This window comes from Alosa alosa, chromosome 2 (assembly GCF_017589495.1).
Source record: "Alosa alosa isolate M-15738 ecotype Scorff River chromosome 2, AALO_Geno_1.1, whole genome shotgun sequence".
Lineage (NCBI taxonomy): Eukaryota > Metazoa > Chordata > Actinopteri > Clupeiformes > Clupeidae > Alosa > Alosa alosa.
The window spans coordinates 32,835,754-32,890,753 of record NC_063190.1 but is presented as its reverse complement, the minus strand read 5'-3'; the positions used below and the strand labels follow the sequence as shown (position 1 = coordinate 32,890,753).

The 55,000-nt window shown below is 43.4% G+C and overlaps 2 protein-coding genes, 1 long non-coding RNA gene and 1 pseudogene across 3 annotated transcripts; 3 read left to right on the top strand and 1 right to left on the bottom strand.

The window, feature by feature from the left end:
• Window positions 1–4,756: 4,756 nt before the first annotated feature.
• Window positions 4,757–6,049, top strand: LOC125285329 (annotated as a pseudogene).
• Window positions 6,050–20,838: 14,789 nt separating this feature from the next.
• On the top strand, window positions 20,839–21,796 carry LOC125291267. Its single transcript, XR_007192956.1, has 2 exons — window positions 20,839–20,922; window positions 21,685–21,796. It is a non-coding gene; the product is annotated as an uncharacterized LOC125291267 (long non-coding RNA).
• An 8,490-nt stretch (window positions 21,797–30,286) lies between these two features.
• On the top strand, window positions 30,287–48,164 carry LOC125290802 (prothrombin-like). The gene is made up of 14 exons (XM_048237283.1): window positions 30,287–30,376; window positions 32,801–32,955; window positions 33,059–33,083; window positions 33,378–33,443; window positions 33,533–33,644; window positions 34,152–34,285; window positions 39,569–39,886; window positions 43,443–43,553; window positions 44,672–44,798; window positions 46,025–46,192; window positions 46,500–46,673; window positions 46,801–46,979; window positions 47,186–47,256; window positions 47,420–48,164. Exons 1-14 carry the CDS (start codon window positions 30,304–30,306, stop codon window positions 47,555–47,557), a joined length of 1,851 nt encoding a protein of 616 aa, XP_048093240.1. The 5' UTR covers window positions 30,287–30,303; the 3' UTR covers window positions 47,558–48,164.
• Window positions 48,165–48,925: 761 nt separating this feature from the next.
• ddias (DNA damage-induced apoptosis suppressor) lies at window positions 48,926–52,388 on the bottom strand. The gene is made up of 5 exons (XM_048229728.1): window positions 52,170–52,388; window positions 51,319–51,474; window positions 50,377–50,485; window positions 49,581–50,125; window positions 48,926–49,439 (listed from the first exon to the last, which is right to left on the bottom strand). Exons 1-5 carry the CDS (start codon window positions 52,295–52,297, stop codon window positions 48,926–48,928), a joined length of 1,452 nt encoding a protein of 483 aa, XP_048085685.1. The 5' UTR covers window positions 52,298–52,388.
• Window positions 52,389–55,000: the final 2,612 nt, after the last annotated feature.

The window sequence follows — 55,000 nt, the reverse complement described above, 5'->3', positions numbered from 1 at the left end:
GCTTTGTAAGTACAACTATTTATTCATGCTTTATAAGTACAACTATTTATTCATGCATTATAAGTACAACTATTTATTCATGCTTTGTATTTAATCATGCTTTATAAGTACAACTATTTATTCATGCTTTATAAGTACAACTATCATGCGTTATAAGTACAACTATTTATTCAGGCTTTGTAAGTACAACTATTTAATCATGCTTTATCAGTACAACTATTTAATCATGCTTTATAAGTACAACTATTTATTCATGCTTTGTATTTAATCATGCTTTATAAGTACAACTATTTAATCATGCTTTATAAGTACAACTATCATGCGTTATAAGTACAACTATTTATTCAGGCTTTGTAAGTACAACTATTTAATCATGCTTTATCAGTACAACTATTTAATCATGCTTTATAAGTACAACTATTTAATCATGCTTTATAAGTATAAGTACAACTATTTAATCATGCTTTATCAGTACAACAAGACAGTGGTCCAGCACAGACGCACACCGTACCCGCCGTGGGGCAGCAGCGTGGACGCTCACGTGGTGGATGGGCGCTCGATGACCGTGGTCCTGATGAAATCGCGGGAGGAGCAAATGGCAGAGGGCACCGTGGACATCATGGTCCTCGTCAAGCGCTGTGTCGGCCAGAGCGGCAGCACTGAATTCTGGGTAGACCTGCTGCCCTCGGTGACAGTCCTGCTCTGCCTCGAGATCTTCACAGAGCAGCGGAACACGTCCGCGTGACTGGACCACAGACATACAGACATACAGTAGATCAAAAATAAATGTAAAGATAAAAAGCCCAGAGGAATTACTACAATTACTTTCATAGACGCTTATGTCCAGTATAACTTGCTACAGTGCAGAAATATATATTTATTAGTTATGTGGTCCCTGGCCCTGGGTATCCTGGGAACCAACCCTGATCTAGGTGTTGAATGTACCTATTTGACCTAAGGTAACCCAAGCTAAACTCAAGTGAACGATAACGAAGAAGAGTGCTACATAGGCTGAGATGAGATCCAATGGATGTGAGATGCAGATCTCAAGGTAAGATATCCTCAAGCGGGTCCCAGGTGTTAGAGGTGTCCCAAAGGGAAGAGAGGCACAATCTCCAAGAGGGCCGAAGTTGGATGAAGATCCACAGATATCCGTGAGTGTGGAAATATGGATAGCCTTCCACTCCTGACTACAGTAGATCACCAGTGACCTCTAGTGGTAGCTATATGCTATAGACAAGCACAGAACTATACCCAGAACACACAACCCCTGGTATTCAACCTCATACCCTTAAAATGTGGAGTGCCTGTGTTTTTGTTCTTCTTTAAAATGTATAATTTTTTACCATATTGGTGCAACTCTGAAATAGCAGTGAAAAAGACATGTGTCATAAGATCAAAGAAGTGTCTATGTTTCCCCAATATACTCCAGTGGGTCACAGATATACTGTAAGATGCACGATAGGTGAGTGAAGCATAGATCTAGAGGACAGAAGTGAGTCTAAAAAAGATCACATAGACATCCATGACAGAAAGGATGAACGCCTTTTAACTTCTGATTATAGTGGCCAATTAGTGACCTCTAGTGGTGGCCGTAGAGAAGCACAGGACAGCAGAAGATCTGTTAACACTCTTGTGAGGTTTTTGATCAACACATTTTTAACCCTGCTAGATAGATAAATAGATAGATAGATATAATGTATTGATCCCTAGGGGAAATTCAAGGTTGTTGGAAATTGCTGTTGTGTTTGTTTCATGTAGACCTATACTAGTTTTGTATTCCCGGTCAGAAATGGCCGCTACATTCTAACTTCTTATAAATCCATAGTAACATATTTTATCATCTAATGTTGTGATATACCTTTGTATCAACTTATGTTCATTGTATATAACCAGTTTTGAACTTCCATTTGCTATTTATGACCTTCAGGCCTCATTGACCTGAGCTCATGCAAGTCAGAAAGAATTCTATTTGGGAAATGTTCCAGTGGGGGCTGGTATAGAAGCAAAGAGGGGGAGTAAGGATGTGTTTGTGTGTGTGTTTTAATGTACAGAAGTAAACATTCAGTCCATCTTATCAATAGGTACAGTACAGTATGTAAGTATACAAGTGAGCATCACAGTTGAAATACTAATTGATTAAATGTAAATGAGTGGGCATTTTCTTGTGTTTGTCAACTGACTGATTGTCAACTGACTTGTGTTGAAAAGATGTCATCTCTTTTTCAACAAACCTTAAGAGCTTTGGTTCAATTGGCTTATTTACATAACATAATTCAGAAAAGAAAAGAAAAACATATGTTGTGGTGTGCTGTTGCTTGGCCTTTCTGAGAAGTGTTTGGTTGTTGAACTGCATTCCTGAAATAGTCTCAATTTCCCTCCATGCTGCTGCTATCCCTTCAACATGTACATGAATGATTGTGTTTTGCTGTGTGTGTGTGTGTGTGTGTGTGTGACAGCTCTGTTTGTGTTTTGTCACATCTAGACCACTTGGACTTGGTATGCATGTCTATGTACGTATAGAATGTGTATGCTAATATATTTACTCCTTGACAGAGACAAGTGGATGGTCTGCTTACGTCTAACTCCCTTGGCCTCTTCTTCATTCCTTCCTCCGATCTCTCTAGTGGGCAGCCTCCAGCAGACGAGTCCCCGGGGTCCTAGAGTCTGTTGCTGGCATGTCTCTTGAGGTTCACTCACTCCACAGCACAACCCTCTGGCAACTTTTACACGTGGGAATATTCAAATGCAAACACCGAACAAGTACACACTTCTGGAGGACTGGCAACCTCTGGCACATGGCCTGTTCAAAGGGAGGGGACTAGAGGCAGACACAGTGACAGAACTGAGATGGAAATGAAACTATTCGCCACCAACATCAGCTGTTACAAGACACACCACAGACAACATGGCCACCGCATAGCCTACACTCTGCCTGGTAAGTGAATTTACAACTGTCATTTCTCTCCATCTATTCTTGAAGTTGTGTTTATTTTGTCTTTCTTTCCTGTTGTATTTTACTTGATACAGCCAGTATATATAGAGAGGTGCTACAAATGCATTTTATTTTTGTATTAATGATTCTGAAATATGTTCAGTCAACATATACTGGAACTGGTCTATGTTTATTTATTTATTTATTATTTAATCAATTGTAAAATGTCAACATCCTATAGATTCTCAAAACCCCAAAAAGTTACAATATAAATACAAAATACATAATACATAATATACAACATACATAATTTGTTGGTCTTCTTTTGTGAAACATGTCCGATATGGAATAGTGCCACACTAGTAAATTTTTCCGTGTGTTGTGCTCGTTGGTGGCTCCTCCTTTTTTCGGTCAGTCAGCTGAACTGACAGCTCAGGCTTACAGCAAGAGCTCTTCCTAGGTCATTTCCTGTGCGCTGTGGAACAGGAAAGCCCAGTAGTATCAACACATTTTCTCTGCACCCAGACATTTTTTTTTATGCCCCTCAGATTTCTTCTTTTTTTTTGGATCCAGGAATCGTTAAAATGATGAAATTCTGGTCGACTTTCACACATCAATAAAGTATTTTCAACTTTTTCAACTATTTGTGAATTAAATTCTGGAAGTAGCAATAAATGAGAAAATGAAAACCCTAAAAATCCTTGTTTTGAACTAAATAGATCCACTGCAGAAGGCAGAGTCACAGTAGAACATCCTGCCATTATTTTCACCGTGAAAAAAGAGGGAGGAAGGACAACAAGAAGAGTAACTATGACAACCATTTGTACACGCTCCCTGCTCAGGGTTAGGACGGATGAGTTAGAGCCAGAGCCATGTTCATATCTTAAACGTGCTATGAGAAGAAGTAGATGGAATAAAGAGTTTGCCTGTGTCATCAACAGGCTACTGAATCAAAGGAATGGTTGTAAAAATAATCATCCTTGGCCATTAGAGGTTACAATGTGTCAACACTGTACTTTACAGCAGCGGTTCCCAAACTTTTTTCCCAGCGTACCACCACCTACATCCTGACTCGGCTCGCGTACCCCCACCATCCGACACATAAAAACCTAACACATTGACGCATTCCAGGCATCGTGTTTAATTAACCGCCCTACATGATAACAAATAACAAAATCAAAATGTACAACTGGTCTATGAGCTCTCACACTAAAAAAAAATGTGGAGAACAACATTATGAATCACATTAAAAAAACACATTAAAATTTAAAAAAATTAAAAAAATTAAGCACCTTTCCGACATTGCCCTTTTCATCTTGCGTACCCCCTAGTGGAAGCTTGTGTATACCAACAGTGGTACACATCACAGTTTGGGAATCCCTGCTTTAGGGTATCCGATTCTGCCGGCCAAATCCATCTTATCTGGCTGACGCTTTTATCCAAACTTACAGATGTCAATTAGTTGCAGGGGCAGACTCCATGGAGCAACTTGGGGTTCAGTGCCTTGCTTAAGGGCACAACGGTGGCGGTTAGGAATTGAACCCACAACTTTTCAGGCTACTGCATGCAAACCTAGATCCTAATCCACTACACTACCAACGAATAGTTTGATTTCCATAAAACTTGGTGGAAATTTGTAGCATGGGCCAAGAACAAAGCCTTGGGCAGATACAGTTTGCAGGCCGTCTAAATTATTGCACTTTCTCTTTCTCTAACTGTACTTTCAGAGTCTAAACAGTTAGTGACTTTCATTTTGACTCAATTGAGAATGATGAATATGCTTTCTGCCCTTTTTTGTTTTAGTCAGATCAACCTGCAGAAATGGAAAACAGCACTGACATCACCACAGTGTCGGACACTGTGGGAACAACCAATCAAGCACCAGGACTCATGGATAACAGCCGTGAGTGGAAAAGTTCCCTTTCATGATCCTAATTGGAAAGTGCTATTGGATTATCTCAATAATTATTGATGAATAGTAATTATTATCTCAATGACACTATTTCACAGCAGGTTAGATATTTTATATCAGCAAGGTTTCAGAGTAACTGTGATGTACTGTGACATGTCTGTAATTCCACAGAGTAACTATGATGTGCCTGTAATGTGTCTGTAATTCCACAGAGTAACTGTGATGTGTCTGTAATTCCACAGACTCAGAGACATGTAAAACGGTGAGGGTTGTGCTGGTGGGGAAGACCGGTGTAGGAAAGAGTGCTTCATATCAGCAAGGTTTCAGAGTAACTGTGATGTACTGTGACATGTCTGTAAATTTCACAGAGTAACTGTGACGTGTCTGTAATTCCACAGTGTAACTGTGATGTGTCTGTAATTCCACAGAGTAACTGTGACGTGTCTGTAATTCCACAGAGTAACTGATGTGTCTGTAATTCTACAGTGTAACTGTGACGTGTCTGTAATTCTACAGTGTAACTGTGACGTGTCTAATTCCACAGACTCAGAGACGCATGAAGCGGTGAGGATTGTGCTGGTGGGGAAGACCGGTTTAGGAAAGAGGCTTCAGGAAACACCATCCTGGGGAGGGAAGAGTTTGACTCAGAGGTCAACCCTTCGTCCATAACGGCACAATGTGCAAAGCAACGAGGCAGAGAACTGTATGTGATCGACACTCCAGGCCTGTTTGACACAAACTACAGTGAAGACGATATCCGACGGGAGATTGGAACGTGTGTCTCTCTGGCCTCTCCGGGCCCCCACGCGTTTCTGGTGACCATCCAGCTGGGCAGATTCACACAGGAGGAACAAGCAACCGTTAAGTTGATTCAGAAGATCTTTGGGGAAAAATCAGCCAATTACACAATGGTACTCTTCTCTCATGGAGACAGATTGAAGAGAAAAACGATTGAAGAGTTTATAAGTCAGAGTCAAGAACTTGCTGATTTCACTGCTCAGTGCCGTGGAGGATACCACGTCTTTAACAACGAGGACCCAGAGAATCACACTCAAGTCACAGAGCTGCTGCAGAAGATTGATAAGATGGTGACAATGAATGGAGGAGGCTACTACACCACCGAGATGTTCCAGCTCGCTGAAGCCGAGATCGAGAAAGAGAAGGAGAGGATCCTGAGGGAGGCTGAAGAGGAGGAAGATTAAGGAGCTGAAGAAAGAGTTTAAGGAGAAAGAAATGTTGCATAACATTTTGGAAAACGAGAGAAAAGAGCGTGAGAAAGATGGGAAAACGGAAGACAGAAGTGTTAGAAAGAAAGAGAAGAGTGCTAGAAACAAAAAGAGAAGAGTGCTAGAAACAAAAAGAGAAGAGTGCTAGACAGAAAGCAGAGCTGAACAATTCCTTTGTGCAGCAATGCTCCCGCTACGGTGCACACCTCGGTGGAGTATGTGGTGGCTTGATAGGAGTCGTGTTGGGGCCACCAGGTATCATAATAGGGGCGGTCATTGGAGCAGGGAGAGGAGCCGGGATCGGAGCCGGAATAGGGGCCGGAATTGAAGGAGGTCCTGGAGCAGATGGGGTTAAATGCGTCATCCAGTGAAGGATTGGAACTGTAAACAGCTCTCATCGCTTGGAAATTCCTTTCCATTGTTCCTTATCTGTCAATCCTGACGTGTCCAATTTCAACATGAGTGTTATTTGATTGACCCTAAAATGTGTCATCAACAATGGGTGTTGCATGCAAAACAAGATGCATGAACGGTATAATGATATGATAGTTGTCCTGTAAAAATGGCAGAAATTAGCTGTGTAAAATGCTAGTTAACGTCTGCAGACTAGTGCTAGTTGACTAGTTTTGTTTACTCATGGCAACAGATAAGGAGGGAAAACGCATGTTTTAAGTCTTCTCTCCTCTGAATGGTAAAGTGACACGCCCACTGCGGTTTGCAGGGAAAAAAAACAACTATTTTCCGGTTCAAGCTCCGAACCAAAGTGCCGTTCCGAACCGTGTTTTGTTTGGTCGAAATGCTCCGACCGGTTCAAATGTTGGAACAGAGCTGGTTTTCTGTCGGTGGAAAAGACCTATTAGAGTCCTCGTTTGCTCACGGACACTGCATCTGGACGTACTGAATCAAGCCTTATCTTAAAAAGCACACCTTGAGGTTCTAAACATAAATAATGAATAAAGTTAGCAAATGTTAAAAAAGAATAAGTGTCTAAATATAAATGTCTGAGGATAAACTGATGAAATATATGCTTATCAAAATGGTTTAACCATTTTACATGATTAATTAATAGATGGCTGGTTTTGGGGGATATGACCATTTAACAATGAAGGTGCATAAACAATTCTATTGAACATGCCATGGATAATAGAGGCAACTGTGGACAATTAGACACTACCTCATGAATGTGTCAAAGCATTGGGGACTTGCTTTTATCATGTGCTCAACTGAGTAGATGGTTTGGAGTTTCAATTTGATCTCTGAAATGAACCAGAACAACTGAGAAAACCTGTAAATAAACAGTTAAAGTGCAAAGTTATTCTATATTCTTGTGCTGTCACAGTTAAAGGTAGGGTAAGCGACTCCAAAGCAGCTTACATTATACAGTGGGCAGTGCTTTGACTTGGCCAGCTTCCCTCGCGGTCCACGCGCAGGATCACGCAGCATCACGCAACTTTAATTTGTATTTTTCCAGTGACGCTGCAACAACGCTGCAACAACCGGCAGAGGTCTCAAGTGAGCAGGGTGTCTCGTAAAAAGAAATGGAGCTGGAAAACCCTACACAGACTTCACTACAGACTTTAGCAGACTGGTTTAGAAATAATTTAATAGCCAGAAATATGCCTGCCCTGCCCTAATAAAGAAATATTTGGTTAACGGGCGAGTGAATCCCGTTTGCAGCCGTAGAAGAAACGCAGGACAAATTAAACATTCTGGTTTTCTCCGAGTGCAACGATGATAGACAGACATCATTTGGACAAAATATAGAGCATATTAACCTCCGTTGCTCAGCCAAATGCTCTCCTGTTACGTCCTGTTATCACGGAGTTACAGGCGATAAACTATTTTTGATGGTCACAAGTTTACTTCATTAGCGTTTATTTCTTTGATTATTAAAGGCTTGACTTAAGAACATTTAGTACTCTCCCCAATCCCAGACGTTCACATTGCATGTTTGTTTGTAATGGATGCAACCGCGGGATATACGCTTGTCATAGGTGCCGATACCGTGGGTGCTCCGTCTCTCGGGCACCCACTGAAAACATCGAGCACCCACGTGTGCCAGCTTACAGTCCCGGCTAAATTTACATTCATTTAAAATCAAACACCGCGGTTTATGTTAAATTCAGCATCTCTCATAATGTGATTGGATATGTTGCTGTCAATTCCCTACTTCATATACTAACCACCAATGAGAGCGTGTCTCGTATGAAAATTCCTGACACTTCCCATCTGAAGAATTAACGCAAGGCTTTGTCGGGTCTTCAGCCCCGAATGTTTAAAATGTATATAGCCCTGAATATCATTTTAAAAGTAAAGTAGTCTGACAAAACTTATTGTTTTGTGACACAGCTAAACACTGGTACCTCATAGAACGTCTATAACATAGCCTAGGTGGTCGCAACTCACAAAAGTAAAGCAGATAGAAAGAACTCACGCAAATCTAGCCTACAACACGCAGACAGCTTTATGCACAGGGGAGAGAGCTGCCAAGACTGTGCTTTATGATTGTTGCCTTCTGATGGTATCTTGCTAATTCACTGAACTGCATTAGGTGACACAAATGGTATTGCCTTTATCTTATAACTCCTTGTCTGAGCGACTACCAGGCCTATGGTTTTTAAAAGTCAGATGTTCCCTGACAAAGACATTCGAAAATTAAGAATGTTTATTGACTTGAAAAATACACTAATTTTTGCAAACTCCCTTTATTCAACCCTTGAAGACATGGCGGTCTGGTGCGCTATGTAGATCGTTTCTCGTACCATTTAATTTCTCAGAATTTAGGTCTACTAGGCCTACAATAACGTCATCACCAAATACATCTTTTATTTTTAGTTGATCAACCACAAAGAGTAGCATAGGCCTACTGTGCACAGTGCACTGACTACTGTAGCAGCCCAAGGTAACCAGTTGTTGTAGATGAGAGGCAACTCGTTGTCCAGGCTATCTGAAACAAGATGTTACCTGGGTGTTGCCTACGTTATTAATTAATGGTAGCCTACAATAGTTAATTGATTCGCGTAACATATTAGTTGGCTCAAAGAGTAGGGAATCAGGATGGAGAGTCTCACGCGTGTGTTGCTTTTGCGGGATCGAATCCAGTTTAATGCTAGTTTTTAAAACATATATTCTTTACATGTCTTTTGTGAAAGTGGCTGTAATGTAGCCGGCGAGCCATGGCGTATGAAAAGCGACTTCAAACCGCCTAAAACAACTTGTTTGTGAATGTCTGACAACTGCTGCAGCGCATGCACGCGCAAGGAAACCAGTAGGTAGAGAAACCAGAAGGCACACAACAACGGAACGATTCTAAGGCTATTTCGCATAGGCTACTCAATGGTGCTATTTCACACGCATTATAGCGACCCCCACTCAAAGTCAAAGTCAAAGTCAAAGTCAGCTTTATTGTCAATTTCTTCACATGTTCCAGACATACAAAGAGATCGAAATTACGTTTCTCACTATCCCACGGTGAAGACAAGACATATTTTACTAATTTAAGTCCACAGACAAACATAACATTCAAGTAAACAAAAAAGTAAGTAAATAAGTAAATAAGAGGGCACATATAATAATGAAAAAATAAGAGCAGCAAAATTTGGTTGAAATTGTGCATAGACAGTCAATAAAATACTAGTGCAAAGTCAGGCCAATAAAAGGCTTGGGTAGTTCTGTTTGACCTAAGTAATAAAGAAAGTGGCATAGTGGTGCAAGTTATGTAAGAGCAGCAGAAGTGTTGTGTTTTCAGGACAACAACACCAAGTTGTAAAGTGTACAAGTGTGCAAGTGTTCAAGTGTGCAAGTGGGTAGTGCAGGCGGCCATTGTGGGTTCAATGTCCAGGATGTTATGTAGCTGAGGGTGGAGGGGGAGAGGAGGGAGAGAGTTCAGCATCCTTACAGCTTGGTGTATGAAGCTGTTGGTGAGTCTGGTAGTGCGGGAGCGCAGGCTTCTGTACCTCTTCCCAGAGGGCAGTAGATCAAACAGATTGTGAGCGGGGTGACTTGCATCACTCACAATTTTGGTCGCCTGCGGGTGAGGTGGGTGGTGTAAATGTCCTTCAGGGAGGGGAGTGAAGCACCAATAATCCTTCCAGCTGTGTTCACTATGCGCTGCAGGGCTTTCCTGTTGTATTCAGTGCAGCTTCCGCCCCACACAGCGATACAGCTGGAGAGGATGCTCTCAATGGTGCCTCGGTAGAATGTGGTCATGATGACTGGTGGAGCACTTGCTCGCCTGAGTTTCCGCGAGGAAGTACAGGCGGCGCTGAGCTCTCTTCGCCAGTGATGCAGTGTTGGTGGTCCAGGAGAGGTCTTCACTGATGTGCACCCCCAGGAATTTGGTGCTGCTCGCTCTCTCCACCACAGCACCGTCGATGGTCAGTGGCAGGTGTTGGGTGTGACCTCTCCGGAAGTCAACAACAATCTCTTTGGTCTTGCTGGACGCTCAGCAGGAGGTTGTTGTCCCTGCACCACGTGGTCAGATGGTCGACCTCCAACCTGTATTGAGTCTCGTCAGCCCTTGGTGATGAGACCCACCAGAGTTGTGTCGTCAGCAAATTTCACTATGTGATTGTTGCTGTAGGTTGCAGTGCAGTCATGCGTCAGCAGGGTGAAGAGCACGCAGCCTTGGGGGGCCCCTGTGCTCAGTGTGATGCTGCTTGAGGTATTGTTGCCAACACGTACTACTTGGGGCCTCTGACAGAGGAAGTCCAGTAGCCAGTTGCAGAGGTAGGTACTGAGTCCCAGTTTGTCAAGTTTGCAGATGAGTTGTTGTGGTATTATGGTGTTGAATGCAGAACTGAAGTCTATAAACAGCAATCTCACATATGAGTCTCTTTTTTTCAGGTGGGTGAGGGCTGGGTGGAGGGCAGAGCACCGGGGTTAGGTGGAAGGTGTTAATAGACGATTGGCGTAGCCTACAGTGGACTAGGGCTGTCAAAATTGCTCAAAAATGACGTTCGAATATCCCCTCTAAAATAAACACATGTACCGGTATTCGAATATATTGGAATATCTAGGCTATATTAGTTGCGCATTATGTCAGTGACGTGCATCATGTCTTCTGTTTTTAACTTTTTGTATGGTTATTGCTTGACAGGGGGGATCTTAAGCAGCTTTCAGCCATAAGGCATTTCCTAATTCACCTGACACTGATATTCAAAATGTTGAAACTATTTCGGCATAGCCTATAAGCAGTTTAATTAAATGTAATGTTAGTTGTAAACAAACGGGCTACTTGGTGAGGCTTGGCCTCACAGATGCGCTCGTGCCTTAAATGGCAATACAAATCTTATTAACTGACCGCCCGATTCACGTTGGCTGGGGGGCATCAGACATTTGTTCCCAAGGGTCTATGAATTGTTAATCCGGCTCTGCCCCCAACGAACCCAACTTTCCACCTCTGAGACAGCTGAAAAGAAGTCTAGAGGACTCCTAACTCACTAAGACCTACTTACTGTAGGCTGCGCAAACCACAGGCCTTTTTTTTGGCAAGCCTGCATTCGAGGCAGGCCTTCTGTTGAAGAATTTTATATAAATCCTGCGCTAACAGTAATCCTCCTACCCCCCGCTACCACAGCTGTGGATAGTGTGGCATGCTCACGCTTTATGTCTCCTTGCAAACTAGGCCTATAGCCCAACCATTTACGTCTTCAAAAAATAACAACTTGCCAGATATGCCTTCATATCTTTGGGCTTCATTCAGCATTTTGTTCTTCCACTGGAAATGACTACATTTGCTGCCTGCTGCATCCTTTTTGTTTGTATTGTTTAGAAAATGTTTGACGTCTTGAGTTAATGCATTAAACATTGTTTGCTGGTAACCAGCCACAAATAGCCTACAGATTCTTGCGTGCACATTCTCTATTCTCCAAAATGTGCCCGTTCTATAGGCTGGCCAAGTCGTAATTCTGCAGCATAAAGCAGATGTATTTGTTTATTGTACAGAAAAATAAAAAATAACCTGTCAAGCAGTCAATTGACTACATTGCAGTCAATAAGTAGGGCAAATTACGAAACCAAAACGTGGGTCATAGTTGTCTAAGCCTCTGCTGTGAGGCCAAACCCTTGAACAAAGACGCATTAATATCTGCAATAGTTTTTTTGGCTTAAAACAAGCTCACAGCCAAACGAGTCATAGCACTGAAGGGAGAGGCAACTGGCATGTGATCTCAATGGATGTACAAGTTTTCTCCTGTGCCTACGATATTTAATCCAGTGTTTTGTCAAGTTGCAAAATGCTATTCGTTTTAACGAATTTGTATCATAGTATGAAGTACTTTTTGTATAGGGTACTATCTTAATTGCTTTATACTCAATACTTGACCAATGGCTATTGCATCTGTCTATTGAAAGTGAGAATGTGGCATGTGATCTACTGTGTAGGCTTCATAAAATAAAATAAACAGATTGCTAATGGCCTACAAGCTGATCTGGGGTGCGTTTCCCGTCCAACTACGGAGGTTAGCATTTTACAAACAGGATGCATCGTTCAACTAACCAACATGTAAGTTACGACTGTTTCCCAAAACTGTCGTACTTACCGGTACATAGTACTGTACGTTTGGACCATGATAGTTTCCAAACTTCAGTAGTCTGGACTAAGGTGTTTAATGACGTTTAGTAGCACGTGAACGGGCACCTGCACATACTTCTGTGGCACATTGCGTTAAGGCCGGCAGATGACAGCCGCCGTTGCACAGCAGTTACCAGTCCCCTGTCCAAGAGTTCTAATCTGGTTAAGATTTTGACAACAATATTGACATCGTTGTTTACCTAAGTTTATCTTTTGTGCAGATCATATTATCAAAATCAGAATCAGCCTTCTTGGCTTGGTTTGCGTAAACTAACAAGGACCCCCTCCATGAAAATCAAAGGCTACATATTCTCAGCTGACTCGTCAAAAAGTGCACACCACCTTGTTATTATCTTCAGGTGTGTGACTTTTACTTACACGCACATGGCTGCAAATTGACTTTTAATTTATGTTCTGCCTTGGGCATTTTAAAATATGGATGTATGGTGGTTAGAAGTGTAAATATCAATTAGAAACCTAAATATATTTCTAATTATTAATTTGCAAACAAATAACTGGCGTCAGTGACGTCTTTGACATGAAGATCCCTGGAACTATGCTTCTACTAGCATTCTACCACAGTTCGAGAGTAGCTACACAACTTTACGATAGTGGTTGCGAACGTTCGTTGCTACTATGGTTTTGGGAAACACTAAAGTAGTGTAACGATGCATTGGACTATGTAAGTTCCAAATATGAATGTAATTCTGCGGCATAAAGCAGATGTATTTGTTTATTGTACAGAAAAATAAAAATGACATGTCAAGCAGTCAATTGACTACATTGCAGTCAAGAAGTAGGGCAAATTAATTTACGAAACCAAAACGTGGTTGTCTAAGCCTCGTAGTTGTCTAAGCCTCTATAGCGTAGCCTGTTAAAAACGTCGCAGAAGCCTACCCAAGGCTACAGATTAATTCTGAACAGTTATTTCTCTACTGGCTCAATTATCACACCACTGTTTTGATTTGCGTAGTTGCGTTAACCCAACACTGACAATGATGTAGACAGCAAATTTAGATTTTCGTTACCACCGTGTAGTCAAGCCTTAAGCCATGGCCCATACCCAAGTAGCCTAAATCGAGGTAAATCAAGCTTTTTCAGAAGGGGCGGCAAGCAGAGCGATGTACAGTGGCAGAGCGACGCACAGTGGCTGAAAGTGGTACTAAAGCTTCACGCAGCTTCACGCCTCGTAATGCGCGACTGAAGTGGCCATTTGAAAGCGATGCCCACTGTATTTGAAGTTGAACCAAAGACCAAACAAAACACACCAGAGAGGTAGCTCATCACTCCCTACAGTGCTCCCCAAGAAACTCCACTCTGTTTGGCTGCCCACACTTTGTTTCGTGTGTGTGTGTGTGTGTGAGTGTGAGTGAGAGTGAGAGAGAGAGGCTGCCCCCACTTTGTTTCGCGTGTGTGTGTGTGAGGCTGTCCCCACTTTGTTTGTTTCCACAGAGCCAAAGTTGTGTAAGAAGATAGTTTTTTTTTTTTAAGTGTACTCAGGGAATGGAGAACTAGGTGAATCATGAGGAGATATTTGCTGAATGTTAGAAAAATGACAGAAATCGCTTACAATTGCTTACCCTACCTTTAAGTATAGCAGTGTTGGTCTTGGTAATCTGTTAACAGATTGACAGATGGGTCTCTGCAAAGGAATGCAGTTAAACTTGACCCACGTGTGTGTGCTTATTACCGGTACAGAGTCTGGGCACACTTTTTTGTTTTCCTATTTCAGTTGGTTTTCAAATATATATATTCCTCCAACTAAAGATGACAAATAGCCCCGGTCAAGCATTATTAAGAACATGAGGTACAATTTCGGAATCTGGATGTGGGAGGCCTGAGATGTGGTGACCTACAACCTTGCTTAACACGTTGTCAGGTCAGGATAGCTTGATGGAATTAGTGGCTCTTTGCTGGTCTGCCTTTCACTGTAGCATGCACGACAGTTGAGGACCAGCTCATTCAGCTGCTGGCTCAGGCCAGGCCACCACACTGACTGCATCGCACGCTCCCTGCACTTTACCACGCTCTGGTGGCCTACATGCAGGCTGACCAGAACATCCTTTCTCATAGCTGAGGGGATTACAAGCCTGGTTCCCTTCCATAAGAGTCCCTTATGAATGGTAAGAAATGCACGTTCCGCCCAGTATGCTTTGAGTAGAGATTCCTTAATGCTTGTGCTCTGGCCAGCCTTCTTCACACAGCCGCAACACCTTCGCACATGCACCGTCTTTCCTCAGCTGCTCTCTCAGGTCGTCCAGATACTCCGACCTTGCAGGTAAGTTCTCGGGGATGCAATCATCATATATTTTAGAGTCCTCCAGGAAATCTTTTTCCTCTGGTGTCGCACCCCTCCTGACTGGAGCCCTTGACAGTGCGTCGGCTGTCCTCAGACTCTTCCCTGGCACATGAGCAATGGAATAGGAGTAGGAATCAGCCGCATGCGAAATCGCTGTGACCCCAAATCGCTGGATTCGCAGGGGGAAGGCATCTAATGCTTGTGACCCCAAAAGGCTCAGCAATGGTTTGTGGTCAGCTTCTAGCATGAAGTGTTTGCCAATGAGGACATTACGGAACCTGTCACAGGCCCAGGTCAGTCCCAATGCATCCTTTTCCACCTGCGCGTATCTCTGCTCAGTCTATGTGCGTGATCGTGACACATAGGCTACTGGCTTCCACATATCCTCCCACACTCGGATTTGGGGCAGCCGTGGCCTACTGGTTAGCGCTTTGGACTTGTAACCGGAGGGTTGCCGGTTCGAACCCCGACCAGTAAGCCATGGCCCTTGAGCAAGGCACCTAACTCCTCACTGCTCCCCGAGCGCCGCTGTTGTTGCAGGCAGCTCACTGCGCCAGGATTAGTGTGTGCTTCACCTCACTGTGTGTTCACTGTGTGCAGTGTGTTTCACTAATTCACGGATTGGGATAAATGCAGAGACCAAATTTCCCTCACGGGATCAAAAGAGTATATATACTATACTTACTTATACAGTTGAAGGAGAACTCCTCCCAGGCCATAGGAAGAAGTGTCTGCCGAAACTTTAACCTCCCTGTCATAAATCAGCAACACTGGTGGGCTAGTGAGTGCCTCTTTCAAATTCTGAAAAGCATGGGCTTGATCAACCCCTCCTTCTTCTTTGAGAGGAGATCTCACAGAGGTTTGTCTCTCTCTGACAGCTGCGGGATGAATCAGGGCCGTTTCAAGGAATTTGGGGGCCCCAAGCAAAATGGACATGGAGCCCCCCCCTGCACGCAAAGCCTACAGGAACCACCGCATAGCCATACAGTTTCAAGTTTACAAGTTCACCCACAGTTTATATAAATACAAAATTTTGACAGTGCAATACTGCAGTTGCATATATATACTTTGCATTAGTTTTGAACATTTGAACATTTGCAAAAACACCACCGTACCATAAAATCCAATATAAGTGTAAAAAAGTGCACAATAACTAAATCCAACATACTTAAACACACACACACACACACTCACATTAACATTTTTCAGTTCTCACTAAGTGAGAAAATAAAACACTGCCATCTTATTCAGAAAAAGGATGCATTGTTCAAACTATAAAGAGTGCAGGTTGTATAGCAATTTAAAAATCCAACATAAATACAAGTACACACACACACACACATAAGATTAACCTTTCAGGCCATCTTCATCAGTGGAGGTATCCTTAGGAAGAGCCTGAGGGCTGAGAAATTTAAGCAAAGCACCTTGAGGGAGAAAGAAAAGAAATGTTAGCATTTCCATATTTTGATATTTAGAGGGGATGCAGCTGCTTTCACAACTACCAATGCTTACTGTAAAAACATCCCAAGCTAATGTTATACATTGACATTGATCTAGGCCTACTTGTAGCTTAACATAGCATTTAAGCATTCTGCTGTTTGAGAATTAGACAGACGCACCTGATGCTTTAAAGACAGTAAACAGCTGGCGTGCATGAATACTACTAGACATGAATGTTCCAGTGGTAAATAGATTATCACAGTCGAATAGTTAGTATAGCAGAGAAGCTATGCCACTTTCATCAAAACCTATTACAAAGCTATAGCAATGTTATGTCATTAAATACGATAAACAGTGATTCTGGAACAGATCTGCATATTCCTTATCCCGTTAATAAACATATTACAGTATGTAACCATATTCCGTCCGTTCGAAAAAAAAGTTGCACTAACTGTTCTAGTTTGTTACAAGCAGCATGGGCCGTCAGGCAGGTAGTTAACATAAACATTTTTTGCTAGGCTAGCCTTCCTGCTGCGACATTACACCATTTGTACAAGACAAGTAGAGCTATTTTATCCAGTGTAATTTATCACTTACCACTATCTTGTTTTTTCTTGTCATCCTCTTCCTTTCTCTTCTGGCCTCCAGACGCATAACTCCGCTTCATTATGACTGCCGAGGTTTTATATTTTCGCGGCAGCAGCAGAGACCACAGACCTGGCTGGCTGGCTGCTGTCAGCGACTACTGAGAGGGGGCCCCTTGAGGGGGATCCCGGTATTGCCGGTAACAGTGTCGTTGCACTTTACTGCATTGACTATCAAAGGGGCGCTCACAGTTTGTCGTTGCATTTTTTATTTTTAACCAGTCGTTGTCTTGGGGCCCCTGGCCAGCTCAGGGCCCCAAGCAATTGCTTGGTTTGCTTGCCTTCTAGCGACGGGCCTGGGATGAACTTCCCCAGTTGGTTGACCATGCCAAGAAAACTCCTCTGTCTTACTCGGATCTGGGCTGATGCCGCTGCTGGAGATTGTATGGCCTAAAAAAGTCACCACTTGCTTCAACAGGTCACATTTATCGATGTTCAACATCTTCTTGAGACCGCCCCCACACAAGGACATTGTCCATGTGGCAGACAACACCCTGAAGATCATCTGTGACCTCAGTCACCATTCTTGATCACCGACTCATCAAATTCTGGTCCAACTACATTCTCCCCGACAGCCGCATGTCGTGCAGCCCCACAACAATCCTATCTCGGATAAGTTCATCATGTAGAAGTCCATAGTCACAGTGTCCAGCTAGTGCATAGAGGGCCGTGACAAACGAGTCCACAGTTTTATTTTCACCTATTACACGCATTTTGAATTTTGCTGGCTCATATATCACATTCTTCTTAACAATGAAAAAGTTCTGGAAGGCATCGGGAACACCACTGTATGTTTCCCTTGCTCCGTGTGTGAATGTCAATCCATGTAAAACATCATCCGCCTAATCTACCATACAATATACAGTATCAAAGTGTTAATCTGGTCCTCCTTGGAGCTAGCATTCTGATTACTTGCCAAGCAAAATCTTTCAAACCATCAGATCCATTTGGCCCACTCTTGCGGTCTTGAAAAGTCAAAACTCTCCGGTGGTTGTATGCTAAATGTTGCACTCGGCCAAGCTGTTCTCTGTGCACCCGCCGCTGCTCTATTGCCAACATCATGCTCATCCTCCATTCCAATGAATTCTTCGACACTTTAACGCGATAAAGAAAACTTTTAGACCCAAACCTGGAACCCAAACATCCAAAACAGTGTCTATTCATTCCACATACTCACAGGACTTCTGACACCATGTCGTGTTACCTGTGAGTCCGACTGTAAGTTAACGTGTGTCTTTTCTTGTGAACCTTCCACAACTCTGGCATCTGGCAGTAACCCTGCTCTTACAACCTCTGACCCTACCGATGATGTCATCATGCATCTCTCATTACATTAACATAACACCACAGATTCATCATTGATCCACTTTATACTGTATAGGGATGCACGATATATCGGCGGCCAATATATTATTGGCCGATAAGTGAAAAAATTAAAATATAGAATTGAGAATCAGAATTCCGGCCGATAATTTGGGCCGGTATTTTTTTTAAAGCCCTAATTTCCCAAGTAGGCATATGTAAGGCCCGCCTGGCTACACTGACCTACTCGAGCTTGGTTGTATTTCACCATTCTAACAAGATCTGTGTATCTGCGTTGAACCTGTGCAGCCCAAAATCCTCTCGTGAATGATCCTGCGTTTAACCTAAGCAGAGCAGAGCGGACCTCAGCGTACCTTTGAGCCGTCTTGTGCTGGTGTGTTTGCACTTTACCGTTCTAGGCGGGGTAACAAATAAACAAACTCTTCGGTGGGACGAGTAGATAAGTAGTTCTAAGTTGTATTTGGGGGCCTAGCAGCGAAGGCACCCATTGAGTTACTAGCTTTTCCTATTATTACACTTCTGCCACTGGAGTCTATGGCAGAGTTAACATAACAAAACTTGATACCATTAGTCAGGACACTGTCCCAATCACTCACAGCAATTTGTATGCATATACATTGAACACTCTAGCGCCACCACCAGTTCAATGCTGGACATGCGTTCATGCGCGTGATCCTTGACTCTTTTGTCTGATTTTCACGATTGAGGTAGTGTCTGAATCCTTGGACCATACAGAGTTCATCGACCCCTATCCTATCACTTTCCGCCATATTGGACCTCCGCCATATTGGATTTAGTCCAAACTCTACGAAAAGTTTCAGCGGTTACAAATTTCATCCGATTTTCACAGAACTTGGCGGAGATGATCTTCAGACCGAGCCGCACAAACAATACTTGTCAGATTTTTTAATTTCATTTTTGTTTGCCCATGACAGCAAATAAAATGTGGCAATGAAGCCACCAAACAGGAAGTGGGCTAACATCTCGGCTATGCTTTAATGTATGAAGTCCAAACTTGGTACAGGGACTTGGTATCTGATTGTGAGGATGCACTACAAAATTGGCATTATGTGGCCTCTATAGGGGGCGCTGTAATACAGGAAGTGAGCTTGTATCTCAGCAACGCTTTGGTGTACAAAGTCCAAACTTGGTATAAGGACCTGTTACCTGATTGTGAGGACACACAAGGACATTGGTGTATTTTGGCCTCTAGGGGCGCTGTAACAAAGTAAATGAGCTTATTCTCAGCCGTTCTTTATCCAATTGCCATCAAACTTGCTGTGAGTGCTTGCTCATGCCATGGCAACGCCATTCCTGCTATAGCGCACTGCTAGGCCCCCGCATTGCTGCTTGCAGCTATATTTTAGTAGTATATTTGCATTTCGTTAGCTTGTATTGTTACTGAAAATTATGCTAACCATTCCTGCTTCAGTTCCAGACAGGTCATCATTATAAGTTATTAAAACCTTCAGGGCTAACCCCTTTCATTATTGCTGCCGCAGGTTGTGCGCAACAGAGTAGACAGACACATGATACAGTCCGAGGAGTTGCAGCTTTATTAAGTTACGCGCAGTTGAGACTAAACATAAGTTTCCCTCACAAACTCTGATTTGGTCACTATAGCTTCTTATAGCTAATTCTGCTTCATAAAGTTGAACAAATACATTTGGTCATATAAATAGCCAGTTTATGGTCTACAGTGTAGTTGGTAAGTTATGGTAGGCCAACTTGGAGTGAATATTGAGGGGGAATTCTTTGTCTAGCTGAGTAGCCTGGCAGGTGCGCACGTAGGCATAGCCTACGGCCGAACACTGCAAGCGCTAATGAATCGTGCCCTCACGACAACCACGTCGTTAACTTAAATAGGCCTAGGTTAACATCACTCTGAGTTCGCATTCAAGCAAGCAAAACGATGATTTGAATACATCTGTTTCACTGGAAGGGCAAGGTGTAACAACAGGACAAAACAGAGACAGGCCAGAATGCAGGACTATTGTTATGAGAGTATTACAGTAATATGGGATATTCTACGGGAAAATATTAAAACGGCAAGCAGCGGGGAAACGTCAAAATGATAAACCCGGAAAAAGTTGTCATGTTAGGTATTTTTAGGTCCCTGTGATTATTTGTTAAATTGTGCAAACGGCCTTTTCAAGTCATTTGAGAAGGAAAGAGTGTAGCAAGCTCCCAAATTGACGCTCATCTGAGAAATTGAGTTTTGGATAATGTTGAGTGTTGGATAAAGGCGGCTTTAGCTACAATGACTGAGGAAGCCTAGAGACGAGTCCATACACTCTAAAAAATACTGGGTTATTTTCTCAACCCAACCGTTGGGTTGAGGCTGTCAGGGCATTTTGTGGGGTTATTTTCTGTAACCCAGCTTGTTGGGTTGATAGTTTAGAACAGCGCCCCTCCTCTCTCCCACCCGACGTGGAGTACACTACCCAGCACCTGGGTGACTTTAACACAGCTGCATTGTTATTTGAGAATTCGAAAAAACATCATTATTCTTCCAACCGTCCAGTCCACCAACTGTCAGCATGCAATGGAAATCAGGCGATTTCGTAAGGTATGTATCTTTAACTTTTTTAAAATGTTTTATCCAGACGGATTTTAAAAGTCCACCCAGAGATGTAGAAGCTACCCTTCATGATATGAATGGATATTCTGCCTGCCAATTTCGTTCAGCCCAAAGAGTATAGAAGTACTAACTTACAATTACTGTTTGTGTTAAATATACACAAAGACAGACTCATAAAAACATAGTTCTTTGTTCACTGGGGTATGAACTGCTGACAGAAACAAAACGAACTTTACAACAAACTAAAATGAGCATACCAAACTGGTTAACATTAGCAGACCATATAGCTAGCCTCAATGCTAATTAAATATGCTTCGTGGTGGTTGTAGCCTAGACTATGGTTGCAGCTAACATCAGCTAATATTAGCCAACACAGTTGAAGTAATGTTAGTCTCTTCACAAGCCACACGTACAGTATTAATAATGGCAAACAACATCTTATTAATTCATTCAGGGTAGCTTCATATTATAGCCATGTAACTTAACTTTACTGGGTGTTTTTGGTTGTAGCATCAGACAGTCATTTAGCTAACGTTACCCGGTAACGTTAGCATCTAGAACTAGAAGCTACAATTATAACAACTCCATAGGTGGTCATGGTTTCCGAGTGTGTTGCGCTAATATTTTGTCTCCTGGTGGATTTTTAATGTTTGTCAACATCATTCAATGATAATGGTTCATGGAAATCTTGATATAAAGTTCTGTAAATAACAGTGATTAATGCACTCTTTTTTTTTCTTTGATTCACAGGTGTGATCCCCAAAACAGACGGTGGAATCTGCCTGCCTTCATGGAAGTATCACAAGCTTTTTCTAGCTATCTGTTCAAAAAATAAACTGCAAAATAAATAAATGTCGAACTGTTTTATTTCATTGCATGGCTATTGTTGCCCATTGGATGGATTTTAAAACATTATATTGTAACATTAATGATTTGCAAACATTTATTTGAATTATTATCAATTAATATGATTGGATTAAGGAGAAAAATAAGATACTTAGAATAACCCATAAATTAGGTCAGCATAACCCAGAAATGACAGTGAAAATAATATAAATCCTGGGTTATATATGTCATGAGCTCTCTCTCTGCCTGGTAACACGCGCTGATTAAAGTCTGATGACCTCCACCTGTTCCTGCTCTGCTCTGCCTCACCCTCGTTTACCTACCAGCTGCACTGCATTCACCACTCATCATGCCCGGTATATAAAGCCTTGCTTTTCAGTCCACACTTGTCAGATCGTCTGCAAACCCGCACCAGTTACCTGCCTGTCTTGGAAAACGACTCTTACTCTTTGCCTGTGAACCCAGACCCGCCGACTACTTCTTTGATCTCCAGCCCGGTAATCTTGACCTGCCTTCCGTCTCTTCTTCTGAATACAGCCTAGCCCTTGACTGTTCTGCTGCCCGTTTCAATTGCTGTTGTGTGTGTGTTTCCCCAGGACTTCCCGGATCATCCAGCTCCTGCCATTGCTGCTCGGCTATTGGGGAACACACACGCGCAGACTCTTGGAACTCCCGGAACCCTGTAACCCCCAAACCCTTAAATAAACATTCTAACGTGACGCTTTTGTGGTCCTCGTCCTGTTTGGTGTCTGACAGTACGATCTGACCAAACATGGACCCAGCGCACGGTCGAACCAGCATGGAAACCGACGAACCAGAACCACCCACCGCCATGCATGCAACGCCTGGAAGAGACAGAGAGGCAAACCGCAACACTGCTGACACTGCCTCCCTACTTCAAGCCTTACCAACAGCTTCAGCAGTTCCAGCAGCAACAGCAACAACTTGCAATGATCATTCAACTTCTCACCGGCCCAGCACCCGAGTCTCCTGCCCAGTCCACTGCTGCCGTGGCTGCCGGAGCCCCAGAACCCAGGATCGGGCAACCCAGAAGCGGTTCAGCGGGCGACCCAACCCAGGTGCGGGCGTTCCTGGACGAGCTGCCGCGGTCCAGTTTACCCTGCAACCCAGGACTTTGCCACTGAAGGCGGGGTCGGGGTTACGTGATCACTCACCTGGCGGGCGAGAGCTCGACTCTGGGAACGGCGGAGTTCGGCGCCAGACCCCAGCATGTGCAACCTTCAACCTATTCGCAGAGGAGATGCTCAAGGTATTCGATTTGGAATCCACCACAGCCGAGGCATCTCGGACCCTGATGAGTATTCGCCAAGGCAGAAGGACTGTTGCGGATTACTCCATTGACTTCCGAACTGTGGCAAGTCGGAGCTCCTGGAACATGGAAGCATTGGTGGATGCCTTCCTCCACAGCCTGGCGGATTACATAAAGGGCGAGCTGGTTTCCCATGATCAACCCCCACTCTTGATGAAGCCATTGCTCTGGCTGTCCGTGACGACCGCAGGATCCAGGTCCGTCTGCCGAGAGAGGGCCAGAGTCCATCCACCAGCACACGGAGTGTCCCAACTGCCCTTCTGTCGCACCTGCCACACCGCCTAACCAGCCGGACCAGTCTGAACCGATGGAGATCGGCCGCCTCCCTAACCCCTGCAGAGCCAGCGGCACGCAGCACCACCCAACTTGTGCCTGTACTGTGGTGGTGATGGTCACCAGTCGCCACCTGTCCAGCAAAGGCGGAGCTCACCAGATGTAGGGAGGAATCGGATGAGCTCAATGAACATTCCGCCCTCCATCAGCCGTAAACCCCTCATCCAAGTCTGTCTTTACCTGTCTGATTCCACCCACACCCTGGCAGCCCTGGTGGACTCTGGCAGAAGCAAACATTATTGACACAGGACTTGCTCGTCAGCTGGGCTTGGAAAGCCATCGCTGTCCACTCCTGTTCCAGCCCGGGCCCTGGGCGGTCCGCGTAGTGGCACAGTTACCAGCATCACAGCCCCCATCTCAATGATGGTGTCAGGAAACCACCGAGACCATCCGCTTCCACCTGCTCAGCTCCCCAGGCCAACCCCTAATCCTGGGCTACCCTTGGCTCCGTCTCCACAATCCTCACCTCGATTGGGCCTCGAACTGTGAAAGAGTGGGGAAATGCCTGCCACCTGACCTGTTTGCGTGCTGCCCTCGCTGCCCCGGCTCAGTACCCCCAGCACTGCCCCCGACATTTTCTAATGTCCCTGAATGTTACCATGGCCTCAGAGGTGTTCAACAAGACCAAAGCCACATCTCTGCCCCCACACCGCCCGTGCGACTGTGCCATTGATCTCCTCCCTGGGACTGCTCCACCCAAAGGTCACCTCTACTCACTATCCCTCCTGAAAGAAAAACTATGGAGGTTTACATCAGGGACTCCCTGGCAGCTGGACTCATCCGCCCGTCTTTCCTCGCCAGCTGGTGCGGGTTCTTCTTTGTGGGAAAGAAAGATGGTTCTCTTCGCTTCCCTGCATTGATTATCGAGGTCTGAACGATGTCACAGTGAAGAACCGGTACCCTCTGCCTTTACTCACCTCTGCTTTGAGTTGCTCCAGGGATCCACTATTTTCACCAAACTGGACCTTAGAAATGCTTACCACCTAGTCCGAGTAAGGGAGGGTGACGAGTGGAAGACTGCATTCAACACCCACACCGCCATTATGAGTACCTGGTAATGCCATTTGGCCTCACCACGCGCCCAGCGGTATTCCAGGCGCTGGTGAATGATGTGCTGCGGGGACATGCTGAATAAATTCATCTTCGTGTACCTGGGCGACATCTTAATTTTCTCCAGAACTCTGTCGAACACACTTCGTCATGTCCAGCTGGTTCTTCAGCGGCTCCTGGAGAACTCCCTTTATGTCAAAGCGAGAAATGCGAAGTTCCACGCCGGACTGTGTCGTTCCTGGGATACATTGTCGCTGAAGGCAATATCCAGATGGACCCCTTAAAGGTCTCGGCAGTTACCTCCTGGCCAGTTCCGGGGAATAGGAAGAAGTTGCAGCAATTCCTCGGGTTTGCCAATTTCTACCGGAGATTCATCCGGAACTACAGCTCCGTCGCCGCTCCCCTCACAGCTCTGACCAGCATCAAACACCCCTTTTCCTGGACCCCAGAGGCCAACACAGCCTTTCATACCCTCAAGGCCCGGGTTCACCACTGCCCCTATCCTCCAGATGCGGATTCAGACCGCAGTTCGTTGTCGAGGTGGATGCCTCAGACGCGGGGAGTGGGGCCATACTCTCTCAACGGGCAGAGGAGGACAACAAGTTGCACCCCTGTGCATTTTTTTTTTTTTTTCTTTCACCTGCAGAGCGCAATTATGATGTTGGAGACCGCGAGCTGTTGGCAGTCAAGCTTGCCCTGGAGGAGTGGCGTCACTGGCTGGAGGGGTCCACAGTTCCGTTCCTGGTCTGGACCGATCACAAAAACCTCGAATACATCCGCAACGCCAAACGTCTTAACCCCAGACAGTCCCGCTGGGCCTTGTTTTTCACCAGATTCAACTTCACCCTGTCATACCGCCCAGGTTCTCGGAACACCAAGCCGGACGCTCTCTCCCGTCAGTTTCATAAGGATGACGCCCCTTCCCAGGAACCTGCATCAATTCTGCCCGATCCCTGCGTCGTAGCTGCCCTGACCTGGGATATCGAGGAGGAAATTCAGGAGGCCCTCCGTGACCATCCCAGTCCCAGTGCATGCCCAGACGGTCGTCTCTTTGTCCCAGAGAATTTGAGGTCCCGGGTCATACAGTGGGGACACAACTCCCGCCTTGCCTGCCACCCGGGCTCCGCCCGCACCTGCCATCTCCTTGCCCAGCGCTTCTGGTGGTCTGCTTTGAGAAGGGATGTCCGAGGGAATCCGTCCGTGCCTGCCCCACCTGCAATCAGAACAAGTCCTCCCACTCGGCCCCCGCTGGTTTACTCCAGCCCTTGCCTGTGCCCACACGACCCTGGTTACGTCTCCTTGGACTTTGTAACTGGCCTCCCACCATCAGGTGGGATGGCGGTCATTCTCACTGTGGTTGACCGGTTCAGCAAGATGGCACACTTCATTTCCCCTCCCTAAACTGCCATCTGCCAGAGAGACTGCCCAGGCTGTTCTTGATCATGTCTTTCCGTCTACACGGGCTGCCCAGGGATGTTGTCTCTGACCGAGGTCCGCAATTCACCTCCACATTCTGGAAGGAGTTCTGCTGTCTTCTAGGGGCCACAGTGAGTCTCACCTCTGGGTTCCACCCCAGTCCAATGGTCAATCCGGCGGGCAAACCAGGAGCTGGAGAAGGCGCTGCGGTGCATGGTTTCTCGCCAAACCCCAGGCTTGGGCACAACAACTGGCGTGGATAGAGTATGCTCACAACTCCCTCACCTGCTCTGCCACTGGTATGTCACCTTTCCAGTGTGTGTATGGCTACCAGCCCCCCTGTTCCCCAGCCAGGAGGAGATGTGTCCTGCCCGTCTGCCCTCTCCTATGCCCGCCCGTTGCCGTCGTACCCTGGTCACAAGCTCGTGCCGCCACTCAAGTCAGCTGTCAGCTATGCCACTGGGGCTAACCGCCGAAGATCGCCCGGCACCCGGCCACCGTGTTGGCCAGAAGGTGTGGCTGTCAGCCAAGGATCTCCCACTGCGGGTGGAATCGGCGTAAACTGGCACCTCGATTCCTCGGCCCGTTCCCTATCCAGAGGGTCATCAGCCCAACCGCAGTCCGGCTCCAGTTGCCAACCTCCATGAGGGTGCACCCTACTTTCCATGTTTCGAAAGTCAAGCCGACGCATGAAAGCCCGCTGGTCCCCGTGCCGCTTCCTCCTCCTCCTCCTCGCCTCGTTGACGGTGGGCTGGTGTACACCGTTCGACGCCTGCTTCGGGTCCAGGCGAGGTAGGGGCCTCCAGTATCTCGTCGACTGGGAGGGCTATGGGCCTGAGGAGAGAACCTGGGTGCCAGCCAGTCGGATTGTGGACCGGACACTCATCGCCGACTTCCACCGTCTGCATCCTGATCAACCTGCAATCCGTAGGGGGCCCCCAGAGGGGTCCCCTAACCGTCCTGCCCGCCCGGCTTCCTGTCCTGTGCCTGACCCTGACCCTGTCTCGGTACCTGTCCCGTCTTCTGTCCACGACCCTCCAGCTCCCTCCGAGGGATGAGGATGTTCACTCCGGACCGCTCCGAGGGAATTCCTAGCCCCTCCACGGCTCCCCCAGCCCTCCCGGCGTGGTGTCACTCTTGGGGACTTCTGGGGCCCGTCCCCTAGGGGGTTCTGTCATGAGCTCTCTCTGCCTGGTAACACGCGCTGATTAAAGTCTGATGACCTCCACCTGTTCCTGCTCTGCTCTGCCTCACCCTCGTTTACCTACCAGCTGCACTGCATTCACCACTCATCATGCCCGTATATAAAGCCTTGCTTTTCAGTCCACACTTGTCAGATCGTCTGCAAACCCGCACCAGTTACCTGCCTGTCTTGGAAAACGACTCTTACTCTTTGCCTGTGAACCCAGACCAGCTCGACTACTTCTTTGATCTCCAGCCCGGTAATCTTGACCTGCCTTCCGTCTCTCTTCTCTGAATACAGCCTAGCCCTTGACTGTACTGCTGCTTCGTTTCAATTGCTGTTTGTGTGTGTGTTTCCCCAGGACTTCCCGGATCATCCAGCTCCTGCCATTGCTGCTCGGCTATTGGGGAACACACACACGCGGACTCTTGGAACTCCTGAAACCCTGTAACCCCAACCCTTAAATAAACATTCTAACGTGGCTTTTGTGGTCCCTCGTCCTGTTTGGTGTCTGACAATATAAGATAGCCTACCCAACAATTATGTAGGTTTAACCTAACAGTGTTGTTACTATAACCCAATGTTTGGGTTAGACTATCGACCCAACTCATTGGGTTGACCGAACAACCCAATTTTCGGGGCTAATATAACTCAGTGCTGGGCTCGACCACTATTTACCCAGTGATTGGGTTGTTTTTAACCCAATGTTTTTTAGAGTGTAGCAACAAGTTCATGTGTTGAATTTGTTATTACCCAGTGTGCTTTGTTGAATGGTCTCAATGCTTTATTGTTTTATTTCATGTGACAACTTACTAGAGGAGTAACTTTTCAAGTAGGCTAATGCAGTTGCAGGAAGTGTGCATTTCGTTTCCATGCTTATTGTGTTTCCACAACAATGTTAGTGAGTAAATCTACTGAAATGGCCACCATCTTGGTGAAGTGTGATGTGTAAGATCAGAAAGCAGAGGTTGGTTTTAAGGCGGTAGATATGTTGATGTGTTTTCATAGCGCGTAAGAGCGTGGGCGGAAGACATCGACAATTGGCTGGGGAGGGTCACATCATTTTTGAAAATGCTGCTGGAGGGTCGTTGAAAATTATATAGCAGGCAGGGAAGGGTCATGCAACTTTTGATCGAAGCACTCAAAATCCCTCCGGTGATCCCGTTATAAATAACGAACGGTAAACGAATGTTTACAGTTTACAGCTATTTCAGGGGCAGAATTCGATGTCTAGGACAAGTCAATGAACAACAGAATCACATAACACTTTGGTTTCTACACTGAGTGGAGTGATAGAGGTGTTTCATTCTTGGAGTGAGTTAGAAATATGTTTGATCATAAAGCAAAATCAAATCTTTATTAATAGAAAATAATGACAAAGTGAGACATCAGCGAGCCATTTCAGAGATATGACATTATTTGCACGGCAAAATGTTTTTGTTAATGAAAAAACATAAATTCTGATACAACTAGATGTACCACAGAGCGGTACAAAATATGACCGCCGCCCAGTCCAGCACATTTTTTCCATGTTCCAGGCCTATATGATTCTAACTGTCTCACTAAATTGCATTATCCACACTCAATTCTCACTGATATCTGCTAGACAACAAGTACCAAAACATGATTAGTTCATAGATTTCACATGTAAAATTAATTTTATACAACCCCACCTCCACCTCCCCGCCTGTTCATAATTCTGAGAAATTTATGAATTGTGTGCATGTGTATGTTTATGTTATGTGTGTGTGTGTGTGCGTGCGTGCTTCTGTGTGTGCCTGCGTATGTGCCTGTGCATGCAAGCGTATATATGTCTACTGTGTGAGTATGTGTCATACGTATGATTACTGTGAATGTATGTGTGTGTGTGTGTGTGTGTGTGTCTGTTTGTGCACATGAAATGGGTTAACATGACCCCTGGAGGCAAACATACGGAAAAAAATGGTCATCCTAGTCCCTACAGTTCTCAAGATATTCACAGAGAACTGGGTCTGCCCTACCCTCCCTTCGGGGTCCAGTCCAGCAGGGGGCTACAGATCAAAACGAAAAACAGCGGTTCCATGCTATCCATGTGGGGTTACATGCCCACCAAGTTTTGTATACCCTGGTCTTTCAGTGTCCCGGGAATCCTTGTTGGTGTACGTCACTAAATGTACACATACATTATTTTAGTGTAAGGCCCCCCATGAACGAAAGTACACAAAACTTGGCATGCATTCGGAGGGGGTCATAATGATCCTACACTTTTAATTTTGTGCAGTTTTGACCTTGTCAGCCAGAGATATTGTGATGAAAAACACCTAATTTTTGCTTTTTAATTTTTAACTAGGTGGCTTCTTATACATGAAATAAGTGGTAATGGGATGGGTTGACATGCCCCCTTAAGACCAACATACATAAAAAAGGTGGACAACCTAGGCCCTACGGTTCTCAAGATATTCACAGAAAACTTTCTCCGGCCACCTACAGGCCAGTTGGTGTATAGTAACATAAATTAATTTATTGTGTGGCCCCCCATGAACGGAATTCCACGAAACTTGGCGTGCATACAGAGGGTGTCATAATGATCCTACACTTCCAATTTCGTGCAGTTTTGACTATGTTAAGTCACAGATACCTGCGATTACAACACCTCATTTTTACTTTTTTGTGTTTAACTAGGTGGCGCTATACATGAAATGAGTGGTGATGGAATGGGTTGACATGGCCCCTTGAGATCAACAAACAAAAAAAATGGTCCTCCTAAAGCCTACAGTTCAAGAGATATTCAAAGAAAAAGTCTGCCCTACCCTCCTTTCGGGGGGTCCAGTCCAGCGGGGGGGCTACTGATAAAAAAAAAAACAATGGAAAAACAATGGTTCCATGCTATCCATGTGGGGTTACATGCCCACCAAGTTTCGTGTACCCCGGTCTTTCAGTGTCCCGGGAATCCTTGACGGAATGTTGGGCATGCTTCGCTGCGCGGCGGTCATAATAACTATGTAAAGCACAGTCAACACACACCAATCTAGCTTTACTTTTGCCTGATCCTGTCCCTGTTCTCAATAAGGTTACAGGTCAGGTGGAGCACTTCACTGTGAGCTCCAGTAGTTAAGTATTAACTAGTCAGGACCCTGTTTATGAGAGCGGAGGTCTGTGTCTAGGCATTGGGACGTGTGGGGTCCAAGATCTCATGCAGGATTTGTTTAGATTTCTTCAGCCACGGTTAAAAATGGGTGGAATTCCAGCAGCTCTGCTCCTCAGCGTCTTTCTCAGCTCGGTTCTTCAGGGCATGTGTGCAGATGGTAAGATGAAATTATGATGTGGAGATATCGAGATATAGCTCACAGATCCAATGCACAAAGCGGTAAGAGCCATTTGTAGTCCCTGTTATTGTGGGTTAATCAGGTTTTACTTATTGTAGCCACTTGGGAATGCAGGGATTAAAGTGAAAAAAATAGTTTGACTGAACTTTTTTCAGGTCATAAGTCATACGTTGTTCATATCTACCTATAGAGATAGCACCCCTATCGCAACCTATTGGTTTTTAATGTACAAAAAGATGCAAACAGCAAAGTAAAGCACCAAATAAACACCAAAACGAGGCTACAGGGTACTAAGTTACTATGTAATTAATGCCACCTACAGGTGAATGCATAGAACATAACAATCCTATGGTTTGTGTACCCTGTAGCCTCGTTTTAGCCATGTGAATAAGGCTAATTGAGAGTGTTCTTGATTGAGATTGAGTTTTTCCTGTTGAACAAAACAATATTTCAATACCATCCCTGACCATTGCTGATTAGCCATTGCTGTTCTTTTCTACTGCAGCAATATTGTAGAAAGGCTTTAACACACTCTTATTTAATTACTTCAGGCCAAAAGTGTTTAAAAGGGAGATTTTTTTTTTTCTTGTTAATATGCAATTCAACACTAAGTAAAATCTATAAAATCAAGTTTGCAAGACTTCACATTTCCTCATCAAAGTAACGAATCAGAACAGTCTAGATATTGTTCATATTTCCATGTGTTGCCTCATCTGCATTTAATGAAAACATGGTAATTTTGAGTTTTACAGACAACTCAAGTTTTCCAATGAGCAGCAATACTGTGTGTGCTCATGCAGGAGGTCTGCGCATCTGATAACGACAATCGTGTTTAGCTATGAAAGAACATCGCGTAGCCTACTTTCTGAGCGCAAAAACACGGTCAACCATAGATAAGCGTAGCCTACCTCTGTCGTGGTGGCTAGTTGCACCAGGTAGGGAAGATGTCCTGAAGTGCAAGAACGTTAACCTTATGGCGGTCTTCTGATTGTTGGCGTGCTAAAACATTTATTTTTTGTCAACATACGCTCACAACCTACTGTCGTTAAAATGAGGCCTAAGCAAAATAGGCTACAAAAGGTGGTCTGTGCGTCACAAACACGACTGACCTCCTTACTCAACAGTTCAGCGATATTATTATTTTATGTTAACATGCTCAGTCAAAACCTTCCGTCGCAAATTGTGAAAAACAGACGGGATAGGCATAGGCTACGGTTTATATTAGGTAAGTTTTTACACATACTGTTAGTTGCATTGATCAAAAACTGTAACAATAGTAGGCTACATCGGGTGGCAGCAGGCTATCTGTTCTGTCATAGGTGACACCCAAAATGAATGACCTCCCCTGACAAGAGTTTGCGATAGTAAGAAATTGTCTACATTGATGCACCGGAAAGAACACAGCCTCCAAATTCACATAGAGCTCACAATATCATATCCAAAAAGTTAAACGGATTGGGCAAACTCATCAGCTGTCTCGATGGTGTCACTATAATCCAACTTTGACCGTCCTCCAGGCGTGTTCTTTTTTTAAGCAACCGCCCCAGGCCAATGAGACAAGCGTGTAGCTACAATATAAACAAAGCGAAACTCATGGCTGACGTATATCTTCTTGGCGGTCTCTGATTGAGACACAGAAAGTTCTCAAGAACACTATTAGGTCTTTAAACATTTACCATCACACACATTCATTCATCGGACCTAATATTTGTAGTTTTAAAAAGGAAAAGAAAAGGTGATAGACCCTCCTATTTTTTCTCATCGGATCTGCATCGATCTCAAATATGACATTTCTAAAATCAAATTGACGGAAATCCGTCATACGACGGAGAACTTTAATCCTTGGGAATGTAGTGCACTGGGTGTGAGTGGTGTGGAGGTAAACAGGTGTTTACTGACCAATTAACAAAGGTGTGGATGGGGGGGGGACCTACAGTTCTTACTGTGACCGTACACAATTGGTAGCATACTACAATAGCCTATACAGCAACACAGCACAAGAGTGATTTATGTCAACTTCAAAATCTGCAATAAATGGGACACCACCCGACTGGACTGGACAACTGTTTTGGACATTAATATTTGCACGCGGTAAGAACAAAGTCCTTATAGGCAAGTCCTTCCACTCGGCTTCACGAAATCATGACACCAACCTCGCTCCAGCTGCAAGATCACAATACATGATTGGCACGATGTAGTCACATGTCAAATTTAGGCGGCGGAAGAGGCGGAATGTGTATAGATGACCGCCATGTTTGCGTTACGAACTAACCCATTTCAATGGGAGATTCGTTGAGCGCTGTGTCTCCATGCAGAGGCTGAGGACGGTGCAGATGCTTAGACTACTCAAATGGTAGTCTTGTACATCTTGACATTTTCTCTAAGGTCTTGTTTTGTTTTTAGTATTTATTGACACCGAAAGAGCATCTGAGGTTTTAATCAGAGCGAGGCGAGCAAATTCCTTTCTTGAGGAGGTGAAGCCTGGTGACCTGGAGCGTGAGTGTCTGGAAGAGATATGCAATCATGAGGAAGCCAGTGAAGTGTTTGAACAACAGCAGGTGAGTCTGGTGAAGACCACAGTTTTCAATGTTTAAAAGTTATTTTGGTGATGTTTTTCAAAGTACAGATAACAATGTTGCTTCTTTTCTCCTCTCCATTTAGGCTCAGTTTTGGTGGAAATACCAGGGTGAGATGTCACCGTTTCAATTGGACTCGCCCACAGTCAACATGCTTAGTTTGTTTGATCTATTTGTAGATGTGTAAATAGGATCAGCTGAACTGGGGACAAAGTACAACTATAGACTACAGACCACCAGAACACTATTGTATTGATTAATTGTGGTTACATTGAAAATGATTGGCTAAGTATATATCCCATTTAATATTTCAAATATCAGACCACACATATTTCAGCTAAATGAATGTAAATGTAGACCACAAAAACTTTGAATCACTGAGGATGTGCTTGGCTATTTTACAGGCTGCAATGGCCTGACATTGCCCAGAGATCCAAATTCTACACAGACTCTCAGAAACTGCTTGGATGGTAAAATTTTTTTTGCCATCATGTTATTATCAGTCATAATCAGGTGTCTTCACAAAAGTGCTGAAATTCAAAATGAAATGTGTATGCAGCATCTGGCGAGTGTTTTGTTGGGAATGGAGAGACATACAGCGAAGCAGTGGCCATCACCTCCAGTGGAAAGACATGTCAGTACTGGAGCAGCAACTATCCACACAGAATAACGTATGAACTAAACTCTTACATCATTAACTATCCACACAGAATAGCGTATGAACTAAACTCTTACATCATTAACTATCCACACAGAATAGCGTATGAACTAAACTCTTACTGCATCATTAACTATCCACACAGAATAACATATGAACTAAACTCTTATGCATCATTAACTATCCACACAGAATAGTGTATGAACTAAACTCTTACTGCATCATTAACTATCCACACAGAATAACATATGAACTAAACTCTTATGCATCATTAACTATATACACAGAATAGTGTATGAACTAAACTCTTACTGCATTATCAAATATCCACACAGAATAGTGTATGAACTAAACTCTTACTGCATCAACAACTTATCGATAATTGCTGATTCTTCTGTGTGACCCATTATTTGTGTTTGAGCATTATCCTATTACTAATTTCTCTCTGAATAATGTGAATTGCATCATCACATTAATGGCTTACTATCATGACACCGTTGTATTTCTACCAATTATGTAGAGAATTCAACACAGCCCTGGATGATTCTTTGAAAGAGAACTATTGCCGAAATCCAGATCAAAGTCCTGATGGACCTTGGTGCTTCACTTGTGATCCCACAGTCAGAAGAGAGAGCTGTGCTATTCCAAAATGTGGTAATTGTTCACCAAATATGAGTTTCAGGTTTTTCAATGGGAAACCAAAATAATGGTGGGTCATGTGTTCATATTTGCTATGAAAGACAAGGATAAAGGACAGGAAAGCGGATCAAAAAGATAGGAGTTGATTTTTGATCATTCCGAACCACACTGTAACGATTCTGTAGCTGGTTTAAAGTTATGTTTTATTTTCCAAGTAGTTAATTAAGTAGCATAAGATACCACTTTCCAACACAAAATGTTACAGGAGCACACAGAGAAAGTGTCACAGTTATAACATTAACCCATGAGCCCCTTCAGTCAACAGTGAATTCAGAATCAAATTAAATAAATGTGTCTGGCCCTCACCAGAAGCACCTCAATATTCACATCCTCATCATAAACATCAAAAATCACCATGAATTCATACAGATAACAGGAAAACCCCAATGCTCAAATGTCCTTTTGAGTTTTGGCCCATTTAGTGCTCCGTAGGTTCAACAAAACAATACCATAGTTTGTGAGTTCATCTAGCCTGGCGGGCCATCCTATATCATTGGTTCGATTCCAGACTATACGTTTCATTCACCTCGCTTAATCCAAGGGGCGGGCAGAGAATTGTCTTTCAAACTGCCTAGGCATGCAATAGGCCAGCGCTACGACCATATCCGTATCCGGTCGGCAAATACATCCTTCTTCGAAAGGAATGACTTAAGTGCATTGTGTTGCTCAACTTTCCAAACTTGACCAACTAGTCCAACTCCTCCAAAGTTGACGCCAACGCCAATTCAAACAACCGCTCTTCGTTCGCCATAGCCACCTTCCTTGTTGTTCACCATCGCAGGACTGTCGTTATCCTGTTAAGCCCGCCTTAAGACTCTCTAACAAAATAGAGTGCTGTGATTGGATGACGTCCACTGCGTCAGCCAATAGAAATCCCTATGGTTTGATTCTAGACGTACAGGCTGAGCAAATTAATTTGCCGCTGCTAGGGTGCGTCTAGATTTCTAGGCTAGAGTTCATCAGCAGTAAATATAACAAAACACTTAGTCAGACGTCTTTTTTTAGTTCAGTTTTGAAAACAAGGAATCATTGTTCTTTCAAAAGGATGGTTGAAAAAATATATGAGTATTTCGGAGTAGGGCCTAACGGGGAAAGGTGGGCATTAGTCAGTGTTTGTGAAACGAAAACATTTCCTCTGGCAAACGATCAGTGTAGGTGCGATGTGTGCGTTGGTGTGTGCGTAGCGGGGCTTTGGAAACACTGCTCCAGCGGTAATGTCACCGCCGGAGTTACCTTCAGATATGCAGGCCTCTCGATATGTGGCTGGTTGTGGACTACAGCCCCAGGAAAAGGTGCGCAGGCCGCTCTGTAGGCAACCGGACTCAGGCAGGAAGACAGCAGTCCTCGGAGGAGTGAACGTCGCAGCTTCGCGGCAAGTTTAAATTCCAGATCTTCCGTCGGCAAGGGAATCTCAATTTAAAGCCGGCATGGACTTGACAGCGTAGGTTCACGAAGAGACGTGTTTTTAGCAGTTACTATGCTTTAGTTTGCTTTTCTTTGTCGTAGTTGTGTGTATTGATTGCACTTTTCTAAGACTCAAAAGAAACGGATATAGTGTTGCTGTAGGCTACGTTCTCACTCTTTCTTTCCATTGCTTCTTCTTCTTCTTCTTTGGGATTTTACGACAGCCGGCATTCAAAAAGTTGCATTGCTGTCTCCTACAGTACTAGCACCGTAGTGCACTATATCCTACTATATAGTCCAGTGTCTTTTAAAAATGTGAAAAAACAGCGTTTCCCCCTCCCGCTTAGAGATACTTCTCCCAAACCAATTTCTCGCAGTTCTCTAAGTAGTTCTTGTCTTTGGCAGTCATATTTTCTACAAAAAATCAAAACATGTTGCTCTTTCCATATGCCTGCGTCCAACTATCTTTTAGTAGGGGTGGGCGGATCGATCTAAATATCGATAGTATCGATGCCAACGCTGGTATTGGTATTTGATCGATACAACTGTAATTGAATCGATATTTTAATTTAGATATCTCTCCTCTACGTTCACTATACTTTGCTTGTGTCTTCCACCTTCCTGAGCAAACGCCGCTTTCACACCTTGGCCCACATTGCTCCTCCTCCCCCTCCTGCTCCTCTGCTGTGATTCGTTGTTGTGTCGTCACGTGACTCACTGACACAACGCGCAGAGGAGCAGCGAGACTGATAGCACATTGAATGAGAGATCAGGATGGCCGAGAGGAAGAGAAGTGTTGTGTGGAGCTATTTTACGGCACTAAATGATAATACTGCAACTTGTGATACGTGTAAAAAGAGCATTCGATACTGTGGCAACACTACAAACCTATACAAACACTTAAAAACACATGACAAGGAAAATGCTGATCTACAAAAACGAAGAAATGAAGAGGGAAATCAATCCACTTCCAGACCCCCGGCACAGAGACAGAGTTCGTTGGGAGAGTCATTTCAGAGAGGCAGAGAATACCCAGGTAGCTTGTAAGAGTAGTCTAATATTATGTTAGTCATGTCATATCGCGTCTTCTGCATTAGTTAGTGTGATTGCTCAAGAATAAGACATCGTGAAGCTGAGAGCAACCTGACGAATTTTAATTAATTTAGACCTGGGCTGTATTCACTTATCCCGCGCGCCCCCTCTAACATTAGAATACACTTGTGCAACTTGTGTGCACTTGTTATTTAGGCCTACAGCCTAACGGTGTGCTAATATAATGTCCATTGTATAGCATGGCAAACACCTATATTGAGTTGTTGTCTAAGATAACAACTGGCTCGTCCATATGCTTGCATATAGGCTATCATGCACTCCTGATTGCTTCCATCTAGTCAAACATCCATCATTACCGCATATATTGATAAACTAGAAAATAAACATGAATGTTGAGCAATCACACACATTTTGTTGTAGGCCTAGTATAGATCACACATTCAAATAATATATGCAGCCCATTGAAACATGTTATCTATAAACATAGTATTTTTTGCTCGTGACCTGCTATATTTATGCTAAATTATTGACATACATTAAACGAGACATTTTATAATTTCACCTAGGTGATTCCCCAAGAGCTGTGGATATTACTCTGAAGCTTACCAAAATGATCGCAAAGGACTTGCAACCTGTCTCTATAGTTGAGGATGAGGGTTTTAGGGATTTTGTTCATTCCCTCGAGCCACGCTACAAGATTCCAAGTAGGACAAGTTTAACGGCGGGGAAAAGGGAAAATACCAGCATTGTATGAAGAGTGCCGCTCAAAAGTGAAACAATCTCTGGATGTTACAAACAGTGCTGTACTTACAACAGACATGTGGACATCACGAACCACAGAGGCTTACTTAACTGTCTCATGCCATATTATTGATGAAAACTGGCAAATGCAAGCATATGTCTTGGAGACCTGTCGTTTTTCAGGACAACACACCGCTGACAACATTTGTTCAGAATTGAAAAGAATCACTGATGAATGGGGTATATCAGACAAAATTCAGGCCGTAATCACAGATAATGGTGCCAATATGGTTGCTGCTGTGCACAGAGCAGGGTGGAAACATTATCCATGCTTTGCACACACCTTAAATTTAGTGGTGAAAGACTCCATTAAGGCTCTCCCTGGTCTCCTGGACATCCAATGCAGATGTAGTGATATAGTAACCTTCTTTCACCACAGCACAAGAGCAGCAGAGAGGCTCAAAGAAATTCAAGAACAACAGAATTTTCCAGAGCATAAATTGATTCAATCAGTGGAAACGAGGTGGAATTCAGTGTTCTACATGTTTGAGAGACATGTTTGCATGAGCAGAAGGATGTGGTGACCACTGTGCTCTGTCTGCTTGGAAAGAGCTCACTGTGCCTAAGCGAGGAAGATTGGTCATTGATAAGTCTCTCCATTGATGCCCTGAGACCATTTGAGAAAATCACAAGAGAAATATCATCTGAAAAACATGTTTCAGTGTCAAAGGTGATTCCCCTGGTATCACTCCTTTTGAAATCAAATGAACGCCAGGGTAACACGCTAGCTGCTGAGCTGTCAGCACAATGTCAGCGTCGTTTCAGAGGTATTGAAACCTGTTAAGGTCTTGCTGTCAGCACCTACCTGGACATAAGATTTAAAAACCTTGGGTTCCGTGATATGGCAAATGTTGAACCTGTGAAAGCGCGACTCATTACTGAAATGCAGTTGATCAACCAGACCTCGGCCCCTTCAATGTCAGCCCCTCCAGAACCAAGCTCAAGCTCTGCCACCAGCTCTGCCTCATCAATGGCTCCTATGACTACCTCATGCTCCCCTGCAGGGGCTGCTGCAAAAGGTGGGATATGGATGGAATTTGATTCCCAAGTACTGGCTTCCCAGCAGCATCGCACAACTGGCACAGATTCCCTAATTGAAATGCGCCGCTACACAGAAGAGAAGCCAGTTGCAAGGGATCAAGACCCACTTCTTTGGTGGAAAAAGAATGAGGCAACATTCCCCTCTCTAAGCAAGCTAGCAAGGAAACACCTGGGAGTCATTGCCTCATCAGTTCCATCAGAAAGGATCTTTTCAAAGGCTGGGCAGCTAGTGAGTGATAGAAGAAGTGCCATAAAAGGGAAAAATGTAAATATGTTGTTGTTTCTCAATAAAAACCTCTGACTTCAACAGGGGACAGGGCCCAGAAGGGGGGCTCAGGGAATGTAATTGCACAGGTATTTTAGTTCTTTGTTTGTTCTTCAGTAATAATTGTGTGCACTTTATTTCATTTGATTTTAAAACCAGAAAAAAGGGAGAGATTTTTGTTATTCTTTATTTATTTATTTATTTATTTTTTTTAAAAAAGGCTGTAAAATTTGGTTTGTATTCATTCTACAGTGCCTAATAACTAATAATTTTGTGCACTTCAATACATTAAAAAAAAAATATTGCCTAAAGAATTGATCATTCATTCACCTCAGAAATAATGAAATGCTCTCCCCTACACAAAAGTATTTTTTTAAGTAAAAAGTATCGTATTGGTATCGGTATCGGCAATACGGACCCTATATGTATTTGGTATCGGATACGATCGCCCACCACTATCTTTTAGCTCTGCCGTGGCACTGACTTAATTACAATAACAGCCCCCACCTGGACTGACGATTGCCATTGTTAATTGGTAACTCGCAGCTGAGCACAGGCGAGACGTGGGCCGTCACAACACACATTAAAAAAAGGGAAATATTTGTATTTGTATTTAGTGGCCTTCCAAGTGTAAATGATCCTGATTTTGTGGTTGTTTTTTTCTTTGTCATCAGACGGACCATTTGTTACTGCACCTCTCCCTACAAATCTCCCTCCCTTCAATGGGATTATTGATTACAACAGTTCAACAAACTGTCTTCTTGACAATGGCAGAGACTATAACGGAACCCTGTCTGTCACCATGAAGGGTTTCGCATGTCTGCCCTGGGCTACCCCTAAAGCTAAAAAGAAGGCTGCAGGACTCGAGTTTCTCCCCAACGTTGTACTGGAGGCAAACTACTGCAGAAATCCGGATAATGACGCAGAAGGGCCATGGTGCTTTGTAGATCACCCCAATGTCACCATGGACTATTGTGACCTGCAGTTGTGTGGTAAGAAGATGACCAAGAGGGAAAATGCAGTGCTTGTCTTGTTTGGCTCAATGTTCCCAATAATGACTATAACCTTGAGGCCTTTTGGTTGATTAAAATCCACTTCTTTCTAAATGATTACATTCTTAAAACAAATGTAATCATTTAGAAAGACTATGTGTTATGTGTTTAAAACAGCACACATTGTAAGTATAAGTATATATACTCTTTTGATCCCGTGAGGGAAATTTGGTCTAAATAAATTTGGCATTTATCCCAATCTGTGAATTAGTGAAACACACACAGCACACAGTGAACACACAGTGAGGTGTAGCACACACTAATCCCGGCGCAGTGAGCTGCCTGCATCAACAGCGTCGCTCGGGGAGCGGTGAGGGGTCAGGTGCCTTGCTCAAGGTCTGAGTCTACTGGTCGGGGCTCGAACCGGCAACCCTCCGGCAGGTCTGAAGTGCTAACCAGTAGGCCACGGCTGCCCGAAACATTGTGCTAGTCCCTATAAGGACATAGATATGCCTAAAAACAGCACATTGTGTTATTTTCAACACATTTCTTGTAAGAGTGTACATAGTATAACAAAATCAGTGTGTTAGAAACAACACAAATTGTGCTGTCCCTACCTGGACATAGAGCTGTGTTTAAAACTACACAAGCTGTGTTATTTTCAACACTTTCGCATGATCTTTGTCGTCCCTGTTCAACTGTATTTTAACTAAATTAAAGGGGAACTATGCAGTTTTTTTTAACTTAACAGCTTCAGAGTCATTGGAATTGTTATATGACTTTTTTCGGGTTGAATGGTGGCTGTCTCGCTTCTCCCTAACGCCTGTGAGCGGAGAAACCACCCTTGTGTAACCCTCATGAAATTAGGGCTACTAATCTAGATGCAATTACATGTATCTTCCTATGGAGGGCGCTCCATGTGCTGGAAGACTAGAGCGTCCTACTAGCAAACATTCTCTCTCTGTACCAACAACATATTTCCTGTGAACGTGCACCTTAAAGAGCTCTCGGTTTTGAGGATAAATAATAACAAAATACTCATGAAAAGTCGATTATTTTCTTATAGCTATATACATAAGATATTAGTCTACTTTAAACGCAACTTTGAAGAAAGAAAAGTGATTCTGTTGAGTTTACAGCAAATTGGAACTCTGATTGTTTTTTGAAAGACCAGATCAGATTTGGATCCCAGATGGCGAGCCCAGCCCAGTGAGACTGAGAATGATCTTGGAAGCGGTGTGGCCAACCGTACGATTTGTCTCAGAGAACCCAAGATTTGTTAATTCGTTCATCGAACACCTGATAAGATTGATCACACTGTTGACTCAACATGGTAGTCACATCCGCACACATTCAAGGAGCTGAACTTTGGGAATCAATACGCACACACACACACATTCAAGGAACTGAACTTTGGTAATCAATATACACACTACACAGTAACTGAATTCTTTGAATCAGTACATACAGGGATAAGGGATTGAATTCCAAGGTTCCTTTCATTTTCACATTTTATTTGTTTGCAGAGCTCTTCCTTACCATTTAATTTTGCCCATTTAATGCTGTGTACTTGCGCTGCTGTTTTGGAGGGAATAACACTGTCAATTGTTCAACTTATTAATTCCTTTTGTGAATTAGTTATGAATACCTCTCTCCCGAACCTAGGTTGATGTTTATTGCTTGAATTACTGGTCCAGGTCTACGAGCGCTATTTGCAACTTTGGACCAGTGGGCCGACGGCCTCAATGTCAGGAAGTAACTAGTGTAACAAATTGCTTTACTGCATTTACTCACATACATGCCGGGCACTGGCTAGAACAAGGTAGCGATGGAGTTTCTCAGACAATCGTCATGACAGAGCCAGCGAAAAGAAGCAGAAAGCGAGCAAACCCCTGTCAGAGGAACAGGGAAGAGGAAATGAAACAAACTGACCAATTGAGGAGTCGTAAATAATATACTCTGAGGCTGTAGGGGGAGCTCTGCAGAGAAACCTGCGAGGATAAAGCGAATAAATTGCCAAAACTAGTTCCTCTTTAAGCCATACTACCATGTCATTATCATTTATTGGGGGCCAAGCAGCGAAGCTGGTCCCATGATTCATGTCACCAAGTTTCATGTCGGCAACTCGAACCCTCTAGCGCCACCAACAGGCCAAAGTTGGAAGTGTGTTCACTCGCGTAACTTTTGACCTGTAGGTCCGATTTTCAAAAGTCAGGTATCGTTGGAATCCTTGGACCAAGCCGAGTTCAACACACCCTATGACATCAAAAACACTTAAAATGTATCAGGGGTCACATACTTTCTCTGATTCCCACCAAATTTTACACAGATCATCTTCAGACCAAGCCTCACAAAAGTTATCACTTTTCGTCTTCGGAAGTATTACCGTTCGCCCGTAACAGCCAATCAAAATTTGCGGCAAAGCCACAAAACAGGAACCCTTGCATGTATCAAAGCCAAACTTGGTGCATGGACTCAGGACCCAATCAGGGGGACGCTCAAGAAATCTGGTGACCTTTGACCTCTAGGGGGCGCTGTAATTAAGAAACATGCCTTTTGGCCTGTAGCTGCTGTTGTGCTTAGAATTAAAACGCACTAGTGGTGTCTGGTAATACTGTTGGAAGTCCTTAGGTCGACCCAAGCCAACTTGTGATGTCATCGTAATTGATTCGGCCGCCATATTGGATTTAATCAAAAACATGAATAAGAATTCGCATGTCACAAATTTCAGCTGATCCTCACCAAAATTGGCAGAGACCATCTTCAGACCATGCCTTATCAGTGTATTTTTTTTCTGGAACAATTGACAGAAGCGTTCACCTGTAACAGCCAATCGAAATTTGTGGCGAAGCCGCCAAACAGGAAGTGAGCTCATATCTCAGCAACGCTTTCATGTATCAAAACCAAACTTAGTACATGGTCCTCAGGACCCACCAGGAGGACTCTCAAGAAATTTGGTGACCTTTGACCTCTAGGGGGCTCTGTAATTGGCAAAAATGTATTTTGGCCTGTAGTTGCTGCATTATTCTGCAATGGAGGTCAATGGTAGCCCATAGAACCGTCTGGTTCATCCTGATGATGCACAAATAATTTGGTGACCTTTGACCTCTATGGGGGCATTGAAATCACAGCAAGCATGATAATATTTCAATCGATCTTTTATTTTTGATGTGAAACTGATGACAGCGAGTTCCATCCAGTTAATTCTAAAGCGTGCGTGCAAGAGTGGGGCGGGGTGGGACGGGCAGGGGCGATTGCGGCGGTGGGTTGGCTGGGTGAGGGGGCGGCGACACCCAGCCCTGGTTCAGCCCCACAAAATCAGTTATGTTTTGATGTGAAACTTGACCTTGTAACTCAGCCAATCTTGGGTTGTATGGCATGGAACTTGCTGTGACTGCTTAAGGCTACATGTCTGATGCAACGGCATTGACTTACAGGGCAAATCTGGCCTGCTGAGCTGGCCTGCTTGGCCCCCTCATTGCTGCTTGCAGCTATATTTATTATTATTATTATTATTATTATTATTATTATTCACATCTTGCTTTTCTCTTGGCAGATGATCCACTAGAGAGTGAAGCAGATGATGTTAGGCAGGAAAGCCGATGGGGACAAACTGGTCCTAGAAAATCTTTCTTCAGTCCCCAGAGTTTTGGCAATGGGGAGCAGGGTAAGTAAGAGAGAACGTATGTGCAAGCTGGTCACCACCTTTTACCACCACCACCTATAATAAATTGCACTATAGCTTTATGTCTCATGGAAAAACCTAAAAAAGAAAAGAAATCCAACATTTAGTTCTAGTAGTTCTCTGGGGAAAAACATCCCACATCAAGATAATTATGTTAAAGAATGTTATGTTAAAGATATATGCCACAATTATTGGCACCTCTGAACAATCTTCTAAACAAAATTCTATGAGGAATTGGAATGGAGAATTACATAATATAGTTGCTTTTTCGGGTCACCAAGTCTCTAGAATACATCTGCTAATACATTATTTAGAAGGCAAGAAAAAGCCTTTCTTGTCATTTAATCACAAATGAAAGTGCTAAGTTGCTAAACAATACAGAGAATTTGTCTGGAATCGTATTTCATGGTCACTCAAGGTGGATAGGGTATACATAAGGATGGCTATACTGAAAAGATCCATATACTTACTAATATTTATGATGGAGGATCTATGATGTAGGTTGTTTTTTTTCCAAATGACATTTTCTGCTCATGTAAACATCTATCCACTTTGTATTTTATTTCAGAAATTATTGGTTATAGGTTATAAAAGTTATAACTTACTATGTATAGAACAGAGGTTCTCAATTGTTTTGTTTCCAAAGACCCACTGTGGAGACAAAAAAATTCTGAGGACCTCATAATCGTACAAATGAAGCATATGCCATTTGTGTTCTCTGAAGTTGTGAGGTTCACTATCCTGTGTTTTCTGGCAAGTGTGAATTTGATATTTTGTCAACTTCAGATTTTGCATCACTTGATAACATGGCCAGACTCAAACATTTCCCCACACTCATCAACTAACTAATTGGCAAATAAACTAGCAGCAGTAGGAACGGTTCTTTGTTAACTGATTCAAGATCAATCTTAATGTGGGTGGGAGCAAACAGACACAATTTACTTGTTTTATTGATGAAAAAGGTCCTCATCTGTAGATATGATTTTTTAAAATGATAAACCACAACTTGGGCTCTGGGTTGCAGACCCCACTTTCAGAACCACTGGTATAGAATATCTGAATAGTTTTATTGATGTATGTATTCCTTTTCCTGTCTTCAGTGTGTGGAGAACGTCCAATGTTTGAGAAAATAGGTAAAGCTGATTCAAGAGAACAAGAATTATTAGACGAATCTCGTCAACCGAGAATTTTGACAAGGGACAATGCAGACATTGGAAGTGCCCCATGGTAAAGAGCAAATACTACCAATCGTATAGCTATCTGATCTTACATCTTCTGAAGACCACTAATCTTATGTAGCCTATATAACTATCTGATCTTACATCTTCTGAAGACCACTAATCTTTTGTATATAGCTATCTGATCTTACATCGTTTGAAGACCACTAATTTTATGTAGCCTATATAACTATCTGATCTTACATCTTCTGAAGACCACTAATCTTTTGTATATAGCTATCTGATCTTACATCGTTTGAAGACCACTAATTTTATGTATATAGCTATCTGATCTTACATCGTTTGAAGACCACTAATTTTATGTATATAGCTATCTGATCTTACATCGTTTGAAGGCCACTCATTTTATGTATATATCTGATCTTACATCGTTTGAAGACCACTCATTTTATGTATATATCTGATCTTACATCGTTTGAAGACCACTCATTTTATGTATATATCTGATCTTACATCGTTTGAAGACCACTCATTTTATGTATATATCTGATCTTACCATCGTATATATCTGATTTGAAGACCACTCATTTTATGTATATATCTGATCTTACATCGTTTGAAGGCCACTCATTTTATGTATATATCTGATCTTACATCGTTTGAAGACCACTCATTTTATGTATATATCTGATCTTACATCGTTTGAAGACCACTAATCTTATGTATTTATCTGATCGTTTGAAGACCACTAATCTTATTATATAGCTATGTACATCGTTTATATCTGATCTGATTTTACATCGTTTGAAGTTTGATCTTAAGGCCACTCATTTTATGTATATATCTGATCTTACATCGTTTGAAGACCACTAATCTTATGTATATAGCTATCTGATCTTACATCGTTTGAAGACCACTAATCTTATGTATATAGCTATCTGATTTTACATCGTTTGAAGACCACTAATCTGATCTTACATCGTTTGAAGACCACTCATTTTATGTATATATCTGATCTTACATCGTTTGAAGGCCACTAATTTTATGTATATATCTGATCTTACATCGTTTGAAGGCCACTAATTTTATGTATATAGCTATCTGATCTTACATCGTTTGAAGGCCACTCATTTTATGTATATATCTGATCTTACATCGTTTGAAGACCACTAATCTTATGTAGCCTATATAACTATCTGATTTCACATACCGGTATTTGAACCCCATTTTTGTCACTGAACCGATCACCTGAAAATGAAATTGTACCTATAACAGGCAGGTGATGCTGTACCAGCGTAGTCCCCAGGAGCTGCTGTGTGGGGCTAGTTTGATCAGCGATGAATGGGTCCTCACTGCTGCCCACTGTATCCTCTACCCTCCATGGAACAAGAACTTAACCAGTGAAGACATACTTGTTCGGCTTGGCAAATACTCTTGCTCAAAGTGAGTACCGGTAGGTGATTGCCACCGTTGTTTTGGATGTTTATGATACAGGTGATACCCCCACACACACACACAATTTACTTCAAAACGTAAATCTTTAATATATTCTAGATTCATTACATATAAAGTGGAATATTTCAAGTCAACTTCTGTTTAATTATATTGATGATTGCGCTTACAGTTCATGAAAGCCAAAAATGCGTATCTCAAACTATTAGAATAAAATGGTTATAATACAGAAATGTCGACCTTTTGAAAATAAATGAACTAATCTGAAATAGTTCATTTATACACTTGGTTTATCCAGGTTTGAGAGAGGGGTCGAGCAGATCAAGGGCCTTGATAAAATTATTGTCCATCCTAAATACAACTGGAAGGAGAACCTTAACAGTGACATTGCTCTCCTGCATATGAAGAAGCCCATAGAATTTTCAGCTCATATCCATCCAATTTGCCTACCTACTAGGCAGGTGGCTAAAGAGTAAGTTGAATCTTTTATACATTACAGAAGAAGAGTTTATGGAAAAACAGTATTTCAAATCAAGCACATATACTTGAGGCACACTGTCATATACGCTGATAAAATGAGTTGTCTTCTCTCTCTCTAGATTGATAATGTCTGGATTTGTGGGTCGTGTGACAGGTTGGGGGAACCTCTTTGAGAGATGGTCGTCTTCTCCAAAAGCAATCCCTTCAGTCCTTCGGCAGGTCCACCTGCCCATTGTTGATCAAGACACCTGTCAGTATTCTACCTCAATTCGTATCACAGACAACATGTTTTGTGCCGGTAAGGGGTTGCCTAAATCTGAGCTAAATCCAAATTTAATCACAGTGCAACCGGCAGTGGTGATCTGGGTACTATAATCACAGTGTGTACACATGTGGGGTGACATTAGCATCGTTTTGACAAAGCATGGACAACGTATGCTTGTATGCTTGTAATGTACAGTATTAGTTGAATGGAATGTAACAGTCAAATTATTTGAATTTTAGGATTCAGGCCAGAGCAAAGCATCTATGGCGATGGTTGTGAAGGGGACAGTGGCGGCCCTTTTGTCATGAAGGTAGACTGTTCTAAAACTTTAATTCTTATTTTTAGAATGAAATACAAGTCTTGTATTGTGTGCATGATTACACGTAGGACACTCAATTGTTGTATCATTTTCTTTTAAATATTCATTCATCAATCAATCAATAATATTTTTTTCTGGCTTTTCTCCTCTTCAGGATCGTACAGATAATCGCTGGTATCAGATTGGTCTTGTGACTTGGGGTGAAGGTTGTCACCAGGATGGAAAATATGGAATCTACACTCATCTATTCCGCATGAGGAGGTGGATGAAGAAGGCCATTGAGGCTGCATAAGACAATGATGAATAATAACATTCTTTTTTTAATATATATATATATTTTTTTCAATTATGAGATGTTTTCCCATTTTAATCCAGTTTGACTTAAGTATGTCGAATTGAGAACAATGGTTGTTTTATCAATTCCCATTTGCTTGCTACGTTGAGTAAATATACCATCTATGAATCATCTGCTAGCCCGCCCGTACTGGGAATTTAATACATTGAAAGAAATAACTCAATTGGTTCATACAGTGATTCCCAGTCCTGCATGTTGAAGGATTTCCCATCATAATAATTACGGGTTGCCTCTAAGGTTGCCCTATTTTCTCTCATAAACATAATATTTCTGATAAAAAGTCACACCATTTCTGCATTATATCTGATAAGCCTAAACAAATGTTTTATTCCAGACACTTTTGTGGAAACCTGTGAACACACATGTATGTATCCTGAATTACTTATCCTGGGTTGACCTAGTCGCATGTCCTAGCTTGGCACGTAAAGCAGTCCAAGCATAGTACATTCATCTATGTCCAGTGGCAAAATCCAAGATGGCTGACAAAAAATACAGATAACTCCATATCAGTTCAGTCAACCTTGACACCATGGTCTCCGATTTTTGCTCATTATTTGTCAAAACAGTTCCCCAATGTTATGACTAAAATATCAGCCTGATATTTTATTTCGTTGCTCATGAATTACTTTTCAATTATGGATAGACACCCTATAAAATCACAGCAATTGCTAGTATTTTATATAAGATATGCATCTTTTTGATAGCCCTCTCCTGTCTAAAAAGGCATGTGACATCTCAAGCATTTTCTATGGTGTGATGTTTAGCGAACCTTATAGGTATTGGGTTTAAAATCCAGATGATGAGACCTATTTAGTTCTTTGCCATATTGCTGAAACCTATTTTTGAAGACTATTTAAAATATCTAACTGGCAGGTTTCCCTTGCCCCAATATCCTTATCCTAGTTTTTGACGAGCACTCGCAAACAGTCTGAGGAGGTAGTTCTCTGTGAACATACATCATAAATGTATACTTTTCTGTTTGCTGTCTATAGTATAGTATATGCTGTTCCAGGACAAGAAGTTGTCAAAGGACTGAATTGGATGAGGGGAAGATGATATCAGCTCATTATTAACTTCTTTTATTAAAAGCAATTAGTGTTAATTTTATTGTGCAATATAGCATTTCATTTCATTCAAACGCAATGTACATTTAATTTCATACAAATTATATTTACATTATCTTAACAAATTATTTTCAGCTTGATAATAAATATCAATTCAAATCATGATAAAGGATGATTATCATCATTATTATTATTATTATTATTATAATAATAATAATAATAATAATAATAAGTCTTTGCATTAATCAATGAAAAGGTCTTTAGACAAATCGGCATCTTCTGTTGGCAGTCCAGTGGATAACGCTGCAACACAGCAGTGGTCATCTCGAACACAGCGCTTAGTCTGACTGTCCGTCCTACTTCCTAATTCCCAGAGACGCAGCCCCCGAGGAGACACTTCCTTGTGCTGGTTGGTGTCTCTACAGACCCGTGCTTTCTCTGGAGCCCTTGTGCCACGAATGGGAGTGGACTGGGAGACTGGAGCCAAACGTGGCGTCACGGAGCGGAGAGTCGCAGATGTCCGAGGTCTGCGTCCAACCTGCCCAGATCGCCGAAAGTCGTGTCTGTCCAGACTGGACACGTCGAAAAGCTCTGCAGAATAGTCATACTCCTCTTCGGCGTCGTAGACGAGGTGCTCTGGTGTGGTGGCCGTGTCTTTCTGACCGTCAAAGCCACAGGCTGGTTCTAAGGAGTCTGCCTGATGGGATCTCTCTCTGGAGTGCATCAGGTTCTGATTGGCCAAAGATTCGGACGATCTGGGACAAGAGGAACGAGACAGAGACTCGGTCAAGAGTTTGTCCCGTCTTGTCAATCGAGTAAACGAATAAGCTAACAGTTCATCTAGGAAAAAAGATTGAGATAAAGAGCCAACTGATGATTCGACTGGAATACATGACGTTGGAGAAAAGGATCCAGTCAGCTCTTTGTCCCTGGATGTTTCACCGTATCCCGACTCCTGGCTGACAGACCCTTGATACTTCTGACCATGACGTCCATCACAGCAGCTGCATGTTGCCACGGCAGCAGAGACATCAGAGATGTCGGTCCTGCGCGTCTCAACCAGGTCTGAGACAGACCGTTCCGGGGAGTCCACCGACACGCAGCTCAACCCCGGTGAGCGCTGCAGAGGTAGGGGGAAGGCAGCATCGGCCGCCTCGCTCAAATGCAAGTACGATCCTCCAGGACAGAGCTGCGAGTAGTCATGGTAACTGCCCTGATCAGAGTCCCGTGAGGCCTCCTGAGGGCAGCTACCCTCTGAGGGTCCACACACACGCAGGAGGCTCTGCAGGTACTGGACTACGGTACAACCAAAGACCCCTTCGTTTGGCAGAGTGATCTTACTTGCAATGTACTGCTCTGAAGGTCCCCTCATCGAGCCTGGCCACTGAACTGGAGACTGTTGCCTTCCTGGTGGTCTGTGTTCTCCAATGTTGCCAGGCAACTACAATAAACAGAACACAGCTGAATTACAGAACTGAGGGTGACTTCAAGTCATTTTTATAGCACATTTAAAAACAACAGGAGAAGGTGTGTGTGGGTGTGTGTGTGGAATAGGATGTTAAAGGTAGAATCACCAAAGAAATACATTAGCTGCATGTCAAGAATAATAAAAAGGCATCATCTCTGCTAGGGATGTTATAATGGAGTGACGTGTCTCCTCCTCATTTGACTAAGTAGCAGTCATGAAAGTACCTTGATTCCTAAAAGCACGCATCTTCCGATGAAGCAGTCGTCCAGGGATCTCCTGAGCAGCCCCTCAGTCATCTGGACCCCCCTGCTTTCTTTAGAAGCATTCAGATATCTGCATACACACATACGAGTCAACATCAGTGTCCTTTATGCACACACACACACACACACACACACACGTCAACATCAGTATCCTTTACACACACACACACACACACGTCAACATCAGTGTCCTTTACACACACACACACACACACACACACACACACACGAGTCAACATCAGTGTACTTTACACACACACACTTTTGCAGCATGCATCATGTTTTTTGCTTTGTTTTAGAAAGTCCTTACCACACACACCATATACTAATCTCCCCTCTAATGAGCCATATTTCAGTAGTTACGTGCAGGGCAACCTAATTAGTTACTGTTCCATACTGAACAGAGTGAACAGCCAGTCTAATCAACTAGACAAACAGACAGACACTATGATCCATCCCTAGTCTTCCTCTGCATTTGACCCATCTGTGGTTAGGGACACGGACACACACACACACACACACAGTTGGGTGTTAAAAAAGGAACAGATATTGCATGTAAAACAAAATAGGGGCAGAGTGGGACAAGATTACTGAGATTTCAAGCTTGAGCTCAAAAGTATTATGGAGAGAAGTATGAATTGAGGAAATGTGGGAGACAGATGGGTTACAGCTTTTAATGAAGATCATAAAAAAATACTGCTTAATACGCATTGCTTAATAATGAAATGCAAAGCAAAACATGTTTCTTGTGTGATTTGTATTCTCTGTCTTTGGAATATCCCAGATGGATTTCTCATAAGGAGACAATGGAGGCCAAGATCATACACACAAATGCATGCGCGCACACACACACACACACACACACACACACACACACACACACACACACAAGTGCGACCTCACCGGTGGAGTTGTCCTGCTGGCACGCCAAAGAAGGAGTCCAGGCAGCTCCCAAACACAGTCACTCCGAGCACATCACAGTCTTTGGACACGCGGAGCGATAACCTGTATCTGTACCCAGCAGCCTCTGTGTCCCGTCCACATTTAACACAACTCCATCTTAACACACACGAGTGGAAGGCAGAAACAGACTTAACACACGTTTTTACATTTTCCTAGTTCACACATGTTGTGGCACACTACCACAACTCCTTGAAATAAATACATTTTCTTAGATAAATATGCGTTTCTCTGAAACCCTGTAACACCCCTTATGTTAGTATGCCCTTCAATGTCTCATCTCTGATCTGCTCGTTGGGGAACAAAGGTTTGTTTCACTAATTATTTCATACAAGCTTACATCACATACCACTTGGAGGTGCAAACAATATCAGAGTTTTGGTTGATTTTTATCTCACTAAATGATAGCCAAGGAGCTAGAAGTGAACATACATGGATGGCGGTGCTTTCATTAGGCTATACAAATAAACATGACAAAATACTTTTATAACCCTTGAGACAGCTCTTTTTCTCTGTGATCACAATGGCGATGCAGCTTTTGTTTGCACCTCCAACAGCATAGCATACCTGTTACTGCCCACAAATGCCCGTCTGTTTGTGATCGATATTAGTAGGCCTATGTAAACAGGAAGTAACCGGGGGCAGGGTAAAATACGGATACGTCCGTTAAAAAAGTTGTTTACATCAGCCATATAACGTTGCACTTTGTCATTAGACAAACGTCGATACGTTAACGTTAGGTAACATAACTTGATTTTTTTTTATTTTTTTTAAGTTATTGTGGTGCCGCTTACCTGGAGATCTGCCCGTTTGAACCAGACGTTAAGTCAACTCTTGAAAAACAGTTCAGGCAGCATGGGTACAAAATGCTGGTATCCTGAATAGACAGAACTGTACACCGAAATAAACCTATCTTGGACATACCAATGGAACACTGGATAAATAAGATAACTAGTCTTAAATCCGTGGATGATTTTCAGGATACTGCACCATGATTCTTCTCCGCTGAGAACTTTTTTGTTTTTCCCGGGTTCTTATTCGCCTTCGGTAAAGATAGCGTTCCTGGGTTATCGACTGACACCTACAGGCGTGGAGGTGGCACAACATGTGGAGGGCATTTCAGGGGACTCCTGAAGCCTCCACGCTGAACAACAATCAAAATGTAGGCTACCTAAAGGGACGACGACGACAACTCACTGATTTATTTATGTATATGTTTATTCTGCATATTGTTTGCATGTTTCTTCATTACATAGAATGTATTCCAATACGAAACATCGATGAAGGAAGGTGCCTGCGTAATAGCCCCAGTGAAATGCTAACCATGCTACTCTGTTGGTGATAGGGTTTTTTTTGCCCACAACGGTTTCTTTATTATTAGTGATTTTGTGTTTGATTGTAAATAGGCCTGGTTGTTTATTATAATAATAATACGTTTTATTTGTATAGCACCTTTCATACACAGAATGCAGCTCAAAGTGCTTTACATTTGAAGCATGTAACACAATAATAGTCAGTCAGTCATTATCAATCACTTTTCTTCATTGCTGGGGCCGTTTATGATCCACTCAGCAACATATCAAAAATATAGAAAAATAACATGTCATAAGACTGGCAGCCTTAACCCTTTACCTCCCATAAGCACGCCATATGGCAACTGTGGCAAGGAAAAACTCCCATATTCCAGGAAGAAACCTTGAGCAGAACCTGACTTAATAGGGGGAGCCCATCTTCTGGCTGGCTGCGCGCTCCAATGGCAGCAGAATAATCTGAAAAAGTAGTCTACAGGATAAGATGAGTAAACTAAAAGCTTTCCTGTACAGGTATGTTTTCAGATCTTTTTAAAAAAATATTTACTGAACTTGCCTGCTTGATGTACAGAGGCAGGGTGTTCCATAGTTTTGGGGCATAATGGATAAAAGCAGCTTCTCCACTTTGCTTGTGGAGCACTTTGGGTACGATTAAAAGATTAGAATTGGATGATCTTTGTGTTTGATAAGATATTAGATAGTCTTTGGCTGCTGCAACCCTCTATCTATAGCAAAATGAATTATCATCTCTCCTGTGAAATTACCATAGAACAAAATAGACTCTAAAACCAAATCCTTGCATCCAAAGATGAACATCTTGAAACTCACATTGACAACAACACACAATTTAGTCTGAATACAGTCTAGATACAGAGTTCAACATTTTCCAATAGGCGTTTCACATAGCAGTGAAGCATTTCAGACAGGAGGGGGCGCTCTGTGTACATCTCTTGCACCGATGGGACTGACAAAGTTCACAAAGTAGGCTACATACAACACTTTAGAATGATTTTCTACACCCCCCCCATCTCTCTCTGTGCTCTGTGTGTGTGTGTGTGTGTGTGTGTGTGTGTGTGTGTGTGAGAGAGAGAGAGAGAGAGAGAGAGAGAGAGGAAGAAAGAGCACTCATGTCCACTGCGCAGAGTCAGGCCCAGGTCAGGCCCCTGTGTGTGAATGTGTGTGTGTGTGTGTGTGTGTGTGTGTGTGGAGGGGTGGTGGTGGGTGGGGGGGGCAGTCCTAATCCCCCAGGAAAAGCAGGCAGGTTCTCTACGCTCTGGGGGGAAGCTCCGCAAACTCAAAGCATCTGGCTGCGCAGTGGCCATGTTTGCTTCCCAGGAAATGTTCTTCTGGGCACGCCGCAACGACGGAGGAAAAACAGAGAGAAATGAAATAAACAGAGTGGAGAGGGGAGAGAGTCGGAGCATCAAAGACGCCGGCAGGGCAGATGAAACAGCCCAAATATTCCCCTGATTACTGTAGGGCCTTTCCTCGCACACACACACTCACACACATGCACGCACACACACACACACACACACACACACATACACACACACACACGCACATACACCTACACCCACACACACGCGCATGCTCACACACACACACACACACATACATACACACACACACACACACACAAGCAGGCATGCACACACATACATACACACGCACATACACTTCCACACACGCACACACATGCATGCACACACACACAACAAGCTCGCACAAACACACACACACACACTTTTTGTACATTTCTTGTTGTTGAAAGAGCATTTGTAGGACTATGAGTGTATCAAGTTGGATTTGAATGTACAGTAATTTGAGAGCACGGCTAGTAGAGTGTAGTATGTGGAGGACCTCATCAGGAGAGTGCAAACTCCTCCTCTCTTCTCGTCTCTTTCAGGCCCAAAGGACCGCTGAGCAGGGCATAGGTCCACACCAGAACAGTCCTCACATCATCCTCCGCCCTGACCCAAAGGACCGCTGAGCAGGGCATAGGTCCACACCAGAACAGTCCTCACATCATCCTGACGCGCTTAACGGCAGACTCTGTGGAAGGTGAGGGGGGGGGTTTGGGATATTATGTGAAGGACACAGCAGAGCTGAGAGAGAGAAAAAAAGGTAAAGATGGAGGGAATGGAGTACGGACGCACACACGCACATACACATGCGCACGCACGCACGCACGCACACACACACACATACACATGCGCACGCACGCACACACACACACACATACACATGCGCACGCACGCACGCACGCACACACACACACATACACATGCGCACGCACGCACGCACACACGCAC

What these genes read in the sequence shown, in the direction of transcription:
- LOC125290802 (XM_048237283.1), top strand. Translation starts at nt 30,304, where the DNA reads ATGGGTGGAATTCCAGCAGCTCTGCTCCTCAGCGTCTTTCTCAGCTCG. An exon ending in TCAGGGCATGTGTGCAGATG is followed by an intron (nt 30,377 to 32,800) that starts GTAAGATGAAAT and finishes TTTTGTTTTTAG; the next exon opens with TATTTATTGACACCGAAAGA. An exon ending in GCGGCCCTTTTGTCATGAAG is followed by an intron (nt 47,257 to 47,419) that starts GTAGACTGTTCT and finishes TCTCCTCTTCAG; the next exon opens with GATCGTACAGATAATCGCTG.
- ddias (XM_048229728.1), bottom strand. Translation starts at nt 52,297, where the DNA reads ATGTCCAAGATAGGTTTATTTCGGTGTACAGTTCTGTCTATTCAGGAT. An exon ending in TCAAACGGGCAGATCTCCAG is followed by an intron (nt 51,475 to 52,169) that starts GTAAGCGGCACC and finishes GTGTGTGTTAAG; the next exon opens with ATGGAGTTGTGTTAAATGTG. An exon ending in ACTGGATCCTTTTCTCCAAC is followed by an intron (nt 49,440 to 49,580) that starts GTCATGTATTCC and finishes CTCTTGTCCCAG; the next exon opens with ATCGTCCGAATCTTTGGCCA.